Raw genomic sequence first — 66,367 nt, 5'->3', positions numbered from 1 at the left:
CAACAGATACAATAGAATTGAAATAACACCTCACATTATACCCGACCATCACACATTAAAACTGAATATCAACTACAGAAACAACAGGAAACATACAAACTCATGAAAACAAAGCAACTCTCTACTGAATGAAAAACGGATCAAGACAGAAATTAAGAAAGAATTAAAGACTTTCTAGAACTGAATAAATGAATTCGTAACATATTCATACTTATGTAGCAATGAATGTGTTTCTAAGAAGTAAGTTCAGAGCCTACAATGAGACAACAACAAACAACAAACAAAGCAAAGCGAAATAAAACAACCTGAAAAGATGTCATACTAATAATTTAACAATTCCAGAAATACTATCTGGGAACTTCTACAACTGATAAATACCATCAGCGAAGTGTCTAGAGACCAATAAAGAAACATGGATAGACTGGCCCAGTTGTGAGTAGGTTTCTTAATCCTCAGACTTTAGATACCTTTGCTTATTGTGGTGTCATTGATTAAGCCCTGAGAGGGATTTGTTAAGCTCTGGACTCTTATGGGCCCCATTATTAGTTCATTATCATCATGCCAACAACCATGGAAGAAAGCATGCAGTCATGATGTTAGATAGGTAGCTGAGAGTTTTCATCTTGATTAGCCGGCAGCAGGCAGAGAATGAGATTCTGGGCCTGACTTGAGCATCGGAAACCTCAAAGTTGGCCAACAGTGACACATTTTCTCCAACAAGGCCACACCTCCTAATAGTGCCACTCCCTTTGGGTGTCATTGTGGACCCTTTTGGCATTGAAGGTCACCTTGATTGGCACAGCCCCAATGGAAGCTTTATCCTTAGCGACTGACATGGTTTAAGTGTCAGCCCAGGTCAGGGTTCTCTTCACAACCCTTGGTGGCAGAAGCCATGGACTTCAATACAGATTGTACTTCCACCAGTGACATGGACTCATACACAGCCAGGAAGCATTCCAGACCCTGATGTCACCAGGGTTCCAGGTGGCCATGAAGGCCTCACAGATCACCATGGCCCCTGTGGGAGCATATTATTCAGGGTTTAACATGGTTGCAAGTGGTGGGCCAGGCTTCAGGAGTCTGCCTGGCCCTTAGGGCAACAAACATCAACACAGACCCTGACATGGCCCTCAGCAGCAGCCAATGCCAGGACACAACCATGGATCTGGGTAACAAGCCAGCCAGCCATGTCAGCCCATTCCTCATTGCCCTGCCACCTAAGATCTGCCCCTTTCTCTCTCCCATTCTCCCTCCACCACGTACTCATTCACCAGAATGATCCAAATCACCTGGTTGATCTGGCTCCAGGTGACTGCTGATTGATTTCTGTCTACCGAAGCCAAAAGGCATGAAGCAGAGCTGTGGTTGTCCTCCACTGATACAGCTAAAATTAGGGGTTATTTGAAGGCTAGTTTGGAAACCTAATATATTAGAAGTTTTCTATAATATGTGCATATATGATGGTAATCTTAATATAATTGCAAAATAACGGGAAGACAGAACTTCCAATAAACATCTGTTGTCACCCAATGTAGCTTCTGTGACTGGGAATTTGTTACCTGTACCTTAGTTGTTGCCCAAACTGGTCTCCCAGGATCTCCCAAACTACCTAGGCTATTGCCAAGAGTATAGGTTTCTTTCTACCAAATGACGTCCAGGACACGTTGCTGAAGATAACAGCTACACAACTTATTGAACCTGGAGTTTTCTCAAACAAACAAACTACCAAACTAAACAACTAAACTACCAGAAAGTGATTCAATTGGAGTTACTGTGTGCAGGACTGAGCAGGTCATGCTTATCCAAGAAGACAGAGTTTACTGTATTAGTTAGGGTTTTCTAGAGTTACAAAACTTAGGGACTGACTTAATCTCTGCCTATAACTGAGATAGGCTCCAATGCGAGTAAAGGAATGGAGATTCTAGCAAGGGTGGACAAGAAGGTCAGTGTTTAGGGACCAGGAAAAAGCACTCCTTTTAACATAGTCACAGATATCCAAGGACACAGAATGACTACTTGCCCAAGCTGCTGCTCTGGTTTTCCTTCACTGATAAATAAGGAACACAGTGACCCCAACTAACTTTATATCAAGAGATTCCTAGCCCCTTACACTCACCCTCACCCCAGTTCACTGATGATTTTAGTTCAGGAAATTTACTGCTTGTGTTTTACTCTCAAGAACAGCACAAGAGATACTTAACTGCTACCAGAGAAAGGCTTCCTTCCCAAATGGCACTAAAGACCTACAAATGACCATGGTCAGAACGACTGATAACAGCATACCCAGGAACTGATCATTTTAAGGCCCGTGTCTCCTCTTCATTTTGGCTGCTTAGAGCTATAAATCTAACTCTGGTTCTAGGCCCCTAAAAATTGCATTGTCAGGTGAATGTGCTAATCATATCAGGAGCCATTAGCTTCCCCCTGACTGTTTACATAGGTTACTTGGCTACTCAGTATCCTCTATGCATGCTGGGAGATAAGAAGCAGTGTGCTGGTTTAAAATACAATTCATGCCCTATTCATAATTTTACTGAAAAGATATCGTTTAGCTCTTTTATCTACCACCTACAAATGTGGTGCAACACACCATTCCTTACCCTATAGAAAACCCTGATGATTTAATTCCTTTCTTAACTAACTTTCTCCATTAAGGAATTTACCAGATGTGCAATAGATACCCTCACCTTCAAAATAACAGTCATGGTTCTCTCTCTCTCTCTCTCTCTCTCTCTCTCTATGTGTGTGTGTGTGTGTGTGAGAGAGAGAGAGAGAGAGAGAGAGAGAGAGAGAGGGAGGGAGAGAGAGAGAGAGAGAGAGAGAGAGAGAGAGAGAGAGAGAGAGAGAGAGAGAGAGAATTCTTACCTGATTTTTTAATGGGAGAAAAGAATTCTGGTCATGGACTCTGCTAGGGCTGGGGAATTGCTGGTTTTGAGAGTATATATTACTGAGAATGTTTGTAACAAGGGATGGAAACAGAAGCCTAAAGAAACATGGATAGACGGACCCAGCAGTGAGTAGTTTTCTCAACCCCAGACTTTAGCCCCTTTTGCTTATTGTGGTGTCTTGGATTGACAACAGGGCCACAGCTCCTAATAGTGCCCCTCCCTTTGAGCCTATGGGGGGGGGGCGTTTCCATTCAAATCACTAAAGGGATTGAGGAGGTTGATCAATGGACAACCTCACTTCTGTATGCAAGCACCCGTGGTAAGACAAAGCAGGCAGTCCTCTTCAACTCATCTCTGGTTCTTCTGACAAGGCATCAATTGTGTTGTAGTCTTTTCTTGGGGAGACACAAATATCTATTCACCCAATCCAGGAACCAATGACAGACCTCTAAAAAAAAAAAACCCCAAACTAAAAAACTTCAATACTTCTGAGTCTAGGTTAGTAAATTATTATTTCAATAAATTCAATAGGGTGAGGGTTGCTTACAGGAACATCGATCCCCCCAGAGACAGTTGCATCACTGAAAAGGCCACTCCAGCAAGGCAGTGATTCACCATAGCTGCAGCCATGGAACCCACTGCAGGAATTACAGGCTCCTCAGCTGCTCTGAAAGCCCCACTCTCACAGAAAGCTTTTTGCTTGTATAACCTTGAGGAGAGCTTCATGACTATTGTGTTTCTGTGCTTTCTAAGACCTGTGATTTTTACTTCCTTCCTCAGTCTTAGTTTATTTTACATGTAAAATGTGTCTCTTTGTGGTGTGTGTGTGTACACATGTGTATACATGTCAGGCTCATGTTGGGCCTCTTCCCAGTTCATTTCTACCTTTTTCTTAAAGGGTGTTTCTCTCAACTGAATTCTGAGCTTGCGGATCTACACCGTCCAGGTAGCCAGTTTGTCCAATCAGAGGACACTGCATCACTGAAAAGCCCACTTGAGAAGGGCAACGATCCACCACAGTTGTTGCCTTGGGGCCCCCTGAATGATTTTCAGGAACTACAGCCGCTCTGGAATCTCCACTACCACAAAATGCTTTTTGCTTATATATCTTTGAGGGGAACTTCATGAATCTTTTACATCTCTGTATGTTGTTGTTTTTACTCTTTGCCTCTTTGGGCGGCGGGGGTTGGGGAGTGGGGGGAGGAGAGGGCTGCCACACAGCTCCCAAACAAATGCACACAGAGACTTATTACTTTTAAATGCCTGGCCTTAGTTTGACTTGTTTCTTGCCAGCTTTCCTTAAATTTTTCCATATACCTTTTGCCTCTGGGCTTTTACCATTCTCCATTTCTGTATCTCTTCTTTCCTCCTTATTTCAATTCTGGATGTGTGGTTGAATGGCTGGCCCCCTTTTTTTCTTGCTTCTTGATCTTTCCTCCCAGATTTCTCCATCTACTTATTCTCTCTGCCTGCCCCTCATATCCTCACTCCTTCCTTGCTATTTGTCATTCAGCTCTTTATTAGAACAATCAGGTGTTTGGACAGGCAAAGTCACACAGCTTCACAGAATTAAGCAAATTCACCATAAAAGAATGCAACACATCTTTGCATCATTAATTTAATTGTTCCACAGCTCCACAGCATAAAAAAATGTAACACTTCTTAAAGTAACATTCTACAACATTTCTCCTTTTGTTTAAATAAAAATGAAAGGTTTTAACATTAACAAAGCAAAACTACACACAACAAAACAGTCATCAAGTAAGAATTACATTTACAATATTTAGCTCATTTCTATTTAGCATATTCAGAGAAAATAACCCATTACCTATCCTATCTTAATGAAATCAAAGTTTTACATCCAATTTACTTTCTTTTTTTTATTAAAAATTTCTGCCTCCTTCCTCCTCCCATTTACCTCCCCCTTCCCCCTCTCCAATTTACTTTCTTTAACAACTTAGGATAATAGCAACTCTAGCATCTAGTCTTCAACTCCATCAAAGACCGTCAGAAGAATATAATATTACTAACAGCAGAGACTACTTGTTGCCTGGACAGTCACTCCAAGTTCATCTGCAACACTGGGGCATCTACTTTCAGCCTACAGGTGAAGAGTATCTCACAGACTTTTCAGTTGAGCAGGATATGTGAAGGACTGTTCTGCCTTGTTTCAGCTGCCATTTTCCTGTGAGTCCTGTGTGTCCAATCTTCAAGGTACACAGTCAAGCAGTCAAAGAACAACCAGTTTCTTTTCCAAATGTCTAATCATGTCACAATGAAAACAAACTTCTGTGAAGTTTATTTGATGTCCATCATCCTCTTATGATGCTCATGCATGCTGCCAGAAGCAGATGTGTCTCATTGTCATGAAAAGCCCTAAGTTAATAAAAATTTTAAATGCCATATTCTATAGGTTTTTGAACTGTTTGCAGAGCATTTATCTATCTAATAATATACCTATTTAACCTAGAAATCATAACCAATGTGACTACAACTTTGATTATTATAGATTAACTATTAACTTCATTTCTTATTTATATATTTCATCTTTAAATGAACTGCATAAGTGCAGTATTCCCAAGAGTAGAAACATATATACAGTGTTACAAAATTTATTTATAGCTTTAAATTTGTATCAATATACAAAATTCTGAGATTAATAGTTGTCTTTTTAGCCTATATTTCTATATTCCCCTAAATGATAACAAACATCCATACCCCATCAAATATTCAAAAGCCCCCCACATTCCTCTTGGGAATATGGGCATTGTGTTCTCCAAACTACATCCTGTTGTTGTACGTGGCATAGACATATTTAGGGGTCCCTGAGGAAAATTGGGATAAAGGCCAAGTCCTGGGAAGATCAGCTATAACCTTTATAGATATTTACCAACTGTCAAAATTCAGGAGGTCTCATTGTTCAAAGCTGATCCATATTATTCCTGAAGGAATCTAAAGCTTCTTGTCTCCTGTGGGAATAAAACTCCAAAGCATTTTTGATTTCCATTTGACAAATATGTTTTGACTTCATTTTTAAAGTTAAGATAGTCCTAAAGTATATAGGCTAGTTCGTTTTTTCAGTCCTGTTCATAATCCCATATCTCCTAACAGTTGTCTTTTGCCCATCAGCATTCAAAATCTTCAACACAATACTATACAGACCTTGTATATTTCCCATCTAATGTGGCCTTTTTCTTTTACTTTTATTGTCTCTTTAAAGACTTCTTTATTTTTAATCTATTTCTTCCTATGGCTATCTACAACAATTCTCTTTTCTTTCTTAAACACACTGGAACATGTTTACAGTTTTTTTTTTTTCTGTCTGAACCTCTTTTACAATTTATCATTTAGCGTTTTTTGACCTCATGTACCTTTAAACTGCTAAGTGATGTGGATCCTTTCCCAGCTTTGGTGGCTGGCTCTGCCTGCTTCTTGGGTTGCAAAAGCCAAGGCTAAAGCTTATGGCCTTGTTGGAGGTTTCTGATGAGGTACTGTATTCACACACCAACTCTGGAATGCCAATACCCTGAACTGGGACAAGTGTCATTTGCTTAGATTTTTGTTTCTACTTTGAGGGCAGAGGCTGCTCGTTCGTTTCCCAGATGACCAGACTCAAAATAATCACACAGAAACTGTAATAATTACAACACTGCTTGGCCAATGACTTAGACATATTCCTGGCTAATTCTTATATCTTAAATTATCCCATTTCTATTAATCTATGTATCATCACAAGGTTGTGGTCTACTGGTAGGCATCTTTCTCTTTCAAAGCTACATGGCATTTCTTTGATTCTGCCTACTTTCTTCTCTATCTCTGCTTGGAATTCTGTCTTTCTCTGTTCTGCTTTTCTGTAGGTCAAAGCGACATTACTCATTAACCAATGGCAACAAAACACATTCACAGCATACAGAGGGCAATCCCACATCACCTCTCCTTTTATGTCTAAATAAAAAGGAAGGTTTCAACTTTAACACAACAAAACTTAACATAAAAACAGGTATCAAGCAAGAATTATAGTTATAATATTTATATCTATTTTATTTTTTTTATCATAACTAAGTAAAACTATAATTATACCTATCTATTCTTCAACTACATCAAAGACCCCAGAAGGTTATAATATTACCTAAGTTAACAAAAAGTCCATTTTAAGCAACTTCCAAAACTCTTGAATTGACAGAGACATCTCATGGCCTGGACATTCACCCAAAGTTCTTCTGTAACATTGGGACATCCATATTCATCCTACATGCCTATAGTATCTTGTAGACTTTTCCATGAAACAGAAAATTTCAAAGACCGTTTTGCCTCAATTGACAGTTTGTCATTCACTTTCTTTTGTTTCCTGCAGAATGTCTGGTAGACTCTTTTATGAAGCAGGAACCCTGAAGGACTATCTCACTTTTAGGCAAGTTTAGCAGTTATTTTTGTGGGTCCTGCATGTCCAGTTCATACAGCATAACATCTAGCAGGCTAGGCAAGAGAAGTTACATTGAAGGCAAATTTCACAATGAGTTTCTTCAATGCCCATTAGGCTCTCTGAAGTAACTGGTGCTGCCAGAAGCAGGCATCTCTTACTGTTGAGAAGAGTTTAAGTTCTTAAAACATTTTAAATGTCATATTCTGCATATCTTAGAAAGATTTCAAAAATACCTATAAGTCTGTACATCTAGACAATCCAACTAAAATGACTACAAGTTTGACTATTACAAATGATTATTAATTTCTGTTCTTAAGTATACATTATATTTTAAAATAAAATTTACAAACACAATACCTTAAACAAGAGCAGAAATATACATATGACAAAATTGACCTAAAAATTTGTATTAATAAACAAAGATCTAAAAAAATGCAAAGTATTCATCTTTATAGGATATCCCCCTTTAAATGCAAACACACATTTATAAAGGATATTTGGGAATTTGGATATAGTTCTCTTCAAACTGTTTCTTGCTTTCTGTTGGGCGAGGTAATTTTGGGGTCTGTTGAGACCTTTCAGAGGGTCTTGGTTCATTAAATCACATTACTTTGGAAGAAATATACAGGTTCTCATCCTCTGCGGAAAAAAGCAAAACCTCTTTTCCAAAGGAACATGTCCTTAGGCCCAAATTTTGAAGTCAAGATACCTTTAAAATATATAAGTTGGTTTAGCATTGCAGCCCCCAGAATCAAATATCTCTCTTTACTTAGCTCATTCACAGTCAAAAATTCAAATAAAACACAATATTATACATAAATTCAAATAAATTCAATATTATCCAGAAATTCAAATAAAACACAATATTATACATAATATTGACATCTTTATGTGACTTATTTTTCTTACCCTATTACTTTTTCTTCAAGTTTAATATTTATTTTATTATCTTTACGCATTTAATATGACTGCCTGTACTCATATATTATAACTCTATACACTTTTTCCTCTCTCTCTCTCAAGCCTATGCACATTTATGCAACACTGTGACCCACTTAGAGGTCTTTTTTCCAAAATCTAAATTTGTCTTTATTGATTGTGTATCTGTAATTATTATTTTGACCAGAAGCACTTTTTAAAAAAAATGCTAAGCAGGCATGATTAGGACCAACTCTGTGGCCCTGCCTGTTGACTCGACCCATTTTAACATGGCAGGGGCATGTTGCCTGCATCTACATCACCATTAAGCAATTTGTAACATGCTGCTCACATACCCTATTTAAGTGCTCCGTCTCCAGAAAGAGCCAGAGTTGTTTGTGCAACTCACACAAACCAGGAAGACCTCTCCTAAAGAAGCTGTGCAGCCTTTGCTGCCAATGCTGAGTCAGGAAGCCCTCTCTCTTACAGGAGCTGCTGTGCCCCGGCTTGCCACCAGCAAACAGAGCCCACTGGAAAGAAAATGTGACTACCAAGAAGCTGCGCTCAACTCTGTTCTTTTGTGTTTGGAATTTCTTATTAAACTCTCTCAAGTTTTGTGTGGATGTAGTTGCCCACATTGGGCACATCTTACAATTTATATTTCACAACAGTAGTTCCTAAGACTTTTGATTCTTTTACTTCCTGAGTTTCATTTTATTTCATATTTAAGATGTTTCTCTTGTATGGTATTCATGTTCACATGTGTCTAGGCAGGTCTGCCTTAGGTTAGGCCTTATCTTCAAATGCTTTCTGTTGTTTTCCAAGGCAGAGTCTGACAGTTGAACCCAGAGCTTGCAGACTTACATGATCTAGCTGGCCACCTTGCTCCATGGTTCCACTGTTTCTGCATTCTGAGTTTGGAATACAAGGAGGCTGTCACACGCACTCAACATTTATACAGGTTCTGTAAATTGCTCTCTTTCTATCTGCTTGGCATGGCAAGTGCTTTATGCACTGTGTGTGTGCATTTATGCATGCATTCATTCATATGTGTGTGTGTGTGTGTGTATGTGTGCATGTGGAGCTGAAAGACAAGGGGGAAGGTAGAGTGCTGAAGTTGGGGTTGTCAGGTTCTGACATATTAACACACATGACTCTTACCCTTAGTTTGTCCCATAGTGGTAGAGAATTGGCTAGTGTAAAGATATCATAGAGGGAATTTATCCAGGGACTCCCTGGCATTAACCATTTGATCTTGTCATGGTGAGTAGCTGTGAATGAGTTGAATTTGAACTATATTTTTGAGTATGTCTCTCTAAGGAGAACTTTGGCATCTTCAGTCACTGTGTCAAGGAAAAGAAATTGCAAGTAAAAGGTTTTTCTAAAGTAGAGACCTGAAGCAAGGGGCCCACCACGAATTGAGGCAAATATCTCCAAATATTTCAAAAACATTTCTCCTAACGTTTCTTTATTAGTTTCTAACAAATCAGGAGATTTAATGATTTTTTTCAATTGTTCAACAGGCACTTGAGAATCCTTAGCAATGACTTCCAGGGAGGCATCATCCACTCCAAAGAGGACTCGGTAGTGGTTTAACTTCACCTTTAGTTTCTCTACATCATTTGTGAGGATGCCCACTACAGGAATAGCAGCCAAAAGTCCAGCCTTACAGGCTTCCAACCAAATATACTGCTGTAGAGACTTGTGCTTTCTGTCAATGGCTGCCTCTGTAATATTAGGCAAGGAAAGCATAAAATTGTGGCGCTTTTGATTAGAAAGATCCTTTATCAGAATGTCCACCAGAACTGGAAAATCATACTCAGATAAATGTTTGTTAGAAATCAGGAAAATCTGTGGTGCATCCATGTTATTCTGACTGAAGGTGTTCAAACAGTAGCTTCTGATCTGCTCCAGGGTCCTTTCTCTGTTAAAGGTGCGTGGTTTGGATTACTTTTCATTTTGTAAATCTATGTCGACCTTGGTTCTTACAAAGTAGTAATTCTTTTTCATGAATCTGATTGCTTTGGCAAGGTCTAGTTCATGTTTTGTAAAACGTGTGGCAGAAACAATAACGAAGAAATCATACTCTTGGAAGTTTACTTTCTCTAGATAATCTTTTGGTGGAAAGTTCATAGTTCCAATGCCAGGCAGGTCCCAAAAAGTCAAAGTTTTAATTTTGGGGTGCTTGTATGGAGTTCTCTTCATAGTTGTCTCAGTTACCCCTTCTTCAGCTGCACCTTGGTCTTCAGGTCCCACCCCCCTCAGGGCATTGATGAAGCTGGACTTCCCTGCTCCAGATTCTCCTGTCACAGCAATGTTTATTGGGGCCTTATCAATATTTTTTAAAGCATCATTGATTACAGAGTTTGCCCCTTGAATGTTTCCTTTTTTCAAATGAAGTTCTATTAAATGGATGGTCTCCTGAGAAAGGATTTTGTTTTCTGTCTTAATCTTTTTAAAATATTTAGTGAAGCTGGACTCCAAATCTCCATTGTCCTCATTCTTAGATGCATCAGAGAATAACTGACCCATATTTGTGATTAAAAAGCAGTCACTGAAAGAAGAAAAGGAGAGAAAGTTGCAAAAGATCAAAGATGCCTTCATCCTTAGCACTGTGTTTCTTCTCGGTGCGGAAGCCTTAATTATGTTCTGATATTGACTAGTTCCCATACATTTTGCTCTGATTTTTTTTTATCAACAAGATAAAAGCTATAGTCCTATTGGAGCAGAAAATCTCATTTGAAAAATTTCTCCCATCAGAATGTACTTGGGGCATACCCATGAAACATTTTCTTGATTTAGGATTGATGTGGGAGATCCCAGCCTAATCTGAATGGTACCATCCTTGGGCTGGTGGTCCTTGGTAATAAAAGGAAGCAGTGTCTGAATATGGGGAGCCAGTCAGTAAACAGCATTCTCTTGTTGTTCTTGCTTCTATTCCTGTAGAGTTCTACCATGACTTCCCTCAGCAATGGAGTGTGAGCAGAATGGGTAAACCCCAAAAAAGCATTTCTTTTTACAAAATCCTTTTGGTCATAGTGTGTATAAAAGCAGTAGGAAGGAAATTAAAATAAATTTCTTCTAGTTTTCAATTAAACCCTTTATTATGGAAAAATTAAAACTTAAGTTAAAGTAAGGGAAAATTATATAAAAAACAGCATGGGTCCTTTAGCCAGCATCAAGAACAACAAAAATAAATGCAACAAAAACAAAAAACAAATGCAACTGCATTGCATCTAACCTGACTGCAGTGTTGTCTATCAAATCCAAGATATTTTCTCCATCTGTGCACACTTCCTTCAGTGTGTGCCTTCAGATGAATAGAAATTAAATCAACACACATCTAGTTTTTCACACTGAAAAATAAGCAATAATAATTGACATCAGTGTTTAATCAATGTGAAGACTGAAATGATCACATAAATCTAATTTATCTGTTTTATTGATTTTTCAAAATATGTCACTAAGCCCAACTACTGTATTTAGTTGAAATAATTTTTAATTTTTCTAGATTTACCTTCCTTCTGTCTTTTCCTTGACTGGAATTCATCTCTATGAAGAATATAAACTTGTAATAATATAAAATTTCTATTAAAATCCTTTTCTTCAATACAATATTTCAGAGTCATCAACTCATCACTTAGATTCACTATTTTCTTTCTTTCTTTCTTTCTTTTTTTTTTTTTTTGGTTTTTCGAGACAGGGTTTCTCTGTAGCTTTGGAGCCTGTCCTGGAACTAGCTCTTGTAGACCAGGCTGGTCTCGAACTCACAGAGATCCGCCTGCCTCTGCCTCCCGAGTGCTGGGATTAAAGGCGTGCGCCACCACCGCCCGGCTAAATATTTATTTATTTATTTATTATGTATACAATATTCTGTGTGTATGCCTGCAGGCCAGAAGAGGGCACCAGACCCCATTACAGATGGCTGTGAGCCACCATGTGGTTGCTGGGAATTGAACTCAGGACCTTTGGAAGAGCAGGCAATGCTCTTAACCTCTGAGCCATCTCTCCAAGATTCACTATTTTCTTAACCTTATATTTTTTAAGAGCAATCTAACTGTGCGCTGGAGATGTACATCAGCTGGTAGTGAGCTTTCCCAGCATTACTAAGGCCTTGGATTCAGTCCTCAGCACCTCATCAAATGCAGGCGCTTATGGATCCCTGTAGTTCTGCTACACATGGAGTAGATGTAAAAGGTTCAGTACTTTCATGCGATCCTTGATACCCAGTGAGACAGAGGCTAGCCTGGGCTACTTGAGACCCTGTCTCGAGAAAATGATTATCAAGTTCATCATGATGACTCAGCACATAAATACACTTGCTGCCAGACTCAAGGATATGTATTTGTTTGTTGGATATTTAGGCATCTCAGATCTCATATTTCTGCCCTTTATTCTCTACAAACCTGGCTAAAAGTCCTCAATAGCAGCACAAGGATCTCACCATTAGTTAAGAAGACAGCAATCCCCATTGACACCCCGGAGCCTCCTCTGTCTGTCTCACCTCTACCAAATCAGTTCATAGACTTAATCTCTATTTCCAAATCCAAACACAATTGATAACTCTGCCTGCATTATCTTCTTCAAGACCTCCTCAGTACCAGGTTTGAGCATGTCACGGGCATTGCTATATTTCCTGTGATGGTTCTTGCAACAACATGGATGATCAAACAGCCAGAGTTATGACACTGAAGTCATATCATGTCATGCCAATCCTGAAATGTACCATAAGAATCCCAATTTCCCTCAGGCCACACATTAGGTATAGAGTGCACATGCTACATACAGCATATCTTTGAATATAATTATTACACTTCTGGGACATCTGGTGTCCGAATTCCAGACACCCTGGTATCTCAGTCTGTCTTCTCATTCAGGATTTTCAACTTAGTGGCTGCTTCTTTTCCCTCCCCAAGTAGCCACATTGGTATTAATCACCCTTCTCTAGGTTCTGCTTTGATTAGGCAGGCTTTAGCATTCACACTGAGATATAAAACTGTACCTGCCTGCATCTTTCACCACCCTCGCACTATGTTTCTGCCTCTCCACAGCACCTGCTGCCCCATAATGTGTACTCGTCTGGGATCATTTGCTGTCAGCCTCCCACAGTACAATGCACCTCAGATAGCAGAATGAACTTCTGTCTTGCTTACTTCTTCCTCACCAACACATTGTGGATGGAAATTTATCATCACAATGAATGAGGACTATGATAAAAAAAAACATTTGGACTTTATTGTGAACAACTGTGCCTGTCTGTAGTTATTACAGGAAAGAGGGTTAGTGAAAACCTAGTAAGTACATTTATAGAGAGTGGGTCTCAAAAGTTTGGGGAGAGTACAAAAACAGTCTAATACAATAGAGGGAAGTCCTTAGAATCCTACTGCGTATGAACATAAGCGCCTACACACTCACTGCACAGGCAGCCCCTGTCCAATTTGCAACAACAGTTGGGATGGCAGTGCAGGAAACCCGAGCTGAGACCTTTGTTCAGTCTGACTGCAGGCACAGGACAGGAAGAGGTCATTAAAAGGAATGTTCTCAAAGAGAAGCTAAACCTGATTACAGAAACACCATGGCCAGACTCACTGTGGAAGGGGACAGTCACCCACAGGGCACAGACAGAATGTCCCTGAAGCACACAAACTTTTCTCATCTTTCGGGTTTTCCCCTCTCATTCTGTCAGCTCTAGCTCCTGGATCTGTGGCGCAGACTCCAGTGTGACAGTTGTCTGCAAGGTCTTTCCATGAATATGAACACAGGGAATGAGAAGGCAGTGACACAGCAGGCATTACAAAGGGAAGCCTGCCTAAATGACAGCTGTCACCGCACCCTGACACAGCTCAGGTTCTTCACAGATGGAGAGAAGATCTTAGCACTCCTGCTTGACAGTAAAGAAAACCACAGTGAAGAAGATTCTTCAGGCACAGATTTCCACAGCCAGCAACAGCAGAAGCAGCGTGCAGAGAGACCTCTTCTCCACAGACCAGAGACCTCAGAATGTAAGGAACTAAATAGTTGACCCTGAACTGTGAAGCAAGATGAGGGTGACACACAGAAGCCTTATGCACACTGCAGAGATATTCCATCACCTGAAGCAGCCATTTACAGCCATGTCAGAGAGAGGAATAAGAAACAAGCCAAAACAATTGAAAATGTTTCTTTTTTCACCCAAATCAATATCCAGATCATTTCCTTTAGGTTTTACTAACTTGTAGATTGGCTAAGACCTTCGATGATGCAGTCCTGTCCACCTTCCATTAAAGCACCCCAGCTGATCCCCTCTCTCTGGGCATGTTCCTAAATGCCCTATTACCTCTCAGCTCTTTAGAGAAGAGAGAAGGTGAGGGTTAGAAGTTAGATCTGAATGCCCCTGTCCACTTACCAGAGAATCCCGAGTCCAGTGTGTGCGCTCACTGTGATTCAGCTGCAGGAACCACCCCCTATAGTAATCCAGTCTTGTCACATGAAACCCACTCTTCCTTCCTCTGCAGGATTTATAGACCTTTTAGGTTCTGCCCCTCTCCTCTCAGTGTGTTTTGGCCAATTACAGAGGAGCAAGGGTCAGTTGCTTTTAGGAATCACCGGCATTTCCAAGAAGTGGAAAGTGAGGAAAACAAGCAGTTGTTTTCAGTCTATCAAGACTTTGTTACTTGGCAGATAAGGCCGGACATTCCTAAAAGGACAATGTGGAATGGGGCTTGGAAAAAGAACATGAACACAGAGAAGCAGATTGTTGACTATGTAGGAAAACAGCCCTTGAAAGATAAATTTCCTGGTTCCTGACTCCACAAATGCAGCCTGAAATAAAGTCACACAATACCTTGTCTGAGTTCCTGTGCAGATGCCAATTTTAGTCTCACCCAAGACAAAAACCGATGTGACCCCCCTCTGACCGTAACCTTCTTTCTTCACAATAGATTCATGTTCCTTAATTCTTGTCATTCTCAGCTTCCCTGTCAAGGCGGAGATTTGGTCAGGCTTGGGCTTGACAGGTCCTACACAGGCTGTCTCAACCACGGCCAGTTCACATGTGGAGCTGCCCTGCTGTGTCCAGAAGATACTGTATAGTTGTAGTTACCCATGACTCTGCCCCTTACACTCTTTTTGCTCTTTCTTCCACAGCAATTGCTGTGCTTTTTGAGTAGAAATACAAATATTACATTTAGTTCTGGACATTTGTCAGTGTTTTATTCTAAGAATCTTGGCCAGTTGTGGGTATCTGTATTGATTATAACCTACGGCAAATATGAGCTTCCATGATAAGGGTTAAGCAATGTCTTAATCTATGGGTCTCATGGAAAATCATCAGGAGCTGTTTAATGTTATGTCCTTTAGCAGAATAATAGTAGCAGGTTCTCACCAGGGTGTAAACCAGCATAGCCTAAAGATATTGTTCCGATATGGTACTAAGCAAGGGTATCATCTTGTGGAGCTATGCTAAATCCAACCAGGCAGTAGTTGGTTACTACCATGATATTCTTGTCACTATTCCAATGGTGGATGTATCTTACCTGTCAAGTCAGTATTGTACCTCACAGAGTTCATACCTGAATATGATTAATGTTTCATTTTCTCCTCTGCCACTGTGTCTAGAGCATTCCAGCAGTAGGAAAGATAACCAATAGGGATTGAGTTTCTGGTCAGCATCAGTTTGATTTCTCCATATTCTGTAACTCAGGAACATGGTATATTCACTAGCAGGATGTTACCATCATGTTCTGGAAAGGAACCAAAACACTGAGAATGGCCTCTAAGGATCGGGTTCATCACTGGCCAACAAGTCCATAAAAGCTAAGTAATTCCTGGGTCTGGACTTTTACTTGTTACCTTGTGGTGTCTAGCAAGGACATTGTTGCCCCAGTAGAGGGTATCTCCATCATGATTTTAATCTCTGTGCACATATATTTAGGAGGCATCTGCATTATCATGTTACATGTGACATTTTGAAAATTGTTTAGTGTTATTTATCCCTTCTACTCTCCCCTATTCTCACCTCCCAGTTCAATTTATTTTTCTTTGTCCATAATTCTCTTTTAAATGCCATCTTCTTTGTCTCGTAATTATCACTCCATGGCACCATGTAATTTCAAAACCTCTGTGAGTATTCCCAATGGAAAATACAAATCTGAAGGATGGAAGCTAAGATCTACACATGAGAGGGATTAAATGATACTTTTCTCTCTGGGCCTCTGTCACCTCACTCTGAATAATTTTTTCCAGCTCCATCAATTTCTCCATGAATTTCATAGTTTCTATTTTGTTAACAGATGAGTAACGTTCCATTCTGTAAATCTGCACATTTTCCTCATCCGTCCATCAGTTGATGGGCATCTAGGTTGTCCCCATTTCTTGGGTATTGTGAGTAGAGCATGAGCGATGGATAAGCAATAGCTCAACATTAGGAGAGGAAGTCATTTGGGAATATCACCATGTGTAGTACAGCTGGATCATGTAGTTAAATCTATGTTCCCTTTTCGTGGAGCTTCCACACATTACCTTAGTCACTTCCCAGTGTGCCCTCCCACCAGCGGGGACTGAGTGTTCTACTTCCCACCTCCACAACAGCATTTGTTGACATTTGGATTTTTGTTTCTAGGCACTCTGACTGGGGTGACGTCAAATCTTAAAGTTGTTTTGAACTATGTTTTCCTGATGGATATTTCTTAGGCATTTGCAGGTCATCTTTTCAGAACTCCTTATTTATTTTATGCTCCATTTTTAGATTGGGTTGATTGTTTTCTTGATATTTATTTATTTATTTTTTACAGATTTTAGTTTCCAATCCCTGTCCATTACACAGTTAGTAAAGATTTTTCCCATTCTGTAAGTTGTCTCTTCACTCAAGTGATAGTGTCTTAAAAATATTTTGAGAGAGCATCTTCCTTTGTATGCCATGTAGGTCTAGTATCCATGTAGCACTATGTAGTAAAGACTGATCTTGAGCTCCGGGTGATTTTCCTACCTTAGCCTCCTGACTGCTGATATTACAGCAGGGAATCTCCATGTTTGCCTGGCTCAGAACCTCATTCGTGATTTTGTGAGCTTATGAACATTGGGTATACATTAAATAGCTCCCGTGGATGGAGACTGGTAGGGTGTAAAGTGCCCAGACAAAGCAATTTCAATGTTTGTGAGTTCCCATAAGACATAACACACAGATTACTTATAACACCTGTTTGTAGGAACTCAAGTGCATTGTAAGCTACCATGCAGGGAGAACACGGAGTAGCATCTGGTCACAAGAGGGAAAGACCAGCTAATAGCAATGAAGATACCTGCCATGGTCAATTATGCCATGGGAGCTCATTTTTAGGGTTTTACTTTAGGTGGGTTTTGTTGTTGCTGTTTTCCCTGCAGAAAGTAATCCAAAGTGTACTCAAAAGAATGAAATCTTGCAGAAAGATGTATTCCATTTTGTAGAATTTGGAAAACTAAAATATGTACACCACACCTTTGATACCTACCTACTCAGGTTCAAAGGGCAATTGCCTTGAGTTAGGAAAAGGCTGATTTTTTTATGGCAATGACACATGTCTCTCTTGGCAGCACCAATCTACTCCAGAAAACATGATGGACACAAAAGAAACTCCACATGGAGATCACTTTCTTTGTGACAAAAGTAAGCCACTGGGCAAGAAAATGCCCCTTCCTTGACTGCTGAGAGTATGCTGTCCTAATTAAACAAGCGGGACACAAAAGAAAGTGACTGTCAAACATTGTCAAAACAAGGAGGAAAAGCCCTTCAGAATTTCCTGCTTCATTGAAAAGTCTATTGGATATGCTAGACCTGTAGGCCAAAGATGGATACCCCAATGTTGCACAGGAACTTTAGATGACTGTCCAGGCATAATCATGCTGTGTATGAGCATAAGCACATACAGACTCACTGTAAGGCAGCCCCTGTCCAATCTAAAGGAACAATGGGGACAACCTTACAGGAAACCAGAGCTGCAGAACTTTGTTCAAACTGACTTTATATATATTCTAGGAAAAGCTGAATAAAGAAAATGTCCCAAAGGGGAAGCTAAGACTATTTAAATAAACACCTTTGCCTGATTCGCTGTTGAAGGTGACAGTTACCCACAGGGCACAGACAGAATGTGCCTGAAGCACACAAACACTATTATATCTTTTCAGTTTTTCCCTCTCATTATATCAGTTATAGCTCCTGGATCTGTGAATCAGACACCAGTGTGACAGTTGTCTGCAAGGTCTTTCCATGAATATGAACACAGGGAATGAGAAGGCTGTGACACAGCAGGCATTACAAAAGGAAGCCTGCCTAAATGACAGCTGTCACCGCACCCTGACACAGCTCAGGTTCTCACAGATGGAGAGAAGATCTTAGCACTCCTGCTTGACAGTAAAGAAAACCATAGTGAAGAAGATCCTTCAGGCACAGATTTCCACAGCCAGCTACAACAGAAACAGCCAGCAGAGAGAGCTCTTCTCTGCAGGCCAGAGACTTCTGGATCTAAGGGATTAAATCATTGACCCTGAACTAGGTAGCAAAATGAGACTAAGATACAACAACCTCAGGCACATTGCAGAGACATTTCATCACCTGAAATATCCAATTGCAACAATGTTAAAAAGAGAGGAATAGGAAACATCAAAACCTATGTCTAGATCATTTCCTTTAGGCCTACCTCAACTTGAAGTATTTGCTAAGACCATCTACTGTGTAGTCCTGTCCACCTCCCACCAAAGCACCATAGCTTTCAAGCAGAGAATCTTCACTCTCAGGGCATGTTCTAAAAGTCTTGTTCCCTATCCGTTCTTTAGAGAAGAGAGGTGATGAGGGTTAGAAGTTAGATCTGAATGCCCCCGTCCCCTTACCTGAGAATCCCGTGTCCAGTGTATGTGCTCACTCTAGTTCAGTTGCAGGAGCCACCATCCAGTGTGCTCCAGGTTCTTTACATGAACCCACCCCTGCTCCCTAGGCAGGACTTATATCATCTTCTAGGTTCTGCCTCTCCCCTCTCAGAGTGATTTGGTCAATCATGAAGGAGCATGGATCTAGTATCTTTTCAGAATCACCTTCATTTACAAGAAAAGGAAAGTGAAGTAGCTTCAACAGCTGTTCTTACTCTATCAACATCATTTCTTGGCAGAAAAGCCTGGACAGCCCTAAAATAACATTGTGGAACAGTGCTTGGGAAAAGATGGTGAAAACAGAGAAACAGCTTATTAGCTGGGCTGGAGAGAAACCTTTGAAATACAGTATTCTCAGTATTGAGATTTCTTCTTGATGGGTTTTTCCTGTGACTATTATGAAATGACCTTCGTTGTCTCTTTTGATTGATTTTAGCTTGAACTCTACTTTGTTAGATATTAGGATAGCTACACCTGCTGGTTTCTTAGGTCCATTTGATTGGTATATTTTTTCCCAACCCTTTGCTCTGAGATGATGTTTGTCTTTGAGGCTGAGATGTGTTTTTTGTATGCAGAAGAAGGAAGGATTCTGTTTTCATATCCAATCTGTTAGCCTGTGCCTTTTTATAGGTGAAGTGAGTCCATTTACATTAAGGGATATTAATGACCAGTGATTGCTATCTCCTGTTAATTTAGTTTTCATTGTTGGTGATGTTAATTTGTGCGTTTTCTCATTTTTTTTGGGATTTGCTGCTATGAGACCATCAGTTGTCTGTGTTTTTGTTGGTGTAGCCAACTTTCTTGGGTTGGTGTTTTCCTTCTAGTATTTTGTGTAGGGCTGGGTTTGTGGCTAGGTATTGGTGAAATGTAGTTTTGTCATGAAATATCTTGTTTTGTCCTTCTATGGTGATTGAAAATTTTGCTGGGTATACTAGTCTGGGCAGGCATCCATGGTCTCTAAATGTCTGCATAACACTTGACCATGACCTTCTGGCTTTCATTGTCTCCAATGAGAAGTCAGGTGTAATTCTGATAGGTCTACCTTTATGTGTTACTTGGCCTTTTCCCTTTGCAGCTCTAAATAATCTTTCCAGGGTCCAATGGATGGTGTATGCTTTGTATTTTGATTATTATGTGGCAAGAAGACTTTTTTTTTTTGATCCAGCCTATTTGATGTTTTATAAGCTTCTTGTATCTTCATAGGCACATCTTCCTTTAGGTTGGGGAAGTTTTCTTCTATGATTTTGTTAAATATATTTTTTGTGCTTTTGAGTTGAACTTCTTTTCCTTCTATACCTATTATTCTTAGATTTGGCCTTTTCATGGTGTTCCATATTTACTGGATATTTTGGGTTCAACTTTTGTTAAAGTTAATGTTTTCTTTAACTGATGAGTCTATTTCTTCTTTTGTATCTTCCGCGCTTGAGATTCTCTCTTCCATCTCTTGTATTCTGCTTTTCATGCTTGCGTTTGTGGTTCCTGATTGTTTTCTCATGATTTCTGTTTCTATAATCCCCTAGGCTTGTGTTTTCTTTCTTGTCTCTATTTCAGATTTTAAGTGTTGAATAGTTACTCCCCTTCTTGGGCAGCTACATGGTGTCTACCTCCTTGGGCAGCTACATTGCATCTTTTTGACTCTGCCTATTCTCTCTATAAATCTATGTTCAGATTTCCCACCTGACAATGCTCTGCTAAGTCATTGGTCAAAACAGCTTTATTCAACAACCAATAAAAGCAACACATATAGAGAGTAACATCACACATCATATTCTGTAGGTCTTTTAAGTGTTTGAATATTACCTATCATTGTGAAATACCTCTCTGTGCATCTAGCAAACCTAACATGACTGTAAATTTGTCAAACATTGGTGACTCTATCTGTAATTCTCAATAACCTATGTGCTTAAAGACTAAAGCCTCACAATATAAAAATAAACAACCTGTAAACAGATGTACAATATAAGTACAATGAATATGACATTGTGACAATATACAAAAATATTTTCACCAGAGCTAGAAATGTATAGTGCAATATGACAAAAATAACCTTAATTTGCATCAATATACAAAAATCCTAAACAGGAGTAGAAACATATATACAATATGACACAAATATTTTTACATTTGTATTAATATACAAAAATATTTTAATAGAAGTAGGAACATATATACAATATGACAAAAAGTAATTTCGAATTTATAACAATATACAAATTAAATAGGGAAAGAAATAATGTTATATTTGTATCAATATGCAAGAATCTATAACAATGAAAATGATCTAAAACTGATATTTGTTTATTTAATTATATTATTAGTTTACAAGTAGATATAATAATCTACCTCATTACCATATCATATATATCCCCTTTTTTTCTATTCCAAATGAGATTCCCAAGTCTAATCTTTATTGCTCTGCCCCCAACCCTTTAACAACTTATAACCATCTCATTACAGATGATAATTATCTGTATAACCCCAAGAAAAAACAAAAACTATACACCTCTCCTGATGGTAGAGGGGATGTTGTATTCTTAGAATTACTTCCAACTGTCTGGGGAGGGTGACAATATTGCTATGGGACTGCTCAGCAGATAAATACACTTGCTACCAGGCCTAAGGACCTGAATTGGATTATGGGGTACTTAATTAAACCAGATCAACTCAGATCTCATATTTCTGGCATTTATTCTCCTTCCACAAACCTGCCTGCAAGACCTCCCATGGCAGCGCAATGGACCTCACCATTGGCTAAGGAGGCAGCAAATCCGCAGTCTCCCTGGAGCCTCCTCTGTCTGTCTCACCCATAGCAAATCAGTTCCCAGACTTAATCTCTATTTCCAAATCCAATCACAACTGATCATTCTTCCTACATTATCTTCTTCACGACCTCCTCAATTCCAGCTTTGATAATGTCATCCACATTATTATTTATTTATTCATTTATTTATTTTTAAGTTTATTTAACATTTCCACTTCCTCCCATCCTCCCTTTTCCATCCCACTCTTCCCCCCCCCCCTCGCTTTCTTGGTTTGCTATGTACCGTCAATGTCTGTCTCAAGAAGCCTCTGAGGTCTCTCTAAGCCTTCTCTTTTGGTCTTCTCTCTTTGTTCACTCTCTTTGTCCCCTCAGTGTTGTAGCAAGCTGTGTTTCAGAGTTCCATCGAGGTTGCAGGAGGATAGGCAAGTTTGGGGCAGGATGGGGCTAGAAGTTTGCAGGGTCCAGTGGATGGTGTTGGGTAATAGGGGAGACTACCCACAGGGAACTCTCCTGCTGGCTGGCTAGAAAAGCAGAGGGAGTTGGCAGAGGGGCTCAGGGTTTTGTCCCACTTTGGAGGTACTAGAGAGTGGGGTGTCCCTCTGTGTGGTTGTTCACTCATCTAAGTTCCCTCAGAATCAGAGAAAGCTGTGTTTCAGGGTTCCACCAAGATTGTAGCCTTGTTTTTTGAGATACAGTTTCTCACTGACTTTTAAGCTCATCAATTGTCTTGACTACATGGCTTGTGATTTCTTTAGATCCTGCTATCACCACCTCCCAATGCTAACATTACAAGTACATGCCACCCTATCTGGTGTCCTTTATGGGCGTTGTGGGTCTGAGCAATCAACTGCCCATATCTTAATCACTGCTATTAATCACTAGCACCTTGAGGGAACCCATGAATCATTCAAACATGACACAGTTTGATGTAATTCATCTTATTTGTATCCTTTCTTAGTCCACCTAAATTACAATCTCTCCTGAAATGATTCACGGTATTTTCTCATTTTAAAAATTTTATTTACATAGGTTTTTACACTTGTTTGTTTATATCTATCTATCTATCTATCTATCTATCTATCTATCTATCTATGAGTGCACACATTCATAGTTTGTGTTTAGAGACCAGAGGGCACCTTGTAGGAGTTTATTCTCAACTTCTACAATGTGAATTCTGGAGACTGAATTCACATCTTCAGCCTTGGCAGGAAGCACCCTTAGGCACTAAGTCATCTGACTGGAACCCACAGTATCCTTTCTTATTGAGCTTTTAGTGTATGTTAAGTCCTTTGTATTTGTTGCTCAATATGAGAATATTACATATAAACACAAATTTAACTTAGGAAATGAAGCTATTGCTAGGATAGACAGGTAGCAGGATTATAGAAGTGATTTTTCAGCTTCATACTCAGGTTTGATCCTGCCATTGTCATTGTGATTGTATTACTAAGTCCTTACCTCATGCCAAGTCAATCCTTGTTTTCTGCTCTCCATGAATTTGTATTCTCTTTCTTGTATATTGTTCTCTTTTTAAATACACTCTCCTATTTCTTTTTTAAAGATTTATTTATTATATTAAAAAGTAAAGAAAAAGTGCTTGGATGTATTGCCTGCGTGTATGTAAGTGGGCATCATGTTTGGGACACCTGAAGGTGCCAATAAACTAATAATGGAGTTACAGATAGTTGTGAGCTACTAAGTGAGTTCTGGAATTTGAACCTGGGTCCTTTGGAGGAGTAGCCAGTGGTCTTAACAACTGAGCCATATCTCTAGCCCTGGTAAGTTGTGGAACCTTTTTAGTATGTGGGATCTAGTGAAGGTGCTGATATATTTGTGTGTATGATACTGTCCCTTCTATTGCTTTTCTTCCTGCCTGTGGGGTGAAGTTGACCACTACTGTAATCCCGCACCATCACGAGAGACCTAAGTCAGATCTGACCAGTTATGTCATGGAAACTCTGAATCCATAAGATGATATGAGCCATTCCTTGAGAGTTTGATTATGCCACTTATTTGTTATAAGGAAAAGTAAGGCTTTGCTAGCTCAGTCATTTTTGCTGAGGGATTCTCAATCTTTATATCTATTAAACTTGAAAATATTTTGAGTTTCTTTTCTTTTGGAAATAAGTATCTTAGGTCCAATACTTGCACTACACTCCTACTTTGTGAAATGAATTTATTAATAACAAACTATACAGAATGATATTGGGGAAGAGATTTGGGGAGGTTCTGATGGCCACCGGAGGTCATGAGGAGGACACAACGACAGGAAAGATGCTTTCACAGAAAGACCAAGAACAAGCGACTCACGCAGTAAGGTAAGTCCTGTGTGGACAAGAGGGTGGGTGATCTCAAGGACCTGACTGGTGGCACCTGGATCTTAGATGCCTAGTGCACAGCAGTACGAGAGCTAAGTCTACAGGATATTATTGCAGCCTGAACTGTCAAATCAGTGCCTTCTTTTGTGTCTCTTCCAGATGTTTAACTCAGTTTCTGATTATCACATTTTATTTTGAGGAAAACAATGTGTTAGGCCAGGGGACAGGATTATCAGCAAACAAAAGTAACACTGCCAGCAACCGACATGAGTGTATCATGGGTATACTGGGAATGTCAAATACCAACAGCAGACACTCTTTGTAATCAGCAATTTATTATGTATTATTTTATAGCATCACTTACGAATCAAAGTAGTTCTTCACCATCATTGCCAAGGTAAGAAATGACAGAGAGAGGGAACTCAGGGTTCTCGCTGGTTCTGGCATAGAATTATAGATGTTCTTTACTGACTCTAGAAGGATTCTGATGAGGAGTTTTAGGAATTGATAGATTATTAAGAAACTTGTTCTTGGTGGCTATGGTTTCTATTGACTTTGGTCTTAAGGTCTTCCTGTTGATAGAATCTACAAGCCATGGCTAGTCACTCTTTTAACTCAGACTTAATGAGGATAGAAGTAACTTTTAGGTGAATATGCATGAGTGTTTGCATGCGTGTGTCTGTGTGTGTGTTTGTGTGTGTGTGTGTGTGTGCATGTGTTGTGACACACAATGAGAACAACAGAGCAAGGTGCCTGAAAAGTAAGAAATGTTTGTGCACAGGTTCCAGAGAGGTTAATGTTGCAACAGAAAATCATTGTAAGGAAGTACAGAAGTGACACAGAGCTCATCCTCCCTCCCCCTCTCTCCCCCTTCTCTTTCTGTATGTGTGTGTTCAAGTTAGTGTGTGTAGTTGAAAGACTTGAAAGAAGGTGTAGGTGAACACAGAGACTTGAAGACAGATTGGGCGTTGTCAGGTTCTGACATATTAACGCACATGACCCTTATCCTTATGTTTTGCCATGTGGTAGTGGATTGGCTAGAAAAGATGTCGGAGGGGGTAATTTATTCTAATGCCTCCCTGGTATTAATCATTTGATGTTGTCATGAACAGTAGCTGTGGGTGAGTTGAATTTGAGCTATTCTTTTGAATATGCCTCTCTAAGGAGAACTTTGGCATCTTCAGTCACTGCGTCAAGGAAAAGAAATTGAAAGTAAAAGATTTTCCCAAAGTAAAGACCTGTAGCAAGGAGCCCATCACTAACTGAGAGAAAATTTTCCAAACAATTGAAAAGCTTTTCTCCTAATGTTTCATTTTCCTTATTTGTCAACAAAGAATGAGATTTAAGTTTTTCTTTCAGTTTTTCGACAGGCACTTGGCAATCCTTAGCAATTAATTCTAGGGATTTGTCATCCACTCCAAAGAGGATTCGGTAGTGGTTTAAACTCGCTTCTAGCTTCTCTACCTCACTGTTGTTGATGCTCTTCAGTACAGGAAAAGCAGTCAAAACACCTTCCTTGATGGCTTCCAACCAGAGAAGCTGCTTTGAAGTGCTGTACTTTGTTTGAATGGCTGCCTCTGTAATATTGGGCAAAGAAAGCATAAAATTGTGGCGCTTTTGAGCAGGAAGATCCTTTATCAGGATGTCCACTAGGCTTGGAAAATCATAGTCAGATAAATTGTGATTAGAGATTAAGAAAATCTGTGGCTCATCAATTTTATTCTCACGAAAGGTATCCAGATAGGAGTTTCGGATTCGCTGCAGGATCTTTTCTCGGTCAAAAGTACGTGGTTTGCATTTCTTTTCATTATCTATATCAAAGTCCACCTTGGTTCTCACAAAGTAGTAATTCTTGTTCATTAATGTGATTACTTTGGCAAGATCTATTTCATGTTTTGTAAAACGTGTGGCAGAAGCAATAATGAAGAAGTCATACTTTTGGAATTCTACTTTCTTCAGATAATCTTTGGGTGGAAATTTCAGAGTTCCAACACCAGGAAGATCCCATATATTCAAATTTTTAATTTTTGGGTGTTTGTATGAAGTTATCTTCATAGTTGTCTCTACCACCCCAACTTCAGCTGCATCTCCCTCATCATGCCCCACCTCCCTCAGGGCATTGATGAAGCTGGACTTCCCTGCTCCAGACTCTCCGGTCACAGCAATGTTTATGGGGACGTTATCAATGTTTTTTAATACATCTCTGATTATAGAGTTTGCCCCCTGAATATTTCCTTGTTTCAGATGTAGCTCAATCAAGTGGGTGGTTTCCAGAGAAATGATTTGGTTTTCTGCCTTGATATTCTTAAAATTTGTGATGAAGCTGGAAACCAAATCTCCATTGTCTTCCTTCTTAGATGCATCAGAGATTGCCTGACCCATGACTTGGTTGGAAAAGGGCCCTGAAAGGAGGAAGGGAGAGTAAGTTACAATAACCTGAAGATACCTTCATGCTTAGTACTGTGTTCTCTATGCTGTAGCCTTAGTTATGTTCTGATAGTGACTAATTCCATATTATGTTGTGCTGGCCAATTTTTGACAACAAGATGCAAACTGGAGTCCTTTTGTTGGAGAAGACCTCATTTGAAGAATTGCCCCCATCAGATTGGACTGGGAACAGCAGGTCTATTGGACATTTTCTTGACTGAGACTGATGTTTGAAGTCCCAGCCACAAGGGGAGGTGCCATCCCTGAGTTGTAAGATAAAGCAAATGATCCAGGAGACAGCATTCTCCCATTGTTCCTGCCTCTGCTCCTGTCTGAGTTTCTGCTCAGACGACCCTCAGTGATGGACTGTGACCAGAAAGTATAAGTCAAAAACAAATAAACCAAAACACAACCTCTTTTCTCCCCCAAATGCTTTCCATCATTCTGTTCATCACAGCAATAAAACGCAAGCCAGAACAGACATCTACTAGCTCTTAACTAATCCCTTAATTATGGAAAAATAAAATTTAAGTAAAGTAGGGGAAATAATATAAAAATATACATAATTCCTTTATCCAGGATTAATGATTATCAAAACACAAACAACTGTGTTTCATCTACCCTGACTGGAGTATTCTGTATGAAACCCAAGATGTCTTCTCCAACTGTGCACACTTTCTTCAGTGTGTGCCTTCACATGACTAACAACTTAATCAACCTGTGGCTGCTTTCTCAAACTGAAAAACAATTAAAAATGAAGAATCATTGACACCAGTGTTTAATCCGTGCCAAATCTCTAACAATCACATAAATCTCTGTTTTATTTTTATGGTCAAAAGATGTCAAAAATCCAGCTATTGTATTTGGTTGAAATAATTTTTAATTTGCCTAGATTTACTTTTCTTCTGTCTTTTTCATGATTTGGGGATCATTTTGCAATAATATAAACCTTTTTAACCCTTAAAGTCCACGTTAACATCAATTTTCTCAGTACAATATTTCAGAGTCCTCAAGTCATTATTTAGAGTCACTGTTTTCTTTTAAACCCTTTGATGTTATGGAAGCAATCTGAGTGTAGAATGGAGATTTCCACTTGCTCTCAATTAAACCCTTAGTTATGGAAACATTAAAACTTAAGTACAGGAAAATAATATAAAAATATTTATGTGTCCTTTAGTCATTGTTAAAAAAACTGCCAGAGCACTAACAATTGTGTTTCTTCTACCATGACTTGAGTATTCTATATGAAATCCAGGATTTTTCTCCATCTGTGCACACTTCCCTCAGTGTGTGCCTCAAATTTTTAGAACTACAAACATCTAGTTTCTCAAATTCAAAACTAAGTAGTAATGAATGTTAATTGACATCAGTGTTTAATTTATGATAAATGTCTCTAAAGATCTCATAAATATTTCTCTGTCTTATTTTTATTTTCAAAAGATGTTAGTAAGTCAAACTATTGTACTTGGTTGAAATAATTCTTAATCTGCCTAGATTTACATTCCTTCTGTCTTTTTCATTTCTTGGAACTCACTTCATGAGGAATATAAACTTGAAATAATATAGAACTTCTTTACCCTTAATGTCCATGTTAAAATCCATTTCTTCCATGCATTGTTTCAGTGTTCTCAAGTCATCATCTAGAGTCACTGTTTTCTTCTAAACCTTTTATTTTATGGAAAGCCCTGGAGATGTAGGCCAGCTGATGGAGAGCTTTCCCAGCCTGAATAAGGGCCTTCGTTTCAATTCCAGCACTTCATCAAATGTAGGTGCGTGTGTATCCCTGTAATTTTGTTACTCAGGGAGTTGAGGTAAGAGGGTCAGCACTTCCAGGTCATCCTAGATACATAGTGAGTTAGAGGCTACGCTGTGCTACTTGAGTCCATGTCATGAAAGAATAAATATCAAATCCAGAAAGATGGCTCAGCAGGTAAATTACACTTGCTACCAGGTCTAAGGACCTGTGTTACAAGGGAAGTAGCTGCTTATTTCTCCCAGTCACCTGGCTAGCTTAGCCCTGAAATAACCACACAGAAATTGTATTAATTAAATCACTGCTTGGCCCATTAGCTCTAGCCTCTTATTAGCTAACTCTCACATCTTGATTTAACCATTTTTATTAATCTATATAATTACCACGTGGTAGTGGCTTACCGGCAAAGATTCAGCATGTCTGACTCTGGTGGTGGCTCATTAGCGTCTCTTCCCTACTGTGCCTCTCTTCCTCCCAGCATTCAGTTCTTTCTTCCTTGCCTACCTAAATTCTGCCCTACCAACTAGGCCAAGGCAGTTTCTTTATTCATTAACCAATGAAAACAAACATAAACAGAAGGACCTCCTACACCAGACCTGAATTGGATTATTGGGCATTTAAATTAATCAGATCAACTCCGATCTCATATTTATGCCATTTATTCTTCACAAACCTGCCTACAAGACCTCCCATGGCAGCACAATGGGCCTCACCAACAGTTAAGGAGGCAGCAAATCCCCACTGTCGCCCTGGAGCCTCCTCTCTCTGTCTCACCCATATCAAATCAGTTCTCAGACTTAATCTCTATTTTCAAATCCAATCACAATTGATCATTCCTCCTACATTATCTGCTTCATGACCTCAAATTCAGCTTTGATTATGTCATCCACATTACTATATTTCCTGTCATTGCAACAACATGGATGATCAAAAAGCCCAAGTTTTCCTATTGGCACTGAAATCATGTCATATTAAGTCAATTCTAAAAGGGACTACAAGCATCCCCATTTCCCTCAGGGAAAGTTCATTAAGGTATACAGCATACGAGCTACATACAACATACCTCTGAAATTTATTGTTACCCTTCTGGGGCCACTACTGTCTGAATCCCAGTCACCCTGTTGTCTCTGGCTGTCTTCTACTCTCAGGACTTTGTACTTAGTGACTGCTACCTTGCCATGTTGCTCTTCCCCAGTTGTTAACTGGAGAATAACATGGTTATTAACTGTATTACCTTTCTCTTGGTTCTGCTCCAATTAGGCAGAATTGTGATTTATATTCACATTGGGATGTAAACATGTACCTGCCGCCATCATCGGCCTTCCTTTCATTATGCTTCTGCCTCTCCACAGCACTTGCTACACATGATGTCTAGGTTTATGTGCTGTTACTCTCTCACAATACAATGAACCTCAGGCAGCAGAATGTGCTTTTATTCCCCTCCTCACTTCTTTATCACCAACACACAGGTGTATGGTTAATCATCAGGAAATGAATGAGGAATATGAGGAAAACATTTGATGTTTCTTGTGGACATTTGTGTCTGTTGGGTAGTTCGAAGCAGTCAAGGGGATGTTCAAGTATTTAGTACATTCATAAACAGTGAGTGCTAAGAGTCTGGGGAGACCACAAAACTGCACTAATACAAAACAGAGATTTCCTTAGACTCATACTGCGTCCTTAGCCCTGCACAAGCACGTACAAACTTGCACAGGCAATCCCTGACTAATCTTAAGGAAGAGTTGGGGCTGCTGTTCAAGAAACCAGAGCTTGGGGCTGGAGAGATGGCTCAGAGGTTAAGAGCATTCCCTACTCTTCCAAAGGTCCTGAGTTCAATTCCCTGTCAACCACATGGTGGCTCACAACCATTTGTAATGGGGTCTGGTGCCCTCTTCTGGCCTGCGGTCATATACACAGACAGAATATTGTATACATAATAAATAAATAAATATTTTTAAAAAAGAAACCAGAGCTCTAGAACTTTGTTCAAACTGACTGCAAACACAAGTCAGGAAAGGGTGGGTAAAGACAATGTCCTCAAAGGGAAACCAGAGAAGCTAAACATAGTTAATTAAACACAAGGAACAAGATTGCTATGACACAGCAAGCATTACAAAAGGAAACCTGCCTAAATGACAGCTGTCACCTCACCCTGACACAGCTACAGCAGAAACAGCATGCAGAGAGACCTCTTCTCGACAGGCCAGAGGCCTTGGGATGTAAGCAATTAAATAGTTGACCCTTAATTAGGAAGCAAGATGAGATGGAGATACAACAACCTCAGGCCCATTGCAGAGATAGTCCATCACTTGAAACATCCAATTCTAGCTATGTTAGAGAGAAGAATAAGGAACATCAAAACCTAGGTCCAGATCATTTCCTTTAGGTCCACCTCAGCTTGAAGTATGGAACCTGTCTGTATCATTCACCATCCTTTCACTTTGTGTGTAGTCCTGCCCATCTCCCACCAAAGCATCCCAGCTGTCTACCAGAGGATCCTCCCTCCCAGAATATGTTCCTAAATGTCTTTTTTCCATCTCATCTCTTTAGAGAAGAGAGATGGTGAGGGTTAGAAGTTAGATCCAAATGCTCCTATCCCCTTACCAGAAAATCCTGAGTCCAGTGCGTGTGCTCACTCTAGTTCAGCTGCAGGCACCACCGTCCAGTGTGCTCCAGGTTCTTTATATAAAACCCACCCCTACTTTCCTATGCAGGACTTATATCAACTTCTAGGTTCTGCCCTCCCTCTCAGAGTGATTTGGACAATCACGAAGGAGCATGGATCTAGTTGCTTTTCAGAATCACCTGCATTTACAGGAAGAGGAAAGTGAAGTATCTCCAGCAGCTGTCCTCACTCTATCAACATTCACTTCTTGGCACAAAAAGCCTGACAGTTCTAAAATAACAACATGGAGCAGTGCTTGGAAAGAGAAAGTGAAAACAGAGAAGCAGCTTACTAGTTAGGCTGGACGGCTACCCTTGAAAGATAGGATTTGTGATCCCTGACTCCACAAATGCAACTCGAGCTAAAGTCACACAACACATCGTCTGAGGTCCTGTGCAGATGCCAATTTTAGGCTCACCCAAGACACAAGCCACTTGGCCCCCTATGACTGTAGCCTCATTTCTTCACAAGTTTAGATTCTTCTTCACACGTTTATATTCACATTCTATAATTCTTGTCATAATCCACTCCCCTCCCAATCTAGGGATTAAGTCTGGCTTGGGCTTGACAGGTCTTACACATGATGTCACAACCACGGCCAGTTAGTACACGGCTGCTCTGCAGAGTACGGAAGATACAGTTTCCTTGAAGTCATCCACCGATTGTGGCTCTTACAGTATTTCCCCCTTTCATCAACAACCATTCCTGTGCCATTGGAAGCAGAATTAAGTATATTCTATTTATGTCTGGACATTTACCGATATCTTATTCTATGCATGCTGGGCCGCTGGGGATATCTGTATTGTTTATCATCTACTGCAAATGAGAGCTTCCATGATAAGGGTTAATTAACTCTCTTAACCTGTGAGTATTATGGAAAATCATCAGGAGCTGGTTTAATGTTATGTCCTTTAGTAAAGTAACACAAGTAGGTTCTCACCAGGGTGTAGACCAGCATAGCCTTAGGTTATTGTCCAGATATGGTTCAAAGTACGGTTATTATCCTGTGGAATAATATTAAATTCAATCAAAGAGGAATTGGTTACTACCACAACATTATTGTCACTATTTTATTGGTGGTTGTATCTTATATGGCCAGTCAGTATTGTAGCTCACAGATTTCACACCTGGATATGAGTATGTTTTATTTTCTCCTCTGCTAGTGTGGCTAAACCACTATGCAAAATAACCAGTAGGCATAGAGCTTCTGGCTCAGCTTCAGCTTGATTTCTCCATATTCTATAACTGACAAACATGGTGTTTTCATGAATGGGATCTTAGCATCAACTTCTGTAAGGTAACCAAGAGTACTGACCATGGCCTCTAAGGCTTGGGGTCACCACTGGCCAAAAAGTCCAAAAAATTCTAAGTAATTCCTGGGTTTGGGCTTTTTATTTGTTACCCTGTGGTGTATATCAGGGTCATTGTTGCCCCAGTAGAGGGTAATTCCATCTTCATTTTTATGTGTGTGTACATATATTTAGGAAGTCCCCACATTAGTAGTTTACATACGACAACTTTGAAAACTGTTTAGTGTTATTTATCCCTCCTACTTTCACCCCTCTCCCGTATTCTCACATCCCAGTTCAATTTAACCTTTCTTTGTCCATAATTCTCATCTAAATCCTATCTTCCCTCTCTTATAAGTATAGCTCTGTGGCACCACAGTAATTTCAAAACCACCGTGGGTATTCCCAATGGAATATACATATCTGAAGGGTGGAAGCTAAGATCTACACACGAGGGGGTTTAAATGATGCTGTCTCTGTGGGCCTCTGTTACCTTACTCAGAATGTGTTTTTTTCCATCTCCCTCCATTTTTTCACGAATTTCATAGTTTTTATTTTGTTAACAGATGAGTAACGTTCCATTCTGTAAAGTTGCTCATTTTCCTCATCCGTCCATCAGTTGATGGGCATCTAGGTTGTCCCCATTTCTTGGGTATTGTGAGTAGAGCATGAGCGATGGATAAGCAATAGCTCAACATTAGGAGAGGAAGTCATTTGGGAATATCACCATGTGTAGTACAGCTGGATCATGTAGTTAAATCTATGTTCCCTTTTCGTGGAGCTTCCACACATTACCTTAGTCACTTCCCAGTGTGCCCTCCCACCAGCGGGGACTGAGAGTTCTACTTCCCAACTCCACAACAGCATTTGTTGCCATTTGTGCTTTTGTTTCTAGGCACTCTGACTGGGGTGACATCAAATCTCAAAGTTGTTTTAACGTGTGTTTCCCTGGTGGACACGAATGTTGAAAACTAAAAATATATTTCTTGGCATTTGCAAGTCATCTTCTGAGAACATTCTGTTTAGTTTATGCTCCACATTGTATAGGGTTGTTTATTTTTGATGTTTTATATTTATTTACAGATTATACTTTCTAATCCCTTGTCCAGTACAAAGCTGGTTAAAGTGTTTTTCATTCTGTAAGATGCCTAATCACTCAAGAGATGGTGTCTTTTAAAAATATTTCTGACACAGTGTTTTCCTTTGTATACCATGTGGATCTGGAGTCTCTGTAGGATTATGTAGTCCAGACTGACTTTGTGGTCCTGGTGATTCTCCTGCCTCAGCCTCTTGACTGTTGGAATCAGAGCTGTGAATCCTGTGTGTGTGTGTGTGTGTGTGTGTGTGTGTTTGTGTGTGCACGTGTGTGCATGCCTGTGCACAGCTATCTCAGAACCTCTTTATTGATTTTTTGAGCAAGTCTGCATCTTATGGACATTGTGTGTACATTAATCAGCCCTTGTGGATGGAACTTGAGAGGGTGTAAAATGCCCAGACCAACCAATTTCAATTTCTTTGAATTTCCTTGAGAAATAATATACCATTCACCTAAAGCAGCTTCTTTTAGGAACTTTTAGGAACAGTTCATCCTAAGCAATTCATCTAGGTGAACATTGAGTAGCATCTGGTGACAGGGGACAACCAACACCAATAAAGACACCTGCTATGGTCAATTTCATAGTTGGAGCCACCAGAGTTCATTTCCAACGTTGTAATTTCGGTGTGTTTTGTTGTTATTTTTTTTCCTTCAGGCTGGGTCAGGCCCTGGAGGCCTGTCTGCTCACAGTGTTCAGTGAAAACTGAGAACTGTTTTGACAGGGGAAGGAATGCAGGACTCCCAATGAACGCTTAGTTAAAAATAGCAAGGAGAGTTGCATTTCCAGTCATTGCTGGGAATGTGGAACAGAAACTACTCTAGCTGCTTGCTATTCATAAACGGTGCCCACAAGGAATGTGGGAAAAAGTGGAAGTCATACAGGAGAATATTGAGTGAGCCTCCCTGCTCCATGTAGATCCCTCACTGTCTCTTCTGTCTTTCCCTTTCTCACCCACGTGCCCATCCTTCCTCCTCACCACAGTCCATTCACTACCATGATCTGTTTTTCAACATGTTCTTATACATTGCATCTTTAAATGAATTGCATAAACACAGTATCCCCCAAAAGAGGAGAATCATATATACAGTGTTACAAAATTAACTTTATTTTTTTTTTTTCTTATTTTTTTTTTTTTTTTTTTTTTTTCATGGTTTATTTTTTTTTATATTTAAAAATTTCCATCTCCTTCCCTCCTCCTCCCCCCTCCCTCCCCTCCTCCTCCCCCTTCCCTCCCCTCCTTCTCCCCCTTCCCTCCCCTCCCCTCCACCCATACTTCCCCTCCCTCCTTTTCAAGGCCAAGGAGCCATCAGGGTTCCCCAGTCTATGCTAAGACCAATGTCCTCCCAACTCCCCCCAGGTTCAGGAAGGTGATCGATCAAGCTGAGAAGGCTCCCACAGAGCCCGTCCATGCAGAAGAATCAGAGCCCAGAGCCATTGTCCTTTGCTTCTCAGTCAGCCCCCCGCTGTTGGCCACATTCAGAGAGACGGGTTTGGTCGCATGATCCATCAGTCCCATTCCAACTGGACTTGGTGATCTCCCATTAGTTCTGTCCCACCGTCTCCATGAGTGAACGCACCCCTCTCGTTCCTGACTTTCTCCCTCAAGTTCTCGCTCCTTCTGCTCCTCATCAGGACCTTGGGCGCTCAGTCCAGTGCTCCAATGTGGGGCTCAGTCACCTTCCCCATCTGTCGCCAGCTGGAGGTTCCCTCACGGTCCTGACTTTCTTTCTCATGTTCTCTCTCCTGCTCCTCATCAGGACCTTGGGAGCTCAGTCCGGTGCTCCAATGTGGGGCTCTGTCATTTTCTTCATCTATCGTCAGGTGGAGGTTCTATGGTGATATGCAAAAAATTCATCAGTATGGCTATAAGAACTGGCCTTTTCAGGCTCCCTCTCCTCAGCTGCCCAAGGAACTAACTGGGGGCATCTCCCTGGAAACCTGGGAACCCCTCTAGGGTCAAGTCTCTTGACAACCCTCAGGTAGCTCCTTAAATTAAGATATATGCTTCCCTGCTCCCATATCCACCCTTCCTATATCCCAAGCACCCCATTCCTCCGAGCTCCCCCGTTCTCCCCTTCACACTTTTCTCTCCCCATCTTCCCTTGGCCCAGTCTTGCCCAACCCTCAAGTTCCCAATTTTGCCTGGCGATCGTGTCTACTTCCAATATCCAGGAGGATTACTATATCTTTTTTTGGGAGTTCACCTTCTTATTATCTTCTCAAGGATCCCAAATTTATAGGCTCGATGTCCTTTAAATATGGCTAGAAACCAAATATGAGTGAGTACATCCCATGTTCATCTTTATGGGTCTGGGTTACCTCACTCAGAATAGTGTTTTCTATTTCCATCCATTTGCATACAAAATTCAAGAGGTCATTGTTTTTTACCGCTGAGTAGTATTCTAGCATGTATATATTCCACAGTTTCTTCATCCATTCTTCCACTGAAGGGCATCTAGGTTGTTTCCAGGATCTGGCTATTACAAATAATGCTGCTATGAACATAGATGAGCATATGCTTTTGTTGTATGATTGGGCATCTCTTGGGTAGATTCCCAATAGTGGAATTGCTGGGTCCTGGGGTAGGTTGATCCCGAATTTCCTGAGAAACCGCCACACTGCTTTCCAAAGTGGTTGCACAAGTTTGCATTCCCACCAGCAATGGATGAGTGTACCCCTTACCCCACAACCTCTCCAGCAAAGGTTATTATTGGTGTTTTGGATTTTAGCCAATCTGACAGGTGTAAGATGATATCTCAAAGTTGTTTTGATTTGCATTTCCCTGATAGCTAGGGAGGTTGAGCATGACCTTAAGTGTCTTTTGGCCATTCGAACTTCTTCTGTTGAGAATTCTCTGTTCAGTTCAGTGCCCCATTTTTTAATTGGGTTAATTGGCATTTTACCGTCTAGTCTCTTGAGTTCCTTATATATTTTAGAGATCAGACCTTTGTCAGTTGCAGGGTTGGTGAAGATCTTTTCCCAGTCAGTAGGCTGCCTTTGTGTCTTAGTGACAATGTCCTTTGCTTTACAGAAGCTGCTCAACTTCAGGAGGTCCCATTTATTCAATGTTGCCCTTAAAGTCTGTGCAGCTGGGGTTATGCGTAGGAAACGGTTCCCTGTGCCCATTTGTTGTAGAGTACTTCCCACTTTCTCCTCTATCAAGCTCAATGTGTTCAAATTAATATTGAGGTCTTTAATCCATTTGGACTTGAGTTTTGTGCATGGTGATAGATATGGATCTACTTTCATTCTTCTACAGGTTGACATCCAGTTATGCCAGCACCATTTGTTGAAGATGCCCTCTTTCTTCCATTGTGTACTTTTGGCTCCTTTATCAAAAATCAGGTGTTCATAGGTTTGTGGTTTAAGATCCGGGTCTTCTATACGATTCCATTGGTCAACCTCTCTGTTTTTATGCCAATACCAAGCCGTTTTCAATACTGTAGCTTTGTAATAGAGTTTGAAGTCAGGGATGGTAATGCCTCCAGAAGAACCTTTATTGTATAAGATTTTTTTGGCTATCCTGGGTTTCTTGTTTTTCCATATAAAGTTGATTATTGTCCTCTCAATCTCTGTGAAGAATTTTAATGGGACCTTGATTGGGATTGCATTGAATCTATAGATTGCTTTTGGTAGAATTGCCATTTTTACTATGTTGATCCTCCCAATCCATGAGCAGGGGAGATCCTTCCATTTTCTGGTATCCTCTTCAATTTCTTTCTTCAAAGACTTAAAGTTCCTGTCAAATAAATCCTTCACTTCCTTGGTTAGAGATACTCCCAGATATCTTATGCTATTTGTGGCTATTGTGAAAGGTGATACTTCTCTGATTTCCCTCTCTGCTTCCTTATCCTTTGTGTATAGGAGGGCGACTGATTTTTTGGAGTTGATCTTGTAACCTGCCACGTTACTGAAGGAGTTTATCAGCTGTAGGAGTTCTTTGGTGGAGTTTTTGGGGTCGCTTATGTATACTATCATATCATCTGCAAATAATGAAAGTTTAACTTCTTCCTTTCCAAATTGAATCCCCTTGATTCCCTTATGTTGTCTTATTGCTATTGCTAGAACTTCAAGCACTATATTGAAGAGATAAGGAGAGAGTGGACAGCCTTGTCGTGTTCCTGAATTTAGTGGGATAGCCTTGAGTTTCTCTCCGTTTAATTTGATGTTAGCTGTCGGCTTGCTGTAAATAGCTTTTATTATATTTAGGAATGACCCTTGTATCCCTAATCTCTCCAAGACCTTTATCATAAAAGGGTGCTGAATTTTGTCAAATGCTTTTTCAGCATCTAATGAGATGACCATATGGTTTTTTTCCTTCAGTTTATTTATATGATGGATTACATTGATAGATTTTCGTATGTTGAACCAGCCCTGCATCTCTGGGATGAAGCCTACTTGATCGTAATGGATAATTTTTCTAATGTGTTCTTGGATTCGGTTTGCCAGTATTTTATTGAGAATTTTTGCGTCAATGTTCATGAGTGAGATTGGCCTGTAATTCTCTTTCTTGGTTGAGTCTTTGTGTGGTTTAGGTATCAGGGTAACTGTAGCTTCATAGAAGGAATTTGGCAGTGACTCTTGTGTTTCTATATTATGAAATACCTTAAGGAGTATAGGTATTAGGTCTTCTTGGAAGTTCTGGTAGAATTCCGCATTGAAACCATCTGGTCCTGGGCTCTTTTTGGTAGGGAGGTTTCTGATAACAGTTTCTAATTCTTCGCGACTAACAGGACGATTTAGAGCATTTACCTGGTCCTGGTTTAACTTTGGTATATGGTATTTATCTAAAAAACTGTCCATTTCTTTTACATTTTCCAATTTTGTGGCATACAGGCTTTTGTAGTAAGATCTAATGATTCTCTGAATTTCCTCTGTGTCTGTGGTTATGTCCCCCTTTTCATTTCTGATCTTTTTAATTTGCGTGTTCTCCCTCTGCCGTTTGATTAGTTTGGCTAAGGGTTTGTCAATCTTGTTGATTTTCTCCAAGAACCAGCTTCTTGTTTCATTGATTCTTTGGATTGTTTTCTGTGTTTCTATTTTGTTGATTTCTGCCCTCAGTTTGATTATTTCCAGTCTTCTACTTCTCCTAGGTGTGTCTGCTTCTTTTTTTTCCAGAGCTTTCAGGTGTGTTGTTAGGTCTCCAATGAGTGCTTTCTCCGTTTTCTTTAAGTGGGCACTTAGTGCTATGAACTTTCCTCTTAGCACTGCTTTCATTGTGTCCCATAGGTTTGAGTATGTTGTGTCTTTGTTTTCATTAAATTCAAGAAAGACTTTAATTTCTTTCTTTATTTCTTCCTTGACCCAGGTGTGGGTCAGTAGTTGACTGTTCAGTTTCCATGAGTTTGTGGGCTTTCTGGGGGTAGCATTGTTGTTGAATTCTAATTTTAATCCATGGTGATCCGATAAGACACAGGTGGTTACTAATATTTTTTTGTAACTGTGGAAGTTTGCTTTGTTACCAAGTATATGGTCAATTTTCGAAAAGGTTCCATGAGCTGCAGAGAAGAAGGTATATTCTTTCCTATTTGGGTGGAATGTTCTATAGATGTCTGTTAAGTCCATTTGGTTCATTACCTCCATTAAGTCTTTCAATTCTCTGTTAGGTTTCTGTCTGATTGACCTGTCCATTGGTGAGAGAGGAGTGTTGAAGTCTCCAACTATTAGTGTGTGTGGTTTGATGGCTGCCTTGAGTTCTAGAAGTGTTTCTTTTACATAAGTGGGAGCTTTTATATTAGGGGCATAGATATTCAGGATTGAGACTTCATTCTGATGGATTGTTCCTGTTATGAGTATAAAGTGTCCCTTTCCATCTCTTCTGATTGATTTTAGTTTGAAGTCAACTTTGTTGGAAATTAGTATGGCCACACCCGCTTGTTTCTTAGGGCCATTTGCTTGATAAACCTTTTCCCAACCCTTTACTCTGAGTAGGTGTCTGTCTTTGTGTTTGAGGTGTGTTTCTTGTAAACAGCAAAATGTTGGATTCTGTTTTCGTATCCAGTCTCTTAGCCTGTGCCTTTTTATAGGTGAATTGAGTCCATTGATATTAAGTGATATTAATGACCAGTGGTTGTTAACTTCAGTCATTTTTAGTAGTAGAGTTTGTGTGTTTCCCTTCTTCTAGTTGTGCTGGTGAAGGGTTGCTAGATGCCTGAGTTATTGTGGGCGTTGTTGGACTCCTTGGTTTGTGATTTTCCTTCTATTACTTTCTGCAAGGCTGGATTTGTGGCTGCGTATTGTTTAAATCTGTTTTTGTCCTGGAATATCTTGTTTTCTCCATCAATGGTGAATGCAAGCTTTGCTGGGTATAATAGTCTAGGCTTGAATCCATGTTCCCTTAGTGTCTGTAGCACATCTATCCAAGCTCTTCTGGCTTTCATGGTTTCCATTGAGAAATCAGGTGTAATTCTGATAGGTTTCCCTTTATATGTTACTTGACCTTTTTCCTTTGCAGCTCTTAATATCTGTTCTTTATTCTGTATGTTTTGTGTTTTGATTATTATATGGCGTGGGGATGCTTTCTTTTGATCCAGTCTATTTGGTGTTCTGTAGGCTTCTTGTACCTTCATAGGAACATCCTTCTTTAGGTTGGGGAAGTTTTCTTCTATAATTTTGTTGAATATGTTTTCTGGGCCTTTGAGTTGTAATTCTTCTCCTTCTTCTACCCCAATTATTCTTAGGTGTGGTCTTTTTATGGTGTCCCAGATTTCCTGAATGTTTTGTGTTAAGAATTTGTTAGATTTGTTTAGTTCTTTAATCTGTGAGTTTATGTCCTCTATTGTATCTTCAGAGTCCGAGATTCTTTCTTCCATCTCTTGTATTCGGTTGGAAATACTTGTCTCTGAAGTTTCTGTTCGTTTACTCAGAGTTTCCATTTCCAGTCGTCCCTCAGATTGTGTTTTCTTCAATACCTCCATTTCATTTATCAGGTCTTGTACTGTTTCCCTTACCTGCTTGATTGCTTTTTCTTGTTTTTCTTGTTTTTCTTGGGTATCTTTGAGAGATTTATTTATTTCCTCTACCTTTTTGTTTGTCATCTCCATTTCTTTATGGCAGTTTTTTACCTCCTGTTTAAGGTCCTCTATTATTTTCATAAAGTACTGTTTAAGGTCGGTTTCTTCTATATCTTCTGGGGTAGGGTGTTCAATTCTTGTTGTTTCGGGATGTCTGGCTTGTGGTGATGTCATGTTGCCTTTCATGTTGTTGGAGGAGCTCCTGCATTGGCGCCTGCCCATCTCTTCCTTCAAAAGAGCCCGGAGGCGTTTGGTGTCCTAGACCAATCTTTGCTGTGACTGAAACTGGTTGGATCTCCCCAGTGCCAGAGGAGGACCTATTCCTTGCGTCACAATCTGAAGAAGCCCACACTCCCTTGCAGGAATCCTCAGACCTGCCTGGAGGCCAGAGTCTGACCCCTCTGGGTGGATGGCCTTAGAACAGGAGCAGGACACCTGAGAACACTAGGGAAATCTTGGGAGACACAAGCCTGCAGAGGGAAGTGGGTGTAGGGGGTCTGTGCTCTCTTCCAGGGCAGGTCGCCCCAGGGTCCGCATTCACTCACCAGTTCAGATGGAATGTCAGGGCACAGGATCAGGGATTCCAGGCAGCCCAGGGTCGCAGCCCAGACAAAAGGGCCAAGGTGGGGGCAGGGCGGGATGGAATACCACACAGCGAACCTGGCAGCACAATGTGAAGGAGCCAGCACCCCTCCGCAGGAATCCTCAGACCTGCCTGGAGGCCAGAGTCTGACCCCTTTGGGTGGATGGCCTTAGAACAGGAGCAGGACACCTGAGAACACTAGGGAAAGCTTGGGAGACACAAGCCTGCAGAGGGAAGTGGGTGTAGGGGGTCTGTGCTCTCTTCCAGGGCAGGTCGCCCCAGGGTCCGCATTCACTCACCAGTTCAGATGGAATGTCAGGGCACAGGATCAGGGATTCCAGGCAGCCCAGGGTCGCAGCCCAGACAAAAGGGCCAAGGTGGGGGCAGGGCGGGATGGAATACCACACAGCGAACCTGGCAGCACAATGTGAAGGAGCCCGCACCCCTCCGCAGGAATCCTCAGACCTGCCTGGAGGCCAGAGTCTGACCCCTTTGGGTGGATGGCCTTAGAACAGGAGCAGGACACCTGAGAACACTAGGGAAAGCTTGGGAGACACAAGCCTGCAGAGGGAAGTGGGTGTAGGGGGTCTGTGCTCTCTTCCAGGGCAGGTTGCCCCAGGGTCCGCATTCACTCACCAGTTCAGATGGAATGTCAGGGCACAGGATCAGGGATTCCAGGCAGCCCAGGGTCGCAGCCCAGACAAAAGGGCCAAGGTGGGGGCAGGGCGGGATGGAATACCACACAGCGAACCTGGCAGCACAATCTGAAGGAGCCAGCACCCCTCCGCAGGAATCCTCAGACCTGCCTGGAGGCCAGAGTCTGACCCCTTTGGGTGGATGGCCTTAGAACAGGAGCAGGACACCTGAGAACACTAGGGAAAGCTTGGGAGACACAAGCCTGCAGAGGGAAGTGGGTGTAGGGGGTCTGTGCTCTCTTCCAGGGCAGGTCGCCCCAGGGTCCGCATTCACTCACCAGTTCAGATGGAATGTCAGGGCACAGGATCAGGGATTCCAGGCAGCCCAGGGTCGCAGCCCAGACAAAAGGGCCAAGGTGGGGGCAGGGCGGGATGGAATACCACACAGCGAACCTGGCAGCACAATGTGAAGGAGCCCGCACCCCTCCGCAGGAATCCTCAGACCTGCCTGGAGGCCAGAGTCTGACCCCTTTGGGTGGATGGCCTTAGAACAGGAGCAGGACACCTGAGAACACTAGGGAAAGCTTGGGAGACACAAGCCTGCAGAGGGAAGTGGGTGTAGGGGGTCTGTGCTCTCTTCCAGGGCAGGTCGCCCCAGGGTCCGCATTCACTCACCAGTTCAGATGGAATGCCAAAATTAACTTTAAATTTGTATCAATGTACTAGAATTCGTGACAATGCAAAATACCTGAGATTTACAGTTGTCTTTTTATCCTAGAGTCCTATATTTCCCTAAATGATAGGAAACATCCATAACCCACCAAATAACAAAAAAATCTCCTACATTCCTCTTGGAAATTTGGGCATCGTGTTCTCCAAATTGCATCCTGTTGTGTGTGGGCATAGACATATTTAGGGGTCCCTGTGGAAAATTGGGATAATGGCCAAGTCCTGGGAAGATCAGCTATAACTTTTATAGATATTTACCAACTGTCAAGATTCAGGAGGTCTCATTGTTCAAAGCTGATCCATATTATTCCTGAAGGAATCCAAAGCTTCTTGTCTCCTGTGGGAATAAAACTCCAAAGCATTTTTGATTTCCATTTGACAAATATGTTTTGACTTCATTTTTAAAGTTAAGATAGTCCTAAAGTATATAGATTGGTTCAAATTTTCAGTCCTGTTCATAATCCCATATCTCCTAACAGTTGTCTTTTGCCCATCAGCATTCAAAATCTTCAACACAATACTATACAGACTCACTGGCATTAGAGCCTAGTTCTTCCTTTTTCCAGCCTATACTGAAGATCAGCTAAGGTTTCCAGCCTCGTGAACTGAACAACTACTGGATTCCTGGTCTTTCCTTTGGTAAACAGTTGTTGTTGAGCAGGTTGGATAACAATATGAAGCCACTGTAATCGGTGTCTATATCTGCATCTGTCTCTCTGTCTCTCTGTCTCTCTCTCTCTGTCTCTCTGTCTCTCTCTCTCTCTCTCTCTCTCTCTCTCTCTTTTCAGTTCTGTTACTCTAGAGAACTCCAACAAATACATTTGGGATCAGGTCTTCATACATGTAGATCAAATACTCTACCCATGAACTTCCCTAGCCCTACAGCACTTTAAAAAAATATACCTACTTATTTTATAAACTTCTCAGTATTTATGCAATGAATTGTGTTAATGCTTTTATGTAGTGATGCTATATATTCTCTTTATTCTCAGTATATTCCTTTAGAATTATTCTTTTCTTTTTCTTGAATTTCCTCAGCTTCCTTTGCAGTGTCCCTTGACAGAAGATTTTGTGTTTTCTTGGTGGCATCAATTTGTCTTTCATTCCCATGTTTCTTCATCCTCTTTTATGCATCTGGTGTGTCAGTGTCTTACCAATAGGGTGGGAGAATTAATCTGGAAAATATTTTCCCCTGAAGAAATTGGGTATTATGAAGGAGGCTGCATAGGCTTTGGTTCTGTTTGGATATCCATGGTGTCTCTACAGACTATAACTGATGACTCTGAGACCCTGATCTGTAGCAGGTCACACAGCATGAAGGCATTCTAATAACCAAAGATGTATATATAATTTGTGGTACCCTGATGGAGCCACTCAAGTGGCCTTTGAACATGAAAGTTGGAATGAAGAGTGGTTAGATTTGGTCTTAAAATGACACCATGCACCAATAGCTTACATAGGGGAGGGAGCTATGTAAATAGAGGTACCCATGGGGAACAGGGCAATAGTGTGTATTCCATTACAACTCTTTGTGGAGCTCAAAACCATTGATGGCTGCAGTATTGCCTTTCAGAAAAATTTATGGCTGTGGTGTAATTATGGAAAATTTAGGATCTACTATGTACAATTTCTGAGTTGTAAGAGGACTTGCCACATTCGAACAAGCTCATGATGGGAATCCAGAGTACTCTATGCAAGGTGCTTTGTTCCCTTTTTGACCTGACCCCCTGGAGCCTCCATTTTCCACAATTGTCTTCCATGTGCACTGCATTGCAGCATTCTTCAAATAGTGTCAGCAACCATCATCTGCTTGTTCTTTGCTTGTATTTTAAGTAGAGAAGGTTTTGTCTAGTGTTTCTCCTTAGCCATATTTATGCAAGTCTGCATCTCAATTTATGGTGAAAATATTTTGGAGTATTTGGTATACGTGACTGGAGGGGCTGTACCAGCTTGCATTCCCACCAGCAATGCAGAAGTGTTTCCTTTTCCCCACAATCTCTCCAGCATAAGTTGTCATCAGTGTTTTTGATCTTGGCCATTATTACAGGTGTAAGATGGAATCTCAGAGTTGTTTTGATTTGCGTTTCTCTGATGACTAAGGATGTTGGATATCAGTGTGGCAATTTCTCAGAAAATTAGGAAACAACCTTGCTCAAGACCCAGTAATACCACTTTTGGGTATACCCAAAGGATGCTCAATTGTGCCACAAGGACATGTGCTCAACCATGCTCATAGCAGCTTTGTTTGTCATAGACAGAACCTGGAAACAATCTAAATGTCCCTCAATCGAAGAATGAATTAGATAAATGTGGTACATTTACACAATGGAGTACTACACAGTAGAAAAAAATGATGACAGCTTGAATTTTGCAGGAAAATGGATGGAACTAGAAAAAATTATTTTGAGTGAGGAAACCCAGACACAAAAAGAAATTATCACATGTACTCACTCATAGGTGGTTTTCAAATATAAAGCAAAGAAAGCCAGCCTACAAACCACAATCCCAGAGAATTTAGACAACAATGTGGACATTAAGAGAGACTTACATAAATATAATCTACATGGTAAGTAGAAAGTATAAAAAGACAAGATCTCCTGAGTAAATTGGGAGCATGGGGACCTTGGGGGAGGATTGAAAGAGGGCGGGGAGAGCCAGGGATGGGAGCAGAGAAAAATGTAGAGCTCAATAAATATCAAAAAAAGAAAGAAAACAGCTGAACCACCAGAATAATTTGCATAACAGTTATAGACAGATTGTTTGACCCCGGAAAACATATGTTAGTAGCCCAACCCCTCAGAGGGTTCATGCTAGGAGAAAAGGCTTTGGGAGGTATATATATGTAGACTAGGTCATGAACATGAAGCACAACAATAGGGTCATAGAAGAAGCAAGAAGGGAGCCATTCTCTGGATAGACACACCATAGGAGGCCATGTGAGGTCTTACCAGGAAGAATGCTTTTACTGGGGGTCTGGCCACATAGGCACCTGAATCTCATAAATCAGTCACTAGAAGTGTGAAAACAAAATTCTATTGTTTAACCCACCTAGTCTATAGGAATATAGCTGCCCGAACTTTAAAAAAATTGTTCTTCTCCATAAATAATTTTTCTCTTTCCTCTGTGTCTCTCCTTCAGTCTTACTAACAGATGTACTGTTTATCTACACTTAATTTCAAGGATGACAAAATGTATGCCAGGGAGTGTGAAATGAGATAATAAGCCAATAATAGTGATGCATTAGTAATAATATAGTATTACCAATAATAGTAATAAACAGTCACTGTAAAGCTACTATGGGTTCTTGGGAATATCAAGTAACAGTTAATGTCTTTTTTTAAAGAAAGAGTTTATTAAATAGCTTTTGGTATTGTTATGGAGTAAATCAGTCATTTAGTGACCACAACACTCAAAAGCCTATGAACATAAAATAGAGAAATCTCTTGATCTTCACTGGTTCTGGTACAGAATTAGAGAGCTTCTTTAGTATTTTCTCAAGGATTCTGACTAAATAGGATTTTTAGAATTTCTGTTATTATTAAGACTTTTTTGATCTGTATGGTTATTGCTTCCCTCTCTCTTGCCCTCTTTGTTCAAACATATATCTCTTACATTTTTCTTTAATTTTATTGTATGACTATTTGTCTTGCATGTGTATCTATTAACCACACGTGTTCCTGGCCCAATGGCTGTCAGGAGAGGATATCAGATCCCCTGGAACAGGAGTTATAGGCTACTGTGTGCTACTATGTGGGTTCCATTATGTGGGGACTGACCCCCGGGCCTCTGCAAGAGCAGCCAGCATTCTTAACCTCTGAGCCATGTCTCCATGCCACCTTTTACCCTGTTTCTGGAGTGCTAGGGATTTAACCCAAGGTCACATGCATGTGCATATTATACCACTGAGTTACCACCCCAAACCTTCCTTCTTAGATTTAAAGAAAAACTTTTTGTGCTTGTGCATTTGCATGTGTGATGACCATGACATGGCATGTATGCAGAGCTCACTGGATTTTGGTTTTTACCTTCCATTTGCTTGTGTCAGGGTCTCTTTTTAACGGCTGCATGTGGCAGGTTATCTGGCCCCACTGCTTCCAGGATTCTCTGCCTCTGCCTCCTGTCTCCCCACAGGAGTGTATGTGTAGTGAGGAGCAGACGGGCTGCGTTCCTGCCACCCTGCTCCTGGCCGCCTGGCTAGCTTATGCCCTGAAATAACAACACACAAACTGTATTCATTTAAACACTGCCTGGCCCATTATTTTCAGCCTCTTACTCACATCTTGCTTTAACCCATTTCTAATAATCTGTGTAGCACCATGAAGTGGTGTCTTACCGGAAAGATTCTAGCATACGTCCATCTTGGGCTGGAGCTTCATCGCGTCTGGTTGTAGAGGCAGGGCAATTGTCTGAGCCATCTACCTCACTTCCTTCTTCCTGTTCTGTCTACTCCACCCACCTATGTTCTAACCTATTAGGCCAAGCAGTTTTCTTTATTAATTAACCAATGCAATCAACAGATTGATAGAAGACCCGCCTCCATCATTTCCCCTTTTTCTGTTTAAACAAAAAGGAAAGGCTTTAACTTTAACATAGTAAAATTACATATAACAAAACCGTTATCATGCAAAAATTACAGTTACAATATTTATATCTACTTTAGCTTTTATCATAACAAAGGAAAACAACTATAACTATCTATCTATTATTCTTCAACTCCATCAAAGACTCCAGAAGGACACAGTATTACCTAAGTAAATAAGAAATATGCAATTTCCAAACTCTAGAAATGATAGAAATGATAGAGACATCTTGCTGCCTGGACAGTCACCCAAAGTTCTTTTGTATTGTTGGGGCATCTATCTTTGGCCTATAGGCCCACAGTATCCAGCGGACTTTCCCATGAAGCAGGAAATTTCAAAGACAGTTCAGTCACTATCTGCTGTGTCCTGTAGAATGTCTCGCAGACTCTTTCATGAGTCAGGAACCCGAAAGAATCATCTCACATTTAGGCAAGTTCAACAGTCCTCTCTCTGCTGGTTCCTTGTGAGCAGTTTCTTGCCCAAATGGCTGTCAAGCTCCGTAAGGATCCTCTTCAATGCCCATCTTCCTCTTAAAGTAGATTGGTGCTGCCAGGAGCTGACATGTCTCATTGTTATGAAAAGTCCTAAGTTATTAAAACATTTAAGTGGAATATTCTCTAGTCTTTGAAAGATATTAGGAATGCCTATCTAACTGAAATATATCTCTATATATCTAGAAAATAACTACACGACTATAAGCTTTAATATTATCGATGATTATCCATTAATAACCTATATATATTACATTTTTAAAATGAACTACACAATCACAATACCTTAATCAGTATCAGAAATACATATACATATAACAAAATTGACCTTAAATCTCTATCAATAAAGCAAAATCTATACCAATCCAAATTATTCATATCTATATCATATCCCCCTTTAGATGTAAAAGAACATTTATAAACAATATTGGGGAATGTGGGCGCAGTTATTTCTCTCCAAACCACTTCCTGCTGAATGGGGATGCTGTTAATCAGATCTTTCATGGTGTAACCTGTGTGCCAGGTTCATCTCAGTCATCAGTTGGGTGAAGTAATTTTCTGAAGGTGTTCACAGCAACCTTTCGGGAGGGCGTGGTCTGTCATACCATATTGGGATAAAAGCAATCCACAGTGTCTTATTTTCTGTAAAAACAAAAGAATCTCTTTTCCAAAGTATCATATCCTTAGATCCAAATTCTGAAGTCAAGGTATTTTCAAAATATCTATCTTGGATTAGTTCAGCAGCATTTATAAACAAATATCTTTTAGCAGCTGTTGCTCCTTCCTCAGCATTCAAACAATTCAAAGAGAGCATAATAGTATACAGTATCAAGATTCTCTGTGTATTTTCCATCTTTGTGCAGCTTTGTTTTAACCTCTATTTCTTTTATTTTTACTTTTACTTTTTGAAACAGGTTCTCTATCTTTGTCCTGGAATAACTCTCCAGACCAGGATGTCCTTGAACTCTCAGAGATCCACTTGCCTTTGCAACCCAAGTGCTGGGATTAAAGGCGTATGCTACCACACCTAGAACTCACAGAGATCTGTCTGTCTCTGCCTCCCAGGCATTGGGATTAAAGGTGTGTGCTGCCACACCTTGAAGTCACAGAGGTCAATCTACCTCTGCCTCCCAAGTGTTGGGATTAAAGGTGTGTACCACCACAACAAACTACTTCCTTTTTTTTCTTTTTCCTTTTTTTTACTTTTAAGAACTTTAACCTTTAGCCTGCATATATTTTTAACACAGTGTAAACCACTTAGACATTTTCTTCGACTTTGAATTTTTCTTTTACTGTATATCTCTTTTTCTGACTACATGAGTCTTTACTAAACAATATCAGTAGGACTAAAGCCGTGACTTTGGCGGCTAGATCCAGCCCATTCCCTAGCTTTCCAGCCTCGTGACAGAGGTACCACAACTCTTTGGCGGTTCAAGGTCCCTGCCAGCAAGCAAGCTGCAAGTGTTAAACAATACTCAAAAGCTCCATAGTCAGGACCGCCTGCTTGAAAGAGTCAGAGTTTGCCCTGGCAGAACGGCCCAGAAAGCTGGTATTTTAAAACGACACAGCTTTTTTCCTGCTACGGCTGAAAACCGAAAAGCATGCAGTTAATTTTCATCAACAGCATTTAAGTGTTTCGTAGCCGAACCTCTTAAAAGAGCTGCAATGTTTTGCAGCTGAAGCTGAGTCAGGAAGCCTCTCTTAGATGAGAGTGCTTGCTCAGACCCGAGAAATTGCTGTTATCAAGAAAACATGCTTTACTCTAGTCTTTCCCAAGCTTTCTCAGGCTTTCTGTGGATTCAGTTATCCACGTTGGGTGCCAGTCTGTAGTGAGGGGCAGATGGACCGCGTTCCCGCTGCCCTGCTCCTGGCCGCCTGGCTAGCTTATGCCCTGAAATAACAACACACAAACTGTATTCATTTAAACACTGCCTGGCCCATTATTTTCAGCCTCTTACTCACATCTTGCTTTAACCCATTTCTAATAATCTGTGTAGCACCATGAAGTGGTGTCTTACCGGAAAGATTCTAGCATACGTCCATCTTGGGCTGGAGCTTCATCGCGTCTGGTTGTAGAGGCAGGGCAATTGTCTGAGCCATCTACCTCACTTCCTTCTTCCTGTTCTGTCTACTCCACCCACCTATGTTCTAACCTATTAGGCCAAGCAGTTTTCTTTATTAATTAACCAATGCAATCAACAGATTGATAGAAGACCCGCCTCCATCATGTATGGATTTCAGGTGCTTAGATGGCTTTCTGTGGGCTCTGTGGGTCTGAACTCAGGTCTTCAGACTTGCAAGGCAAGTGAGCCAATTCTCCAGCCCAGTTATGGCTTTTCCTGTGGTATTACTATGAAGAGAGGACATAAGTGTGAAACTCAAGGTTATAGGGGAGTCGCAGCAGCAGCTGGGGGCAGCTAGTCCACTCCACCTACGTTAAGAAAGCAGAGAGCAGTGTATGAGTGCAGGTGTGCCTCAGCTTAGCCTCTCTTTCCATATACACAGTCAGGGATCAGCAGCTAGGGAATGGGGCCACCCACAGTGGGCAGCGCTTCTCACCTCAATTAACATAAGCAAAATAGTTTCCCAAATACAAGTCCAGAGGTTCATCTCCCATGTGATTCTAGAGTCAGTCGATCAAACCACCCATCACAACGTTAAACACAAAAGTGGATGTTGATTTATATGAAATAAATTTGTATAAAAGTGAAATTACTAGATCTGATAGTTTATTCAAAGTGAGTAGATAGTTTTTAGCACTCAGATTATTCACACATATCTGATCCCCTTGCTACAACTAATGTGGATATATGATCACTAAGCATGGATAAAGCCTGCATGGCCTGAATAACCCAGTATGTTGTTTTGCAATATCAGTGTCCTATTTTTCTGTCATTGATTCTGATTTTTGACAGCTACAACATTTCAGCTTAAGCAGAAACCAAGTTATTTTTTACACATATCTCTCTGAGAAGAGCGTTAGCATCATCTGTCACCATGTCAAGGAAAGAATATTTCAGGTAAAACAATTCTTTAACATAAACATTCTTAGCAACTAGGTGCCCGTTAGCCAAATAGAACTCCTCATAAAGTCTTGAAAGCCTTTCTTGTGTTGTTTCTTTCTCTTTAGTTTCAAACACATGAGGAGATTTCATCTTTGCCTTGAGCTGATCCACCGACACTTGCCAGTCCTCAGCCAAACTCTGCAAGGATTCATCATCCACTCCAAAGACAGCTCGATAGCGCTTCATGCTGCACCTAAGATTCTCCACATCATCGCCCATTAAGATGTTCAGTGAAGGGACCATATTGAATAGGGCTGCAAAGGCTTCGAGCCAAATGGTCTGCTCCAGAAACTGCCGCTTCTTTTCAATGGCTGCACGTGTAATAATAGGCAAGGAGAGCATAAATTTGTGACGTTTGTATACAGGGAGAGCATTCACCACCTTGTCCATGAGGAGTTGGAAATCATACTCAGATAAGATTTTATTAGAGATCAAGAAGATGGGTGGTTGCTTAACCTTATTCTCCTGAAAGGTCTTCATACAACTATCACGGATCTGCCACAGGACCTTGTCTCTGTTAAAGGTTCGTGGTTTGAATTCCTTCTCATTTTTCAAGTCAGAGTCCACCTTGGTTCTCACGAAGTAGAAATCCTTCTTCATCTTTTGGATTGCTTTGGCGAGGTCTATATCATTTTTCTTAAAGCGTGTGGCAGACACAATGATGAAGAAATCATACTCGTTGAATTTCATTTTCTCCAGATAATCTTTGGGTGGGAAATTTGTGGTTCCAATCCCAGGCAGGTCCCAAAAAACCACATTGGGAATATTGGGGTGTGTGTAGGGATGCCTCTCCATGGTAGTTTCTACCACACCAATTTCAGCTGCACCTTCCTCTTCATGCCCAATCCCCCTCAGGGCATTGATGAAGCTGGACTTCCCTGATCCAGACTCTCCGGTCACAGCAACATTGAGTGGGGTGCTGTCCATTTCTTTTAATGCATTAGTGATAAAAGAGTTTGCCACCTGAATGTTTCCTTTTGACAAGTTTAACACAATTGAAGCTAAGGTTTCTTGAGGAATGATTTTGCTTTCTACCTTAAACTTCTTAAAATATTCGGTAAAACTGGAGGCCAAATCTTGGTGGCGCTGGCGCTCATTCTTAGATGAAGAGAACTGCTGACCCATGACAGTGAGCAAATAATGGCACTGAAGGAAAGAAGGGAGAGTCAGGAGGATGTTTATGAAATTTAGGATCTCTATTTTATCAAATTTCAAGTATATTGCCACATACCATCCTTTATGATTGTAGTCCTGCATCTGATCTCCCACTGTGATCATTTTATACATCTGAGACTTTGTGTCTTTGACCAACATCATCCTATTTCCCTCTCCCACAGTTTTGCCCATCACCCTGCCTTCCATCTCTACAAGTTTGGCTTCTCTAGAGTTCACCTGTAAGCAACCCATTAGGGCCATTCTTTGTGCAGGATCTGAGACCATCACACGAGACTTTAATGTTTTAGTGTCCATTGTTTCTTTGTAGATCCATTTTAACTTTTCAGTCTGCTCTGTGCCTCTGTGCCATGTAGACTCACATTTTAGATTCCAGTACAATCAGCTGTATTTGGTCATCGCCTCCGGATGGAGGACTCTCATTGGCTAATAAAGAAACTGCCTGGTCACCGAGCTGCTTGGCCAGCAAGGAAACCTGACTGTCTGCCAGAAGATCCATCATTCATTGGGGTGAGTGAATTTAATTCATTGGGGTGAATTGAACTTCTAAAAGAAGACCCAAAGGGGATTATTCAGAGGAAGAAATGGGCAGGCACCAATGCAAGAATTCCTCCAACAATTTGAAAAACAACATGAAAGCACCAGAACCCAGCGAACTTATAACAGGAGGACTTGAACACACCAATCAAGAAGAAGTAGAAAAAATTGACTCTATGAAAGTAATAGAGTCCCTTAAACAGGAGGTGAAAAACTCCCTTAAGGAAATGGACGAGAAGAATAACAAAAAGTTTGAAGAATTGAGTAAATCTGTAAACGATATCCTAGGAAACCAAGAAAAAACAATCAGACAGATAATGGAAACAGTGCAAGACTTGAAAACTGAAATGGAGGCAAGGAAGAAAACAGAAACCGAGGGCCAGCTGGATATGGAAAATCTATGTAAACGAACAGAGACTACAGAAACAAGCATAACCAACAGAATACAAGAGATAGAAGAAAGAATCTCAGATTTTGAAGATACCATAGAGAAAATAAACGCACTGATCAAAGAAAACAGCAAATCCAACAAATTCTCATCACAAAACATTCAGGAAATCTGGGACACAATAAAAAGACCAAACCTAAGAATAATAGGCGTAGAAGAAGGAGAAGAATCACAGCTCAATGGTCCAGAAAATATATTTGATAAAATTAGAAGAAAACTTCCCAAACCTAAAGAAAGATATTCCTATTAAGGTTCAAGAAGCTTACAGAACACCAAATAGACTGGATCAAAAAAAAAAATCATCCCATCTCCATATTATAATCAAAACACAAAACATACAGAATGAAGAAAGAATATTAAGAGCTGCAAAGGAAAAAGGTCAAGTAACATATAAAGGTAAACCTATCAGACTAACACCTGACTTCTCTGTGGAAACCATGAAAGCCAGAAGGTCCTGGATAGATGTTTTGCAGAAACTAAGAGATCATTGATGCAAGCCCAGATTACTATACCCAGCCAAGCTTTCGTTCACTATAAATGGAGAAAACAAAATATTCCAAGATAAAAACAAATTTAAACAATACGTAGCCAAAAATCCAGCCTTACAGAAAGTAATAGAAGGAAATTCACAAACAAAGGAGTCCAGCATTGCCCAAAATAACTCAGACATCTAGCGACCCTTCACCAGCACATCTCAAAGAAAGGAAACACACAATCTCTACTACCAAATAAAAAATGACAACCAGAGTTAACATCCACTGGTCATTAATATCACTTAATATCAATGGACTCAATTCACCTATAAAAAGGCACAGGCTAAGAGATTGGATACGAAAACAGGATCCAACATTCTGCTGTTTACAAGAAACACACCTCAACCACAAAGACAGACATCTACTCAGAGTAAAGGGTTGGGAAAAGGTTTATCAAGCAAATGGACCTAAGAAACAAGCCGGTGTGGGCATACTAATTTCTAACAAAGTTGACTTCAAACTAAAATCAATCAGAAGAGATGGAAAGGGACACTTTATACTCATTACAGGAAAAATCCATCAGAACGAAGTCTCAATCCTGAATATCTATGCCCCTAATACAAAAGCACCCATTTATGTAAAAGAAACATTACTAGAACTCAAGGCAGCAATCAAACCAAACACACTGATAGTGGGAGACTTCAACACTCCTATCTCACCAATGGACAGGTCAATCAGACAGAAACCTAACAGAGAATTAAGAGACTTAATAGAGGTAATGAACCAAATGGACTTAACAGACATCTATAGAACATTCCACCCAAATAGGAAAGAATATACCTCCTTCTCTGCGGCTCATGGAACCTTTTCGAAAATTGACCACATACTTGGTAACAAAGCAAACTTCCACAGTTACAAAAACATATTAGTAAACACCTGCATCTTATCGGATTACCATGGATTAAAATTAGAATTCAACAACAATGCTACCCCCAGAAAGCCTACAAACTCATGGAAACTGAACAGTCAACTACTAAACCACAGCTGGGTCAAGGAAGAAATAAAGAAAGAAATTAAAGTCTTCCTTGAATTTAATGAAAATAAAGACACAACATACTCAAACCTATGGGACACAATGAAAGCAGTGCTAAGAGGAAAGTTCATAGCACTAAGTGCCCACTTAGAAAAAACGGAGAAAGCATACATTGGAGACTTAACAGCACACCTGAAAGCTTTAGAAAAGAAAGAAGCAGACTCACCTAGGAGGAGTAGAAGACTGGAAATTATCAAATTGAGGGCTGAAATCAACAAAATAGAAACACAGAAAACAATCCAAAGAATCAATGAAACAAAAAGCTGGTTCTTGGAGAAAATCAACAAGATTGACAAACCCCTAGCCAAACTAATCAAACGGCAGAGAGAGAACACACAAATTAATAAGATCAGAAATGAAAAAGGGGACATAACCACAGACACAGAGGAAATTCAGAGAATCATTAGATCTTACTACAAAAACCTGTATGCCACAAAATTGGAAAACGTAAAAGAAATGGACACTTTTTAAGATAAGTACCATAACCAAAGTTAAACCAGGACCAGGTGAACAATCTAAATAGTCCTGTTAGCCGCGAAGAATTAGAAACTGTTATCAGAAACCTCCCTACCAAAAAAAAGCCCAGGACCAGATGGTTTCAATGCAGAATTCTACCAGAACTTCCAAGAAGACCTAATACCTATACTCCTTAAGGTATTTCATAATATAGAAACAGAACAGTCATTGCCAAATTCCTTTTATGAAGCTACAATTACCCTGATATCTAAACCACACAAAGACTCAACCAAGAAAGAGAATTACAGGCCAATCTCACTCATGAACATCAATGCAAAAATTCTCAATAAAATACTGGCAAACAGAATCCAAGAACACATTAGAAAAATTATTCACTATGATCAAGTAGGCTTCATCCCAGAGATGCAGGGCTGGTTCAACATACGAAAATCTATCATAAATAGATTGTAATCTATTATAAATAAATGTAATCCATCATAAATAAACTGAAGGATAAAAACCATATGATCATCTCATTAGATGCAGAAAAAGCATTTGACAAAATTCAACACCCCTTTATGATAAAGGTCTTGGAGAGATTAGGGATACAAGGGTCATTCCTAAATATAATAAAGGCTATTTACAGCAAGCCTACAGTTAACATCAAATTAAACGGAGAGAAACTCAAGGCCATCCCACTAAATTCAGGAACATGACAAGGCTGTCCACTCTCTCCTTATCTCTTCAATATAGTACTTGAAGTTCTAGAAATAGCAATAAGACAAAACAAGGGGATCAAGGGGATTCGAATTGGAAAGGAAGAAGTTAAACTTTCATTATTTGCTGATGATATGATAGTGTACATAAGCGACCCCAAAAACTCCACCAAAGAACTCCTACAGCTGATAAACTCCTTCAGTAACATGGCGGGATACAAAATCAAGTCCAAAAAATCAGTTGCCCTCCTATATACAAAGGATAAGGAAGCAGAGAAAGAAATCAGAGAACCGTCACCTTTCATGATAGCCACAAATTGCATAAAATATCTTGGGGTAACTCTAACCAAGGAAGTGAAAGACCTATTTGACAAGAACTTTAAGTCTTTGAAGAAAGAAATTGAAGAGGATACCAGAAAATGGAAGGATCTCCCTTGCTCTTGGATTGGGAGGATCAACATAGTAAAAATGGCAATACTACCAAAGGCAATCTATAGATTTAATGCAATCCCCTTAAAGATCCCATCAAAATTCTTCACAGATCTTGAGAGGACAATAATCAACTTTATATGGAAGAACAAGAAACCCAGGATAGCCAAAACAATCTTATACAGTAAAGGAACTTCTGGAGGCATTACTATCCGTGACTTCAAACTCTATTACAGAGCTACAGTATTGAAAACAGCTTTGTACTGGCATAAAAACAGAGAAGTTGACCAATGGAATCGAATAGAAGACCCAGATCTTAACCCACAAACCTATGAACATTTTCGATAAAGGAGCTAAAAGCACACAATGGAAGAAAGAAAGCATCTTCAACAAATGGTGCTGGCATAACTGGATGTCAACCTGTAGAAGAATGAAAGTAGATCTGTATCTATCACCATGCACAAAACTCAAGTCCAAATGGATTAAAGACCTCAATATCAATCTGAACACACTGAACCTGTTAGAGGAGAAAGTGGGAAGTACTCTACAACATTTGGGAACAGGAGACCGCTTCCTACGTATAGCCCCAGCAGCACAGACATTAAGGGCAACATTGAATAAATGGGACCTCCTGAAGCTGAGCAGCTTCTGTAAAGCAAAGGACACTGTCACTAAGACAAAAAGGCAGCCTACTGACTGGGAAAAGATCTTCACCAACCCCGCAACAGACATAGGTCTGATCTCCAAAATATATAAGGAACTCAAGCGACTAGATTTTAAAATGCTAATGAACCCAATTAAAAAATGGGGCACTGAACTGAACAGAGAATTCTCAACAGAAGAAGTTCGAATGGCCAAAAGACACTTAAGGGCATGCTCAACCTCCTTAGCAATCAGGGAAATGCAAATCAAAAAAACGTTGAGATACCATCTTACGCCTGTCAGATTGGCTAAAATCAAAAACACCAATGATAGCCTTTGCTGGAGAAGTTGTGGAGTAAGGGGTACACTCATCCATTGCTGGTGGGAATGCAAACTTGTGCAACCGCTTTGGAAAGCAGTGTGGAGGTTTCTCAGGAGGTTTCCCCAGGACCCAGCAATCCCACTCTTGGTAATTTACCCAAGAGATGCCCAATCATATTACAAAAGCATTTGTTCAACTATGTTTATAGCACCATTATTTGTAATAGCCAGAACCTGGAAACAACCTAGATGCCCTTCAGTGGAAGAATGGATGTAGAAAGTGTGGAATATATACATATTAGAGTACTACTCGGCGGTAAAAAAAATGACATCTTGAATTTTGCATGCAAATGGATGGAAATAGAAAACACCATCCTGAGTTAGGTAACTCAGGCCCAAAAAGATGAACATGGGATGTACTCACTCATAATTGGGTTCTAGCCATAAATAAAGGACATCGAGCCTATAATTCGTAAAAAATCCTAGAGAAGCTAAATAAGAAGGTGAACCCAAAGAAAAGCATATAGTTATCCTCCTGGATATTGGAAGTAGACAAGATTGCCGGACAAAAAATGGGAACTTGGGGGTGGGGTGGGATGGGGGGATAGGGGGGTTGGGAGAGAAAAGTGTGAAGTGGAGGATGGGAAGAGTTTGGGGGAATAGGATGGTTGGGATATAGGAAGGCTGGATATGGGAACAAGGAATTATATATCTTAATTAAGGGAGCCATTCTAGGGTTGGCAGAGACTTGACTCTAGAAGGGTTCCCAGGTGTCCAGGAAGACGCCCCCAGCTAGTTCCTTGGGCAGCTGAGGAGAGGGAGCCAAAAATGTCCAGATCCTATTGCCATACTCATGAATATCTTGCATATCACCATAGAACTTCACCTGGCGTTGGATGGAGAAAATGACAGAGCCCCACATAGGAGCACCAGACTGAGCTCCCAAGGTCCTGATGAGGAGCAAAAGGAGGGAGAACATGAGCAAGGAAGTCAGGACCATGAGGGGTGCGTTCACCCATTGAGACGGTGGGACAGATCTAACGGGAGACCACCAAGTCCAGTTGGAATGGGACTGAGGGAACAGGCGACCAAACTGGACTCTCTGAATCTGGCTGACGGTGGAGGAGGACTGAGAAACCAAGGACAACGGCGATGAGCTTGAACTCTACAGCATGGATGGGCTCACTGTGAGCCTTGTCAGTTTGGTTGCTCACCTTCCTGGACTTAGGGGGAGTTGGGAGGACCTTGGACTTAACATAGTGAAGGGAACCCTGATGGCTCTTTGGCTTGGAGAGGGAGGGAGTGGGGGTATGGGTGGAAGGGAGGGGTGGGAAGGGGGAGGAGGAGGGGAGGAGATGGAAATTTTTAATAAAAAAATGAGAAAAAAAAAGAAACTGCCTGGCTCATTTAATAGGCCCGCCCTTAGGTGGGTGGAGTAGACAGAACAGGAAGAAGGAAGTGAGGTAGATGCCTCAGTCAGATGCCACGCCTCTCCTAAGAGACAGATGCGATGAAGCCAGCCACCAGGTCAGATGTGCTGAAACTTTCCCGGTAAGACACCACTCCGTGGTGCTACACAGATTATTAGATATGGGTTAATCAAGATGTAAGAGGGTGAAACTTAAAAGCCAGGCAGTGTTTAAAGGAATACAGTTTGTGTGTTGTTATTTCGGGGCTTAAGCTAGCCAAGTGGCCGAGAGCCGGGTGGGATGAAAAGCAGGCCTGCCCGCAGCTCCTTACTACAGCCTACCTGTTGTTTTGCATGTCTGACTGTACCTGCTTCTTTTCTTTTCTTTTTTTTTTTTTTCCTTTTTTTGGTTTTTCGAGACAGGGTTTCTCTGCAGCTCTTTTAGAGCCTGTCCTGGAACTAGCTCTTGTAGACCAGGCTGGCCTCGAACTCACAGAGATCCGCCTGCCTCTGCCTCCTGAGTGCTGGGATTAAAGGCGTGCGCCACCACCGCCCGGCTGTACCTGCTTCTTTTATTCATTTTCATTTATGCTATTTGGCCTTTATGAACTTTTCAGTCCTCATGGTATGTTTAAGAAAAATATTTTTTCTTTTTTTTTCTCATGGTTTATTTTTTTATATTTAAAAATTTCCATCTCCTCCCCTCCTCCTCCCCCTTCCCTCCCCTCCTCCTCCCCCTTCCCTCCCCTCCTCCTCCCCCTTCCCTCCCCTCCTTCTCCCCCTTCCCTCCCCTCCCCTCCACCCATGCCTCCCCTCCGTCCCTCTCAAGGCCAAGGAGCCATCAGGAAAAATATTTTTTCTTATTTGTCTTCTTAGATATGGTAATGTTCCTCACACTTTCAAACCTTTGGTTATCACTCAGTCCCTTATTTATCTGCTTGGCATGTTTATTTTCTCAATTTGCTCTTTTGCCAAAGTCTCTTATTTTTAAGATTTATTCATGAACCCTTACTGATCTCTAATATATATCACTCTTCCAATAAAAAGTTGGATTGAAGGCCAATGGACAAGTTCTTTCCAAGGTGAACTGAGAAACTTTGCAAAATATAATGCATATTTATATGGGGTGTAGTGTTAGCCAGTCCAGTCACCATTGCCAAACAGATTTGTCCTAGGACCAATTTCTTTAGAAGACACTTGGCCTCCCTGAATAACTGAATAAGAAGCCAAGCCAGATAAAGACCTATTAGGGACATCACCCATCCCAATGGATGCTTGGTACACAGATGGTATAAGCAGGACACCTGCAGCGTTACAAATGAACACGGACAACAGGAGACAGGAGAAGGAGCAGTCAGGGGGCTGAGTTCATATAGATAACAGCAACTCCTGAAACCTGAATTTGCCAATCTGTATTGGCTCTTGCGTTATGTTCATAGGCTTGACTTCATAGGTGGCCCTGTGGGAAGGGGGATCTGGCAGGTACTAGGTCAGTTACTGCTGGAACAACAGTAGATGGACACATATAACTCAGTTCTACAGCACTTAGATCCCATGGTAGGTTTTCATGCATCATTCCATAGCCCACAGAGTCCTGGAAACCAGAAAGCAGAGGCCATGAGCAAAGAGGGCTATCAACCTTCAGGTGCCACTAGATTCTCTCTATTCCTTGGATTTGTGTAAAATCTGGACAGAAGAAGCTATCATGAGATGGAAAACAGGTAAAGCAACTCGCCTTCCTATAAAAGTATTTGGGTATTCTGAATGCTGTGCAGCCATGTGAGATTAGCCTCTCTGTGTGGATGCGCAGATAGGACAAGAACATGTGCCCATCTGTTATTGACTAAGCAAGGCCGGTACCTTCATGGACAGATTTTTTTCCTGCATTCACTTCCTTCAAACTTTCATTTTCTTTATTGTCAGCTAAAATATTATTGTGGAAGCTGGGGATTCTGAGAGGCATTTCTATCCATCACTTTAAAATCAGCATGCTGAGGGAATGTAATTTTAAAAAGAGTATGCTTAAAAGCTGGCCTATGCCTACATGAATATATATGGACCCCATGAATAAAATTGCTATATGCTCTTTTTGCTGTGGAGTGAGTTAAAGCATCACTTTGGAAATAGCTATGTGCCTGCTTTGCCTAACTTAGGCAAAGTTAGTATTTTTCCTGTAAAAAAATAAGTATTTACTGAATCTGTTATATTTTGCCTGTTTTTTTTTTTTTTTTTTTTTTGCCCTGAACACACTAAGTTGTGGATTAAATGCAATGAATTTCTATTGTTGTTTAAACTAAAGTGGCCTGTCTTAGCAAGGACCCTTCTCCATTGCCAGAGATAAAGAAGGGAGACATTTCAGGGACCTGGATTTCAGGTCTTGTATACCCTGATGGTCCAGAGAAAGCTTGTGGCCTTTCTGATTCTTCAGCTGTTTGTCCAGTCTGGCCAGTGTTGTAGGACTCCTGTGCCAACACTTCAAAAGAGGTCTTAGAAGATTGGAAGAAGCCCTGGGCCTAAATTCTAGCTATCTAAAGTGCTAACTAGGGGCACATCATTTTGTAAAGCAATCCCATTTTGATTGGTGATCATTTCAGAAATGATAGTGCTTTGGTTTCTATGACTAAAACCACTTTTATCCCTAGGATTCTTTGCTTGTGCACCCATAGAGTCCTTGACTGCAAGCATGCATTATAGGCTTCTTATCAATCACATGGCACAGATCCATAAGAAAGGATTCCCTGTTCTGCTACATGGGACTGATCTCAGAGTCTCTTCCATGATGCTGTGTGCCTGTCTGTCTATGGCATTCACAACCCTTTTAACAAATCTCCTACTCGAACAACAATCTTCCCCAGTGTGCTTCCAGAATCCCAGATTTTCCTAATGTATAAAAATGGAGTTTCTCATCCTATAGACCTGTGTCTCAGGGGGGAAGGTTGGGATCTGTGTGATTTTACAACTTGGTTCTGTAAGCAGCAAAGTCAAAATTTCAGCTGAGTAAAGGAAATAGTTTTCATGTTGACTGATTATTTTCCACCTTCACCCACATTCTGTTTTTCATCCTGTCTAAGGAACTACCTACCGAGACAGAAGTTTTCTAATTTGCTTCAACAGAAAATTAAAACTTTTAAAGAACAGATTTAAGATTGAAGCTCACTTAGAGATACGGAAAAGATAATCAGAGCAGAAGACTTTAAAAATAACCTGCAGGATAAATTTCACAAATATTCCTTGGTTATGTTAAAATGCATTTGATATAGATTTTTATGTATGTATATATTGTGTTATATCTACATCCATGCTCATTACTGTTTCCATGGCACCAAATTCCCTTGTAGAGGGGATTAAGCTAAATTGAAACTATAAGATGAGACTAAATCATAAAGCGCACATAAATTAAATAAATCTTTGGCAAATAACTTAGATTTATTGGTGAAAGCTGAGTTTACCTTCTGAATTATTAGTGTGTATTCTTCCTGAGCTCCTGGCCAATTGGACTTATATTTGTTTGTTGAATATACAAGGTTCTTTGCTTTCCTATGACATGTCACAGCTCAAACTATCATGATTAACTCTCGATAAGATAAAGTTTCTACTAAGAGACAACAGAGCATAACTAACTAAAACTCAGACCTGAGCACAGTTACTGCTCAGAATGCCAGCCACGGATTTGTTTCAGTGTCTTACGGCCAATAAATGGTTAGAGTTAGGATTCCACTGCTTTCTAATTGAAAAGCACACAACCATTCTGTTTGTCTTCTGGGGTACCAGCTGTGTAGCCTCTAGTTGAAGGAATCTGTGTGTTGTGTTTTCTGTCCCCCTCAGAGCTCTGGCTGTTGTATTGGGGGACATAACCTCACTTATGATAACAGTTCCTACGGCCTGTTCTGTCAAATCGGTGTGATTAAGCTTAGGACCCTATGAAAAAGCAATCAGTTCACATTCCCTCCCAGTTTGACAGGGCAACAAATACCATTCCATCTAAAAGTTGTTTATTTATAACATCATGTTTCACAATATTAAAAAAGTAAAGCATCATCCAATATGTAGGAGATAAATATTTAAAAGCTTGTACATATGCTGATATATATTTTTAGAAATGCTGATGGAAAGGAGTTTCAATTGGTTCTGTCTTAATGCAGAGGATGGCTGAAGATTTAAAAAAATGGATATGGGTATGACTGAGTCAGCTACAGTTAAATCGCATTAAAATTCCTAAAGTCAAACCTCACTAAACTGATACAAATCTAAAATTAATCTTATTTATATCAACAAGGTTCTCTTAAGATACTGATTTTCTTTTGGTAACATTTACAAAAGTAGACTTTAATTAAAATAACATTCATCAGAACCATAAGATAAAGGTTGTGATAAGTCACAAAACATTGTGTCTAATAGCAGTTCATGGCTAGTACATAATACATTTTTATACACATTTAAGGGATTGGATATTTCAATACCTAAATTGGTATGTATATTTTTTGTATAATTTTCTAAACTTTATGTTTCCTTAAGGCAGCAACTGTTTCTGTTTCCTGCTGACGGCCTGACTGCTAACAGGGCCAGGCCCTCAGCCCCAGCACCGCTAGCAGCACAGCAGAGCACCGTCCACAACAGCCACAAAGCCAGACCTGCTTCTCCATCCTCAGAAAAATGATGACTCTACAGGGTGGTGGGGGTGCTCTCAGCTCCTGGCCTCCTGGCTAGGCAAGTCCTACTAAAATGCCAGGGTCTCTGGGTTTTGTTACTTGCCTCTCAAGCTGGACAGACCTTCAGGTTCAACTCTCAGGCTGCCTCACTAAACCTGATGGAGGCAGTGAGGGGTGGGGGTGGTGGAGCTGGGGATGGAAGGGGTATCAGATTTAAGCTATTCTGATAGCGACTGAAATTAACTATTTGGTAATAAATTTGACCAATTACAAAAGCTGACTGGACCCGGATTAAAATGAAAGTAGTTGCATCTATCAGGGTAACCAAGAGCCTGGATCCTCTGCATTTAGCCTGGGGGAAAGTTCCTAAAGCAAAAGCTGCTGGGGATCTTTTTACAAAAGCCTCCCATCCTTTAGGTCCCCATGTCTTGGTCTACCTATGCACACTCTAAAACTGTCTTGGGCCAGCAAGATGGCTGAGCAGGCAAGGGTACTTGTCACTAAACCAGATGATCTGAGTTCTAATCCCAAGACTCACATAGCAGAGAGAACTGACTTCCACACCTTGTCTTTTGACCTCCACAAGCATGCTCTAGCATGTGAGCACCTAGCCCCGGTGTATGAGGACACAGAGAATGAATACATAAATGTTATAAAAACAATAAAATGCATTGCACAAAATTCTCAAAGAACTACAAAAACAAGAAAAAGAAAATAAACAAGAAAAAATTGTGTTAAATGACTTACACAGAGTATGACTACAACAAACTATAGTGACATGAACTATTAATCAGTGCAAAAAGATGCATTTTTTCACTAGCGCCCCAACTTCATGATAAAACCCACCAAGTTAAAGAGGATTCCCTCATTAAAAATGCCCCTCAGCATCAACTGCTGCTGTTTTGATAAATGGGGAAATTTCCTTCTAAATACTTTGGACTATACCAGAGATTACTGGTGATTTCAGCCTTGCTCAGACAAGGATTTTGTTCTTGTTCCTTATTCCCCATTTGGTTTTTTTTGTCTGGTTTTTAAATTTTTATTTATTTCTTTTCAGTGGCTAGTGTTCTAATGCACAGTCTCATAACTGGTCAACATGATGAGAATAAATGACGGTTGATGCTCATTCTTAAATAAAACAGTGAAATTTTTATCAATCCCCCACCCTAACCAGGTTTAGAAAACACCACAGAAAACAGAGGCTGGGGCGGGGGGGGGGGGAGTGGCATGAAATAATGTCTTCTGACTAGGGCACGGCACTTGCAGGTATAAACTCCTGGCATCTGGGGTTACCTGCAGGAGAGTTCCATAAGATTTAGCTTGTTCACATTCCAGCATGAACAAGATCAGAGGCACATGAGGCCTTATCCTTAGCTTAGGATTAGAGACTGGTGGGGGGAGAGTGATTCATTTTTCTTTAGAGGTATAACCACTAGAAAGTTGACCATGATCAGTAATTAACCCCACACCAGAACAAGCAAGTGATCCTGATTAAAATCAGTGAGTATTAAAAAAAAAGTAAAAAAGACAAGAAAACATAGGGACATCCATGGGAAGAGGAAGGATCCCAGAGAGAATAAGAGTATGAAAATTTTAAAATTCTTCCCCAGCAAGTTATAGCAGAAGTATCTTACAGAGGGCATCTTTCATGCAAGTATCGCTTCCACCAGAGTTTGAAATAAATATGTTGTACTGGGTAGAAAGCGACAAGACAAAAATACTGGGAAATAGCAAGATTGACACAACAATCTTCATATTTTCATATATTCTATAGTTATAATTCACAACACATATATACCGAAAGGCTCATTTTCATCTAACAAACAAACAAAACCCAAATCTAAAGCAACTGGGTGAATTTTAAATAAGAACTTGATTATTTGCTTTAGGTCTACCTAAACTTGAATAATGACCTAACAACATCTTTAAGTCAATCCTGCCTGTCTCCAATCAAAGAGACCTAGCTTTTAACCTGAGGATCCCAGCTCTGAGGATTCCTCTCTAAATGTCTTGTTATTCACAGATTCCCTAGTAAGAGACAGAGGAAGGTGAGAAGTCAGATCTGAATGCCTAGTTACCCGAAAATCCTGTGTCCAGGGGATGCTCTCACTGCTCAAGACAGGAATAGCCCTCAGCTGTGCTGGAGTCTTTGCAGCAGAAACAAGGAAGTTGGGTAGCTCCTTTGTCTTGACTTTTGTCCCACCTTCAGAGTGTGCTAGCCAATCACATAGGAGAGTGGGTCCAGTTTTCTTTCTGAATTGCCTGCATTTTTAAGAACAGGAAAGTGAAACTAAACTAGCTTTTATTTTTGGCTCATTGATTCCTCAATTCAATGAAGTAGAAATCTCCGTAATAACAAAGGTGCATTTTAGCCTAAGGTTTAGCCACTGTGAGGAACTCCAGAGTCAATTACTAACGAGGTTAGAAGATCTTCCATGACCCGTTAGAGTTTATTTTCTCTTGACCCCAGCGTTCTGGATAGTTTTGTGTACTTGACACGGTCATATTCATCTTATAGGAGGGAACCTCGAAAAAGAAAAATTTCCTTCAGCAGTGTGAGCAGCAGACAAACCTGTACAACATTTTGTAAATTAGTGATTGATGGGGGAGGGCCCAGCCCCTATGGATGATGCTTCCTTGGGTTTGTGGTCTTGGGGACTAAAAGGAAAGCAGGTGGAAAAGCCATAGGGGCAAGCCAGGGTCTCTGTATCAACAACTGATTCCAGGTTCCCTGCCCTGTTTGTTTTCCAGTATTGGGTTCTTTGATGGCAAACAGTTATATGGAAGTGTAAGCCAAATAAACCCTTTCCTCTCCAGCTGGTTTTTTGGTCGTTGTGTTTCATTGCAGAAATAGAAACCTCAAAACAACATGGTAACAGGTTCTGGGGCTACAGTGAGAGATCTGGCATATTGTTTTGGGAAAGACTTTGAAAGGACCTTGGAACTTTGGCCTAGAAATCCATTACGAGTTCAAAGCTTGATGACATTTTCATTGGTCGCTTGGAAGATAAGGATGTCGAGAGTAAAGCAAACAGTGGAGGCCTAACTTACGAAATTCCAGAGGGAGTTTTTGATTCACTTCAAGACTAAAGATGAGATCTGAGTCTGGTTAGCTGGGACTAAATGACTAGCTGTAATTAACAAGAACAGTGCCAGTGAAGTAAGTCTTTGCTTTACAGGGACAATAGATGCTGGTCAACTGGAGCTAAGAAATTAGCAGTGATTAAGAAGAGGCCAACATCACTTAGGCAAAAACACTTATGTGTTTCCTCAGAGTCGGTGTATTAGAAACTGTGTTCCAGAGCCCATCCATATTTTATTTCTTACTAGCAGCCTATCCTGGTAATGAATAAGAGTCTCTCAGGTTTTTTGACGGTATGAAGGGGTCATGGAGAGCAGCTGAGGCTTGGCACTGTGAGAGGCCCAGAGAGGCCATTGGAGAAGATGCAGCCAGGGTATTAGTAGAAGCCCCAGGACAGAGGACTCATGGAAAGAAGTGGAAGCTTGGT

At 40.5% G+C, this 66,367-nt stretch overlaps 3 protein-coding genes across 6 annotated transcripts; all 3 read right to left on the bottom strand.

The window, feature by feature from the left end:
• Window positions 1-8,159: 8,159 nt before the first annotated feature.
• LOC119814513 (interferon-inducible GTPase 1-like) lies at window positions 8,160-14,767 on the bottom strand. The gene is given in 2 exon segments (XM_038330322.1): window positions 8,160-10,783; window positions 14,615-14,767. A coding segment is annotated over 1 exon segment (1,239 nt). The 5' UTR covers window positions 10,762-10,783; window positions 14,615-14,767; the 3' UTR covers window positions 8,160-9,522.
• A 9,737-nt stretch (window positions 14,768-24,504) lies between these two features.
• Window positions 24,505-46,517, bottom strand: LOC119814649 (interferon-inducible GTPase 1-like). Of its 4 annotated transcripts, none has more exons than XM_038330574.1 (3): window positions 46,403-46,516; window positions 42,636-42,714; window positions 24,505-26,588 (listed from the first exon to the last, which is right to left on the bottom strand). In XM_038330574.1, the coding sequence occupies exon 3, from the start codon at window positions 26,566-26,568 to the stop codon at window positions 25,324-25,326; it is 1,245 nt and encodes a 414-aa protein (XP_038186502.1). In that variant the 5' UTR covers window positions 26,569-26,588; window positions 42,636-42,714; window positions 46,403-46,516; the 3' UTR covers window positions 24,505-25,323. The 4 variants fall into 4 exon arrangements, with proteins under 4 accessions (XP_038186502.1, XP_038186503.1, XP_038186500.1 ...); XM_038330575.1 differs by lacking the exon at window positions 46,403-46,516 and adding an exon at window positions 31,972-32,035 and having other exon boundaries at window positions 42,636-44,374; XM_038330572.1 differs by lacking the exon at window positions 42,636-42,714 and having other exon boundaries at window positions 46,403-46,517.
• Window positions 46,518-50,105: 3,588 nt separating this feature from the next.
• On the bottom strand, window positions 50,106-66,115 carry LOC119814650 (interferon-inducible GTPase 1-like). The gene is made up of 2 exons (XM_038330577.1): window positions 64,937-66,115; window positions 50,106-51,659 (listed from the first exon to the last, which is right to left on the bottom strand). Exon 2 carries the CDS (start codon window positions 51,636-51,638, stop codon window positions 50,379-50,381), a length of 1,260 nt encoding a protein of 419 aa, XP_038186505.1. The 5' UTR covers window positions 51,639-51,659; window positions 64,937-66,115; the 3' UTR covers window positions 50,106-50,378.
• Window positions 66,116-66,367: the final 252 nt, after the last annotated feature.

The sequence above is a fragment of the Arvicola amphibius genome, chromosome 5, assembly GCF_903992535.2.
Source record: "Arvicola amphibius chromosome 5, mArvAmp1.2, whole genome shotgun sequence".
NCBI classification, from domain to species: domain Eukaryota; kingdom Metazoa; phylum Chordata; class Mammalia; order Rodentia; family Cricetidae; genus Arvicola; species Arvicola amphibius.
The sequence above is the reverse complement of the archived record's forward strand: the minus strand, read 5'-3'. Positions and strand labels throughout refer to the sequence as shown.

Excerpts from the sequence above, each read along its gene's own strand:
- LOC119814650 (XM_038330577.1), bottom strand. The coding sequence starts at position 51,638 with ATGGGTCAGCAGTTCTCTTCATCTAAGAATGAGCGCCAGCGCCACCAA.